At 45.0% G+C, this 60,948-nt stretch overlaps 2 protein-coding genes across 2 annotated transcripts in view; one reads left to right on the forward strand and one right to left on the reverse strand.

The window, feature by feature from the left end:
- LOC117508200 (proteasome subunit alpha type-6-like) overlaps positions 1 to 809 on the reverse strand; it is a 15,139-nt gene extending 14,330 nt beyond the window's left edge. Inside the window, exon 1 of the mRNA XM_034167868.1 lies at positions 643 to 809. Coding sequence (XP_034023759.1) covers positions 643 to 790 — 148 coding nt within the window. The 5' untranslated portion in view covers positions 791 to 809. The remainder of the gene's footprint in view (positions 1 to 642) is intronic.
- A 22,279-nt stretch (positions 810 to 23,088) lies between these two features.
- LOC117508202 (inositol-tetrakisphosphate 1-kinase-like) lies at positions 23,089 to 60,470 on the forward strand. The gene is made up of 10 exons (XM_034167869.1): positions 23,089 to 23,216; positions 36,026 to 36,050; positions 45,835 to 45,957; positions 46,089 to 46,206; positions 50,541 to 50,642; positions 51,615 to 51,655; positions 51,765 to 51,930; positions 52,036 to 52,103; positions 58,998 to 59,160; positions 59,317 to 60,470. The coding sequence occupies exons 1-10, from the start codon at positions 23,134 to 23,136 to the stop codon at positions 59,463 to 59,465; spliced, it is 1,038 nt and encodes a 345-aa protein (XP_034023760.1). The 5' UTR covers positions 23,089 to 23,133; the 3' UTR covers positions 59,466 to 60,470.
- The last annotated feature ends 478 nt before the right edge of the window (positions 60,471 to 60,948 follow it).

Raw genomic sequence — 60,948 nt, forward strand, 5'->3', positions numbered from 1 at the left:
AAAATAATAATAAAATAAAATAAAGTTAAAAATGTGGAAAAAAGTGCGCAAATACGGAGCTGCGAAGTGACCCAGCTGCAACCACCCGGAAGCGCCGGAAAAAAAAAAAAAGTTTAATGTATCACAGTGCTCTGTTATCTTTGAGCTACAGCACACACCTGATCACCACAGCTGAGCAAGTTTATGCATTTTCTTTATTGACGATTTCACGTTTAAGAAAGCTGAAGTTGTGCTTTTTTTTTTCAGAATGCATTATCAAATTCAAGAGTTGCATGTCCTGTAAACTACATTCATTTCTGTTCTTGTGCAAGTGTTTCCCAATGTACAAACATTTTAAAAAAGTCAATAAATAAAACTGCATGACAAGGTGGTTTGATATATATTTGTGGGTGTTTCTGCATTTACTGGACTTAATTTGGGTGTCAAGCCCTCTCTTGGCCACCTTTGTGCCCCCCACTCACAGAAAACTATAGAACCGCCCGTGCTACAAACATATATTGAATGATGTTCCGCCTGTAGTGAGTAAAGACTCTTTAGTTTTAATTATTGAAGCTGGAGTATGACAAAAGTTGACATATTTTGACAAGCTATAATAGTTTTTTTTTTTTTTTTATCTTTCCAGCACTTTAAAAGCCGTCTCACCAACTTGGTACAAGCGTCCGTCCGGTGAAAAAATGGTGATGTGTCGGTCGAAACCGGCGTTGGAACCGCGAGACATTTTCCTCCTGAAGTTGGCTTGTCGGTTATTCTGAAAGATAACTCTGTTCTCTTGGCTGTTAGGAAATAGCATTCTTTTTTTCAAGCACTGCGCTGTAATGGCGTTTTACTTCCGTGTGTTATCTATTTTGTTTTTGTTTTTTTTTACTTTCTCTTTTGTTTGTCCTTCGTCGGGCTGCGTCCCATTTCTCTTATTTACTTACTACTCTCCCTTTATTGGCTTCCTCTGCACCTGTGGACGAATCACGAGTGTCGGAAACGTCAGTAAAGGAGAGGGTTGAGCATCTTCTGTGAGTATGTGTATGTGTGTGTTTGTGAGTCTGTGTGTCATTGGGCAGCAGGACACACACACACACACACACACACACACACACACCACACACACACACACACACACACACACACACACACACACACACACACACACACACACACACACACATACATACACACACATACACAGTCAAATGTCAGGTCGCAGGGTTGGCTTCTGTCTCAGCGATAAGAAACGCAGGAGGATGAACCTTGACATTTTTGCAGAGTTATGTGCGTAAGTTGTACCTTTATAGCTGTTGTTTTTCTAGACTGTAGAAGAATTATCTGCTTCTTCAAACTGGGGACCCACAGGGTCATAATCCCCATAATGGAGATTATTTTAAAGGATAAATTCACTTTTTATTCTAGCTGAAGAGTTTCACCTTTAACAATTGTTCTGTATGAGAGAAAATACTTTTTTCCACAAATTACTTAAAAGGAAATACATAGTTATCAGCAGTTCTTCGAATGAACTCAAACCTTTGTTTCCAAACCTCAAAATGCATAGCGCTGGTTATTATGCATTATTACATGTTTTGACTATACATTATATGTATATATATTGTTTGTGATACACTTCAGTCTTTGTCAGTGTTGTATAGTAACGAAGTAAAATACTTCACTACTGTACTTAAGTACGTTTTGGGAGACTTTGTACTTTACTTGAGTTTTTTTAATTCAGCTTACTTTACTTTTACTTCACTACATTTCCAACCTTAATTGCATACTTCTACTCCGATACATTTCTAATGCGCCATGCCGTTACTCGTTACAAAACACACACACACACACACACAACACACACACACACACACACACACACACACACACACACAACACACACACACACACACACACACACACACGAAAAAAAAGTTGTGTTTTTCACCCAGAAACACCACTGATTAATAGTGACTGCAACGAAGTCAGGCTGATTTGTCATGAGGCATGTCCGGTAGGCTTTTTTGCAGTTGCGCACTTGGGGGGTGTTTGTCAGGAAAATGATAATTTCTCTACATTGATTACAGACCTGCAGCGGGTCTGTAATCAACTTTTCTGCAGCGCGACTTTGCTTTGAACCTTAAACCAATCGAAGCAGTGATTCGCAGATCGAAGCAGTGCTTCGACCTACGATTCGTGGGTTCGTTTATCGCTTTATCCTAATTTTTCCCCGCTAAAACCCTGAAGAGCATATCTATGTGAGTAATATTTAATATTTTTATGTTAAACCGACTTGTTATGGTCTTCTGAAACAGCTGATAGATGTATTTTATAACTTAAAAACAGGACCGATGCTAACGCGTTAGCATGTCTATGGCGTTTTCAATGTTAGTTAGCATTAAGCTGTTCGCATCAGCCCGTTTGTGTTGATTTGTTTTCTGTATAATTAATGGCTCAGCGTTCGTTGTCTTAAAAGAGTCAAATTGTAATTTTTTTAAATTTATTTTTATTTATATATTAATAATAATAGCAAAAACAATAATAGTCTACATAATAGACAATAATAGTCAATAATAATAGACTAATAATGTTACAATACAATTTAGAGAGACAAAAAGAACCTATGAACAAAACACAACAGAAAAGATAAAACCATGTAACAATGAAAATAAATAAATACATATAGAAATAAATAACTGTTTCCTGTGAACACCTAGTGAGTAGCTTACTCTCGTTTAGGTTTTGAAACCTTGTTTCTGAAGTGTTTTTGTGTGATGTGCACAATTTTCAGTATTTTGACTAATACTACCAGTCATTTACACGCCTAGATAAACTTTGTAATATAAAAAATCAGTCCGTTTTTGATTATTAACATTTACTTGTACTTTTACTTTCAATACTTGAGTACATTTAGTTGTACATTACTTGTCATACTTAAGTACAATAAATACTAGATACTTAAGACTTTTACTTGAGTAGCATTTCAATCCGTGAGTTGAACTTCTACCAAAGTCATTTTTTAATGGGTATCTGTACTTTACTTAAGTGTGATTTTCCAGTACTTTATACAACACTGATCTTTATAGGGACTTTTTTTTTTTGGCGGTGATGAAACTGACTCATATCTAGCAGTTAAGACTGACACTAGAGGTGGGCAATACCGGGAATTTTGGTATTGATCCGATACCAAATATATACAGGCCCAGTATCGCCAATATCAATACCGATACCAATACTTTTTCATATTTAAGCGTCATAGATCCAAAGGATCCAAAAGACCTAGGATAGAATTTCGCCAAACATTGTACGCGACAACAAAATACTTTATTATCACAATCACATTTTGTGTTTAAAAAATATCACTCAACACAACTTAAAACAAAATCCTCCTGAGCTAGAGGGCTGACAAACCACAATACAAGGGTGCGCTGCTCCATGTTGTGTGACACAGCGCAGCGCTACTCTTACAGACAGAGAGTAGACTTTGATGAATCTGCGTGGGCAGCAGTCAGTGCGTGCGGGAGAGAAAAAAAGCTTGAGTATCGATCTTTTTACACCAGGATCGTTCAATATCAATACCAGCGTTGGTATTGACATTATCGATATTAGGATTGATCCGCCCACCTCTAACTGACACAGGCTTGTATAATGCGACATCTTTGGAAAAAATACAGCCAGCAGGTTGTGTTTCTTCACATGTTGTAGCACTGATGCGCCATTGTTAAAATTTGCACAACAGATTCAATGTCCACTTCTGCTCTTTACCTCCACCAAGGAAGTACTGTTTTCACCCGTGCTTGTCTGTCTGTTTGCAGGATAACTGAAAACATAATTAATGAATTTCAAAGAAACTTGGTGAGCATATAGAACATAGAAAAAGAAATAAGTGATTCAATTGTGGAGGTGATTGCGGCTATATTCTAGAACTGGGATGCAGAAAAATGTTTGGCACATAGCATCATTTACAGTAACTCACAAATTTGGGAAAGGATGTTGACGTAGTTTGGTAAGCAGATGGATAATGTCTGAGAAAATGAGGGATTTTATTTGAATTGATCCAAAACATATTTAGATCCTAGATTTTAGTCTTAATTCATTTATATAGTAGCACCAATAGCACTGTCAGCACTAATTAGCTGGTATCCGTAGCTTGGTGACATTAATTTCCCTGATGGTGAAAGAGTTACTAAGGCAGTGTGTAGGTCATATTTTGCTCTACCCACACACAGGCCACCCATGATGAAAACCACCACCCAGTCTGCAAAAATATGCTTTCATCACACATGCATACTAAAGTTATTCTGTTAGCCTTAGCTAACAGAAAACCTACAAAGGTTATAGCAGACGTCACCCCCACTGACTCCAGTCTGCTAGAGGTTTCCTAATCTAATAATAAATAATTAAAAAACACTGTGAGAGTTTGTCTTCAACATTGACACTGCTGTCCTTGCTCATGGGCTGGGTAAGGTGTAGACCTTAATGCTGCATTTACACATAGGCAAGACGCGTTATGAATGTCATATTTGCGTCATTCTTGGCACATTCCTGACATTCTTAACGTGACTTAACGCATCTGAATAGGTTTTTTAATAAAGCGTGTTGGTGCGTGATATTCGTGATTTTTGTGGAGCGTGTTTTTGGCTGTCAAAAAAATCACCACCCTCATTTCGCCTCATGTCGTGGAGGTTGTAACTGAGCGTGTTGATCCGTCTTGATTGGTGTTGATCCTTAATAGAGCGTGACAGCGTTCTTCTCTGACGTGCGCACAATTAAATCCTGCTGCACTGCATTCATTTTCATTGCTGCAGTATGCTGAAGGACAGTGACACCAAGTTTGGCTAAAAGTCTCGTTAAAATGCTCCTCAGCGTGCTCCTGCAGGTGTTTCCACCTGCTGCATGTGCCTGATGTTTGGGAAAATGAGCGAGACGAGAGCCGCGTGGAGCCACAGATTTGGCTCTCTCAGTCTTCTCTGTGCGCCACTCCATGGCACAAAGACCAACTAAGAATGCAGTCACAAAGTTCATCTGCTGTGGATTTAAAGGAGCAAACTGGAGCAATCTGAATTGTTCAGCAGCTGATGGATGAATATGGGGGGTTGTGTGGAACAATTCGCCTCATTCATATGTGGACAGAACTTATTGATGCGCTGTTACGCAGAAACTTATTCTTGACCATGCATATGGTTCCTGATAATTATCCAGCAACATGTGCCATTAATCGTAACGCTTGGTAACAGGTTGCAGCAGTTCCTGAGGACACCTGACGCCGCTGCCTCAAATCACCACATTCGTGATCATTGGCCAAGAATGTATACTTTGTGGCATTTGTGACTTGTCATCGTTACTCCCTGTTATGAATTGAACCAAATTTATGTTCTGCTATACTCAACAAAAATATAAATGCAACACTTTTGGTTTTGCTCCCATTTTGTATGAGAGTGAACTCAAAGATCTAAAACTTTTTCCACATACACTGTTGGAAGGTGTCGTAACACGGACCCCACAACAGGGGGCGTAAATGAACGGACAATGGATAAGGGAAGGAGTAACAATTTAATGTTGCACAAGAACACAACGTAAAATAAACAAAGGTACTGCCAATCACACACAGAGGATTGCGGGCAGGCTCGAAGATAGGAGACCTCAGATGAACGAAGAGCCGGGACCCACACCGCTTCTACCACCAACGGCCTGAAGAACACCGAAGCCGCCAAGCCCCGAGTCCCCAGGTGGTCTCTGTCCTCCGTTGTCGGCCCTGGTACTGCTGGCAGAAAAAAAAACAGAAGGTAGTGAGTGTGAATCCTCACACCCAGCAACCTTGATTATTGATTCTTGTGGAGGGAGAGCCTCCACCTCCAATCATACACACGTGCAGCTCCAAAAATCCAGTCAAGGAAATACCACCAGGAAAAAAACAGCTGCAAAACAGATCAGATTATTATTTGACGTATAAGTCAGCAGAGAGATTACCTTGTATCGTAGGAGATTTCTCGGCGAGGGAGGTGGAGTCGCCACCCTGCCTTTATGGTGATGGTGATGATGAGATGATGAGTGACAGCTGGTGTTGAGGATGATTGACGGCTGTCACTCCCAGTGGTTCTGGCGCCCTCTTGTGCTTGAAGCCCGCACTCCAAGCAGGGCGCCATCCGGTTGTGTGGTGAGCCAGCAGTACCTCCTCTTCGGCGGCCCACACAACAGGACCCCCCCCCTCAACGGGCGCCTCCTGGCGCCCGACCAGGCTTGTCCGGGTGTCGGTGGTAGAAATCGACCAGAAGGGCCGGGTCCCAGGATGAAGCTCCTCTTCACCCAGGAGCGTTCCTCGGGTTCCGTAACCCTCCCAGTCCACCAAGTACTGAAGCCCCGACCCATCCGACGGACGTCCAGGAGCCGACGAACGGTCCATGCCGGCTCCCCGTCGAGTGATCCGGGCAGGAGGTGGGGTCGGGTCCGGGGGAGCAGTAGCGGTGGAGGTGTGTATGGCTTGAGTTTGGAAACATGAAAAACCGGATGGATCCGCAGTGAAGCCGGGAGAGTTAGCTTCACTGCGGCCGGACTGAGGATCTTGGCGATGGGGAACGGCCCGATTGAAGCGGTCCTTGAGTTTGTGGGAGGTCACCTGGAGCGGGATATCTTTGGTGGATAGCCACACCTCCTGCCCTGGTTGGTATGTAGGGCCGGGGAACGCCGGCGGTCTGCATGGGCCTTGGCCCTCGTCCGGGCCTGCAACAGGGCAGAGCGGGCGGCCCGCCACACCCGGCGGCACCTCCGCAGGTGGGCCTGGATCGAGGGTACCCCGACCTCTCCCTCCACAAGTGGGAACAACGGAGGCTGGTAGCCCAGACACGCTTCAAAGGGGGAGAGGCCGGTGGCAGAGGATACTTGGCTGTTGTGAGCGTACTCGATCCAGGCCAGATGGTTACTCCAGGCCGCCGGGTGAGCGGAGGTGGACACAACGAAGAGCCTGTTCAAGTTCCTGGTTCGCGCCGCTCTGCCTGGCCGTCGTCGTCTGTGGGTGTACCCGGACGAGAGACGCACGGTGGCCCCCCAGTTCCTTACAAAAACTCCTCCAGGACCTGCTAGGAAAACTGGGGACCACGATCCGAGACGATGTCCGACGGTATCCCATAGCAGACGCACGACGTGGTGAACCAGGAGGTCTGCCGTCTCCTGGGCCGTTGGGAGCTTCGGGAGGGCCACGAAGTGGGCCGCCTTGGAGAACCGGTCCACTATCGTCAGTATGGCGGTTGTTGCCCTGGGACGGCGGGAGGGCCCGTGACGAGTCCAGACCGATGTGGGACCAGGGGCGATGAGGCACAGGCAGGGGTTGGAGGGAGACCCCTGGTCTTGCGATGGTCCGCCTTGCCCCTGGCACAGGTGGTGCAGGCCTGGACGTAGTCCCGGACGTCGGCTTCCAGTGACGCCCACCAGAAGCGCTGCTGGACTACTGCCACGGTCCTACGCACTCCAGGATGACAGGAGAGCTTGGATCCGTGGCAGAAGTCCAAGACGGCAGCCCTAGCCTCTGGTGGAACGTAGAGTCTATTCTTCGGACCGTTTCCCGGGTCCGGGTTCTTAGTCCTGGGCCTCCCGGACGATCTCCCTCCACGTCCCAGGTGAGGGTAGCCACGACAGTGGACTCGGGAAGGATGGTGTCGATGGGGTCCGACAACCCGACCTTGGCTTCCTCTTCGTGCACCCGGGACAATGCATCGGATCGTTGATTTTTGGTCCCGGGGCGGTAGGTGATCCGGAAGTCAAAGCGTGCGAAGAACAGGGACAGCGGGCTTGCCTGGGGTTCAGCCGCTTGGCGGTCCGGATGTACTCCAGGTTCCGGTGGTCCGTAAAAACCGGTGAAAGGCCCCGTAGCCCCTCCAACAGGTGTCTCCACTCTTCTAGAGCCTCCTTCACCGCGAGGAGTTCTCGATTGCCCACGTCATAGTTCCGTTCAGCGGGGGTCAACCTGCGGGAAAAGTAGGCACAAGGATGGAGAACCTTATCGGACTCCCCGCTCTGGGACAGCACGGCTCCTATTCCTGAGTCTGAGGCGTCCACCTCTACTACAAACTGGCGAGTAGGATCAGGCTGCACCAGAACTGGAGCAGATGAAAACCGGCGTTTCAACTCCCTAAACGCGGCCTCGCACCGGTCCGACCAGGTGAAGGGGACTTTGGTGGAGGTCAGGGCGGTCAGGGGGCTAACGACCTGACTGTAACCCTTAATGAACCTCCTGTAGAAGTTTGCGAAGCCGAGGAACTGTTGCAGCTTCCTACGGCTCGTTGGTTGGGGCCAATCCCTCACCGCCGCAACCTTGGCCGGATCCGGGGCGACGGAGTTGGAGGAGATGATAAACCCCAAGAAGGACAGAGAAGTGCGGTGAAACTCACACTTCTCGCCCTTCACAACAGCCGGTTTCTAACAACCGCTGTAGGACCTGACGTACATGCCGGACATGGGTCTCAGGATCCGGGGAAAAGATGAGTATATCATCCAGATACACGAAGACAAACCGGTGCAGGAAGTCCCGCAGGACGTCATTAAACCAAGGCTTGGAACGTCGCGGGGGCGTTAGTGAGACCGAACGCATGACCAGGTACTCAAAATGACCCAACGGGGGTGTTAAACGCCGTCTTCCATTCATCTCCCTTCCGGATCCGAACTAGATGGTACGCATTCCTAAGATCGAGTTTGGTGAATATTTTGGCTCCATGCAGGGGTGTGAACACCGAATCCAAGAGGGGCAATGGGTATCGATTGCGAACCGTGATCTCGTTCAATCCCCTGTAATCGATGCATGGACGAAGTCCGCCGTCTTTCTTGCCCACAAAAAAGAAACCAGCACCCATCGGGGAGGTGGAGTTCCGGATCAACCCGGCGGCCAAGGAGTCCCGGATGTAGGTTTCCATTGATTCGCGTTCCGGACGTGAGAGATTGTACAGCCTACTGGACGGGAACTCACTGCCCGGAACCAAATCGATGCACAATCGTACGGTCGGGTGGTGGAAGGGCGAGCGCCAGATCTTTGCTGAAGACGTCAGCCAGATCATGGTACTCCCCTGGCACCGCCGTCAGATTGGGAGGGGTCTTAACCTCCTCCTTAGCCGTCATTCCGGGGGGAACCGAGGATCCTAAACACTCCCGGTGGCAGGTTTCGCTCCACTGCACCACGACCCCAGACGGCCAATCGATCCGGGGATTGTGCTTCACCATCCAAGGAAAACCCAAAATCACTCGGGAGGTAGAAGATGTCACGTAAAACACTATCTCCTCCCGGTGATTCCCAGACACAACCAAGGTCACAGGCTGGGTCCGGTGTGTGATTAGCGGGAGTAGAGTGCCATCTAGTGCCCGTACCTTCAAGGGCGAAGGCAGAGCCACTAGGGGGAGCCCCAACTTCCTTTGCCCATCTGCTATCCAACAGATTCCCTTCGGACCCCGTGTCCACCAGTGCTGGGGCGTGAAGGGTTAAATCCCCACTCAGGGGTGATTACCACTGGGATTCGTGCTGATTTGCGGGAACTTCCCGTGCACATGTTAGGCCCACCCTTAGCCCAGTGTCTAAAGGGACGGGCGTTGGTGTTTGACCGTTTGGGGCAGTCTTTTTAACAGGTGCTCACATGAGCCACAGTAAAAACATTCCCCGCGGGCCAGTCTCCTTTGTTAATATCTGATCTCACTTTAGCCTGCTCGTGTCCATAGCTTCGTCAGCAGGGGGAGCTGTTGCCACCGGAGCCCACCGGCAATGGAGCGTGAGGACGACATCACCCCGTCAGACCCGGAAGAGAGAGGGACGGCTTGTGCCCGGCCACGCCCCCCGGCCTGCTCCCGACGGTGTTCATTCAAACGGTTGTCTAAGCGTATAAACCAGAGTGACAAGCCCGTCGAATGTCTGCGGTTCGTCCTTAGCCAGTAAATGCTCCTTCAGTACTGGAGACAGTCCGCTTATGAAGGCGGCGCGGAGCGCGACGTCATTCCAACCCGACCTCGCAGCCGCGATGCGGAAGTCGACAGCGTAATCGGCCGCGCTCCGACGCCCCTGTCTCAGTGACAGCAGCACGGTCGAGGCGGTCTCGCCTCTGTTGGGATGATCAAACACCTGTTTGAATTCCCGTATAAACCCAGCGTATGACGTCAGAAGCCATGACTGCTGTTCCCAGAGCGCTGTAGCCCAAGCGCGTGCCTCACCTCGAAGCAGATTAATTACATAAGCCACCCGGGGTGGCGTCTGCCGCGTACATGACTGGACGCTGTGCAAAAACGAGCGAACACTGCATCAAGAAGTCTGCGCACGTCTCCACACAGCCTCCGTACGGTTCAGGAGGACTTATGTAAGCTTCAGGGGACGGTGGGGGGGGTAGTTGAAACGGCCAGTGGAACATCTACATTAGGCCCCGGACCAGCAGGAGGAGACACTGCAGCGACGCTTGGCTCGCGTGCTTCCACTCTGGCGGTGAGAGCCTCCATCCTCTGATTGAGGCTTGCATTTTGCTCATTACCAGCTGTAACTGAGCAGTGAAAGCGGTAAGGATTTGCTGGCAGATCACTTACCACGCCTCCTGCTGACGCCTGCGCTCCCTGTTCTCCCATTGGCTGTTCAAGCTGTGGTTGACGCCCCTCGGGATCCATGACGAATGGCCGAGAAATCCTGTTGGAAGGTGTCGTAACACGGACCCACAACAGGGGGCGCTAATGAACGGAACAATGGATAAGGGAAGGAGTAACAATTTAATGTTGCACAAGAACACAACGTAAAATAAACAAAGGTACTGCCAATCACACACAAGAGGATTGCGGGCAGGCTCGAAGATAGGAGACCTCAGATGAACGAAGAGCCGGACCCACACCGCTTCTACCACCAACGGCCTGAAGAACACCGAAGCCGCCAAGCCCCGAGTCCCCAGGTGGTCTCTGTCCTCCGTTGTCGGCCCTGGTACTGCTGGCAGAAAAAAAACAGAAGGTAGTGAGTGTGAATCCTCACACCCAGCAACCTTGATTATTGATTCTTGTGGAGGAGAGCCTCCACCTCCAATCATACACACGTGCAGCTCCAAAAATCCAGTCAAGGAAATACCACCAGGAAAAAACAGCTGCAAAACAGATCAGATTATTATTTGACGTATAAGTCAGCAGAGAGATTACCTTGTATCGTAGGAGATTTCTCGGCGAGGAGGTGGAGTCGCCACCCGGCCTTTATGGTGATGGTGATGATGAGATGATGAGTGACAGCTGGTGTTGAGGATGATTGACGGCTGTCACTCCCAGTGGTTCTGGCGCCCTCTTGTGCTTGAAGCCCGCACTCCAAGCAGGCGCCATCCGGTGGTGGTGAGCCAGCAGTACCTCCTCTTCGGCGGCCCACACAACATACACAATATCACATTTCCCACAAATATGTTCACAAACCAGTCTAATCTGTGATAGTGAGCACTTCTCCTTTGCTGAGGATAATCCATCCCACCTCACAGGTGGCCATACCAAGATGCTGATAGACACCATGATTAGTGCACAGGTGTGCCGTTAGACTGTCCACAATAAAAGGCCATTCTGAAAGGTTGCAGTTTGTTTTTATTGGGGGGGATACCAGTCAGTATCTGGTGTCACCACCATTTGCCCTCATGCAGTGCAACACATCTCCTTCGCATAGAGTTGATCAGGTTGTCAATTGTGGCCTGTGGAATGTTGGTCCACTCCTCTTCAATGGCTGTGCGAAGTTGCTGGATATTGGCAGGAACTGGTACACGCTGTCGTATACGCCGGTCCAGAGCATCCCAAACATGCTCAATGGGTGACATGTCCGGTGAGTATGCCGGCCATGCAAGAACTGGGACATTTTCAGCTTCCAAGAATTGTGTACAGATCCTTGCAACATGGGGCCGTGCATTATCCTGCTGCAACATGAGGTGATGTTCTTGGATGTATGGCACAACAATGGGCCTCAGGATCTCGTCACAGTATCTCTGTGCATTCAAAATGCCATCAGTAAAATGCACCTGTGTTCTTCGTCCATAACAGACGCCTACCCATACCATAACCCCACCGCCACCATGGGCCACTCGATCCACAACATTGACATCAGAAAACCGCTCACCCACACGACGCCACACATGCTGTCTGCCATCTGCCCTGAACAGTGTGAACTGGGATTCATCCGTGAAGAGAACACCTCTCCAACGTGCCAAACGCCAGCGAATGTGAGCATTTGCACACTCAAGTCAGTTACGACGACGAACTGGAGTCAGGTCGAGACCCCGATGAGGACGACGAGCATGCAGATGAGCTTCCCTGAGACGGTTTCTGACAGTTTGTGCAGAAATTCTTTGGTTATGCAAACCGATTGTTTCAGCAGCTGTCCAAGTGGCTGGTCTCAGACGATCTTGGAGGTGAACATGCTGTTGTGTGGCTGGGGTGCCTGGCTGGCTTTTGTTTCTGTTTTCTGTCTTTCCTTCCAGGTGGCATGCATTCAGGACTGAGTGGCTGATGTGTGGCTGAGTTATCAGGACCTCACCCTGATCACCTGAGGCTTGTCATGTGCAGCTCGTCAGGACTCACAGCTGTGGTGCATCTGTATGGATTGGGGCATGGTTGCATTTAAGTCTGGAAGTACACAGTGGTATTTGCCAGAGACTCGACCTTGTGACCAGGCGGGTGAGATCGACGTTTGGAGAACCATCTCATCATTATGGACGCAGAGACCATACCAGGTTTGATGCCATGGTCTGTGAAAGAGGAGGGGTTGAGGTCTCACGCTCGTCAGCGCACTTCCTGAGGTACTTTAGGTTTTGTGACTAACATGAGTACAGTCAGTAGATGTGGTGTCCCTCACACCTTATTATATTGAGCTGTTATGTTAGTCATTTAATCAGCTTCCACTGCAGTGGAGAATTGAACTGGGTGTTCCATGCTGCAGGGTGGGAAGCTGATTGGTGATTAAGCCAGGAAGTGTTGCTGCTTATGTCCACCTTTGAGTGGTCTCTCTGTGTGTGGAGTGGTGGACTCACATTATGGTTTCTTCTTTCACAGACTCGGTTGGTCGCGGCCCCCTGGGGGGGTGTCGGCGGGGTCCTTGGGTCCGAACTGTTCTGGCTCCGGACCGTTGTGCTGCTGGGAGCGCACCGTTTTTTCCACCTCGCCAGACCGCGACTTATTGGTTATTAATTGAGCACTCACATGTTAGTCATTAAATTCTGTTATCCTTTGAACCGTGCTCTGTTTCCTTTATGCTGGGTCCTAATGTCAAACGCTGGGTCGGTGCTCCGACACATAACACATGCTGGATGTGGAGGTCCTGGGCTGGTGTGGTTACACGTGGTCTTGCGGTGTGAGGCTGGTGGATGTACTGCCAAATTCTCTTGAAACTCTTGGAGACGGCTTATGGTAGAGAAATGAACATCAATACAGGAGCAACAGCTCTAGTTGACATTCCTGCTGTCAGCATGCCAATTGCATGCTCCCTCAAATCTTGCGACATCTGTGGCATTGTGCTGTGTGATAAAACTGCACCTTTCAGAGTGGCCCTTTTATTGTGGGCAGTCTAGGCACACCTGTGCACTAATCATGGTGTCTAACAGCATCTTGATATGGCACACCTGTGAGGTGGGATGGATATCTCAGCAAAGGAGAAGTGCTCACTATCACAGATTAGACTGGTTTTGTGAACAATATTTGAGGGAATGGTGATATTGTGTATGTGGAAAAGTTTTAGATCTTTGAGTTCATTCATACAAAATGGGAGCAAAACCAAAAGTGTTACGTTTATATTTTTGTTGAGTGTATTTACATTGCTTGATTTTCATTTAATTCTTGCTGTACTGATGTTCATTAGAGCAACTGGTTAGCAACGCAGACAACTTACATGGCTTTAGTACAGCCGAGGTGGACACTCCCAAATATGCTTGTGCTATGCATGTTTTGATGGTGTGCCATGGATTGTCAAGATAGGGCCCTTTAAATTTGCTCAGTCTTTTTGTTTTTACAGAGACCAATGCATGATGCTCCTTTAGGATTTCCAGGGCACATAGAAAAGCTTAAGTTATTGACGCCAAGTGAGGCATTAAAATTATCAATACAATATTAACTTATGACTTTTACTTCTTCAACAGTGGCCACGGAATCGAGGTGGTGGAGGTAAGTGGTTTTTTTATGTGCAGATGTGTTTTAGCTAATGTCTAACCCTGAAGATTCACATTAAAGGAATGAAGAAGTGCCAGGTGTCTGGGTTGAAGAGGTTATGCCAGTTCTTAAATTTAGACGCGCGCGCGTGTGTGTGTGTGTGTGTGTGTGTGTGTGTGTGTGTGTGTGTGTGTGTGTGTGTGGGTGTAGTCAATAGTAATTATGTTTTAAGGACAAAAATCTGACATTGTGGTGACTCAATTATGATTTCAGGTCAAAAACAGTTTTAGCTATCCGTTAATGTCACAGACAAAATCTTAGACTTGAATTTTGTTGATATTCCATTTCCCCAGTGATTAAGAAAAAAAAAAAATCCAAAACATTTCCCTAAAATATTCAAACCACTGTAATCATTTATGTACATGAAACACAGAAATACGAAGTCTGTTAGAAAAGTATCCGACCTTATTTTTTTTAAAAACCATATAGATTTGAATCTTGTGGGATTGCGTCAGACAACCTTTAACCCTCGTGTGCATGCGTGAGTTTTTTCATGCCTGTCGGTTGTGTCATTCGCCTGTGAGCAGGCTTGGAGTGAGGTGTGGTCCACCCCTCTCATCTATTTTTTATTGCGAATAAATGTCTGAACGATTTGGATCTTTGCTGCATCAATTGTTTTCCAGAAACTGTGAGAGACCTCCAGGTGGACACCGTTTGAAAAATTAATATGGCTTTCAGGGACAATTTTATGGGGATTAAACAGATTACGGGGTGTTACTGCCGCTTTAAGGACGGCCCACAACTGCTGAGAGCGCGGCACTCTCCCAGCCCCCATCGACAGGCTGACACCCCGCTGGAACAACCAGTCATCACGTGAAAGCTTTGTTGATCCGGGACCTCGTCTGACTTTCACAAAAAGGCAGAATATGTGGATATCAGCACTTTTTCCGGCACATTCCACCGTTACAGGAGTTTTTTTCATGGAAAGAAAAGCGGATGGACGTGCCACGGCTCCGTTCATTACACGGGACAAAACCACCTCAGTGTTCGTCTCTCAGGACAGCTTTCAGGTGGATTTCAGACGGATTCCGGTTGCTTTCCAGTCGTGTGAATATCCGATTGTGATTGTGCATGGGCTGGACATGCCAGAACATGTCCCGTGAGGCTTCATCACGGCGTTGCTTTGCGCCGAGCGGCTGCACCGCGACGCGCGGTGGAGCAGCTTCTCTTTCCATGACAAAAACTCCTGTAACAGTGAAATGTGCCGTTGATTTTTAAACTGGACGCTGTCTTGATCCGGTATGTCTGACTAGCACAGGAATTGTGAAAAGACATGGACATCAGCACTTTTCCGGCACATTAAGACAGACGCACGGAGGAGTTCCGCGCGTCGCGGTGGAGCGCTCGGCGCAAAGCAACGCCGTGATGAAGCCTCACGGGACATGTTCTGGCATGTCCAGCTCATGCACAATCACAATCGGATATTCACATGACTGGAAAGCAACCGGAATCCATCTGAAATCCACCTGAAAGCTGTCCTGAGAGACCAACACCGAGGTGGTTTTGTCCCGCTAATGAATGGAGCCGTGGCGCGTCCCTCCACTTTTCTTTCCATGAAAAAAATTCCTGTAACGGTGGAATGTGCCGGAAAAAGTGCTGATGTCCACATATTCTGACTTTTTGTGAAAAGTCAACAAAGCTTTCACGTTGGAAATGATGTGGTTGTTCCAGCGGGGTGTCAGCCTGTCGATGGGGGCTGGGAGCACGTCGCGCTCTCAGCAGTTGTGGGCCGTCCTTAAAGCGGCAGTAACACCCCGTAATCTGTTTAATCCCCATAAAATTGTCCCTGAAAGCCATATTAATTTTTCGAACGGTGTCCACCTGGAGGTCTCTCACAGTTTCTGGAAAAAAACTGATGCAGCAAAGCTCCAAATCGTTCAGACATTTATTCGCAATAAAAAATAGACGAGAGGGGTGGACCACACCTCACTCCAAGCCTGCTCACAGGCGAATGACGCAACCGACAGGCATGAAAAAACTCACGCATGCACACGAGGGTTCAAACTTGTATGACGCAATCACACGTGATTCAAATTCATATGGTTTTAAAAAAAATAATAAGGTCGGATACTTTTCTAACAGACCTCGTACTCATGTTTCTTTTCAGAGAGAGGCGAGAGGCAGTAGGTCACTGAACAGGTTATAGTTTGACAGGAGTGAAGTAGCTCAGAATGAGGTGCATGTACAGACACACACACACAGAATGTCAGTTACAGGTGTGGAGAACTGCAGTAACCCTGTCACAGCCACCTGCAGCCACCTCCTGTAATCTGCACGACGTGTTATTGGAAACCTGCTCACAGATTTTACTGCATGAATATTTCTGCAGCAGTCCTGGAGAAGCTGGTTTCACCTTCTTCTACATTATGGTGACGTGTACATGCCTTAAAAGTGGCCAATAAGACATCAAAAACAAAGATCAATAAATTGCAGGGATTGGCTTCTATGTTGTGTTTAACACTATCTGACAATGTTTTAGAAACCTGCTGCTATACGGAGACTTTTGTGACACCTTTCTCTTTTAATCAGGGGTCAAACATGATGCAGTGGAAATACACTGTCTGTAACAGTGGCCCCAACCCCTCTCTCCCTTTTTTGTCTCTATATGTTCACATTACAAATTGAAGTATATGAAATGAAACTATTTTTTTGTTTTGTTTAGAAAGTTTCATTCATGCGAGTCAGACCGCTCTGGGAGATGGCTTTGAAGGCATATTCTGCATTACAGCACATAGAATAGAAGATTTTAAATAGTTGTGCAGTATTATTTACAAGGATTTTGCTCATGGTTGCAACTTAGTTGATGTCACCTGCACTGTCTTCACCAGTTTGTTAATAAAGGCACTGTACATGTGTATTCCTCTTGAGACAGCTGTGACACTACAGTGTGCCAGACAGCACATTAAGAAGGAGCAATAACATTATTTGATCTCAAGTAGCTTAGTAGTAAGTGTACTTAACCATAGTAATTATGACAATTTGACAGTAATTATGAAAAGATTAATGGTGGCAGAGTTTTTTTGTTTTTTTGGACAACGAAAAATAGAGGACATTCACATTATGCATACATCCACCAACGTCTGACGCTTGTCTGCATATTCATCTTTAAAAGATAAGTTTGTGTTTTTATAACCAAAGTGACTGTTCTCTGGGACGCCCTGAGATTTTGTGGGATCCTCAAGAAGCTACTGGACATAACAGCCAGCCTACAGTGGCTTGCAAAAGTATTCAGCCCCTTGGTATGTCACGCATTTTAATTTGTTTATGGCATTTCAAATACAAAAAGTAAATCAGGCTTCTCAATATAAAAAACATTCTAAATTATCTTCCCTAGACTCAAACTGAAAGCACATCTAAACAACTTGATATAAATTAATTAAAAAATAAAAGCCAAGATGATGGGTTGCATAAGTAACCAGCACCTTTGGTATAATACCTGTAAATAATCAGTTTAATTGCCAGTTTTCTTCAGACAAGTCAGGAGATGGATACATGAACATTTCCAAGTCACTGAATATGACAGCTAAGAAAGTTTTTAATCAGCATTTTTTACGTCATGTCGTCCTCAGAAAGAGACTTAGTTGCATTTGAGTGGAAAAAAAGTGTTAGTATTTGTACGTCGCGGATCAGCTGTTTTTAACGAGGACACACAGAGCGGCACAGAGTTTTAAAGAAAAAAAAAAAAGCATAAAAATGTTTTGTAAAACCATAGCTCTGAGCATCACTGCGCTTTGAGAGACAGCTGTTCTACAACTCGACTCTGTGCAGCAGCTCACTGAAAGAGGACAAAAGCATTACAGTAACGCATTACTAAGTAACACATTACTAAGTAACGCATTAATAAGTAACGCGTTATCGGCATCACTGGTCCAGGGTGTACCTGCACCTCGCCCAGTGACTATTAAGATACACTCCAGGCAATGCACCCCACTCCGTGACTCTTAATTGGAATAAGCGGGATTACAGAATTGTAGAATGAATCCCAGAGTCATGTAAATCTGAATTTACATCTGCAGTCCTCAGCAGGGTGTTGCTATCAAGGTTTTACTGTGTGCAAAATAGGAAAAAAGATCAGGGTGTTCTCAACATTTTGTTGACCTTGATAAGTTTCTGGCCCTTTTGTATGGTGGCCGAAAGAGGTCACAACATCATCAAAATAAAGCACAGCACTAGGAAATGCTGAAAATACATACAAATAAAAAACACCTGCACCAATTCAACAAATACTCAAAAAACATTTTACAAATTGAGAAAACGCTTGCAAACACCGAGAACACAAATATAACATTAAATTTGATAAGATGTCTGCTGCAAATTCATACAGTTCCTGCAAAAACACAAACGTACAACACAATGGAATTATTAACAACACACAAAAAAAGAGGTTTCTGCATGGAACACTTTTGCTGATAGACTGTATAAGATAAGATAAGATTGATAAGCCTTTATTCATGCCTCAATGGGGAAATTTCAGTGTCACATCGCATCATAGAACAGTAGGAATAGACAGAAGGGCATGCAATAAAACAGACAAGTATCTCTTAAAAAACAAGAACTAAAAAAAAGCATTGAGTGCTGGGTAACACTAAGGCTACCATTGTTCAGTTCAATGCTGCACTGCTGGGATGATATACACTGTCGGGATGTAAAAGTGATCAGATAAAGTGACTTCAGCGTGAAATGTACGATAAGTTACTCTGATATTTACAATATGGTCAGGTTAAAATATAGTAGGTAAAGTGACTTGAGTTTGCACCATTAGTTAAATTATTGCACCTAATAAATACAGCAGGTAATGACATGATTATTGTCCTGGTTGCTATGGTTACCACAGTATTAGCATTGTTCATTGTACAGTCTGACAGCAGCCGGGAGAAACGATCTGCGGAATCTCTCCCTCACACAGCGAGGGTGGATGAGTCTGTCACTGAAACTGCTCTCCAGAGCAGACAGAATGTCCTGCAGGGGGTGACACTCGTGGTCCAGCATAGATTTAAGTTTAGCCAGGACCCTCCTGTCCCCCACCTCCTGCACAGAGTCCAGAGGACAGCCCAGGACAGAGCAGGATTTCCTGATGATCTTATCCAGTCTTTTCCTGTCCCTCTCTGTGATGCTGCTCCAGCAGACCCACCGTACAGGATGGCTGAAGCCACCACAGAGTCATAGAAGGTCCTCAGGAGTGGGCCCCTCACTCCAAAAGACCTCAGCCTCCTCAGGAGGTAGAGGCGGCTCTGACCCTTCCTGTAAAGTGCGTCCGTGTTGTGAGTCCAGTCCAGTTTGTTGTTCAGATGAACACCCAGGTACTTATAAGAGTCCACTCTCTCAATGTCCCCTCCCTGGATGTTCACGGGGGGGGTGTAGTGGGGCAGTGTCTGAAGTCCACCACCATCTCCTTGGTCTTCCCCGCGTTGATGAGGAGGTGGTTCCTCTGACACCAGTCCACAAAGTCCTGCTTTAGTCCTCTGTACTCCGTGTCATCGTCGTCCATAATGAGTCCAATGAGGGCGAGTCATCGGAGAACTTCTGCAGGACACAGCTGTCCGTATTGTGTCTGACATCTGCAGTGTAAAGAGTGAAGAGGAAGGGCGCGAGGACCGTCCCCTGGGGGGCCCCCACACTGCAGGTCAGGAGGTCAGACACACAGTTCTTGGTCCTCACAAACTGAGGCAGGTTTGTGAGGTAGTCCAGAACACACTCAGCCAGATCCTCGTCCACTCCTGCAATCACCAGCTTGTCCCTCAGGAGCCGCGGCTGGATGGTGTTGAAAGCGCTGGAGAAGTCAAAGAAAAGAATCCTCACAGCGCTACCGGGCCTCTCCAGGTGGGACAGTGAGTGGTGCAGCAGGGAGATGATGACGTCCTCCACTCCGATGCCGGGCCGGTAAGCAAACTGCTGTGGGTCCATAGCAGAGCTCACCGTGGAGCGGAGGTGACACAGGACGAGGCGCTCTAGGGTCTTCATCAGGTGGGATGTAAGTGCCACTGGCCTGAAGCTGTTGAGGTCCTTGGCGTGCGGTGTTTTGGGCAATGGCTCAGGTTGAAGACCCGCTCCATGACCTCACACAGCTCATCTGCGCAGGATTTGAGGAGCCTCAAGCTAATCTTGTCTGGGCCTGCTGCCTTTTTGCTCTTTAGTCTCTTCAGCTGACTCCTGACCTGATCTGCCGTGAAGAGTAGAGAGCAGGGGGGGGGAAGGTAGGGGTGGAGGAGGAGGAGGAGGTCTGGCTGGTGCCAGGATGTGTATTGGGAATGAAGCAGTCTGTGGCGGCGGTGTGAGCGGAAGTGTAAGGAGGGGAGGGGGGGATACTGGGCAGAGGCACAAAAGACAGAGCAGGGGGAGGAGGAGGAGGGGTTGTGTCGAACCTCAGGAAGTGCTTGTTGAGGTCGTTTGCCCATTGATGGTCACGTTCCGCCTGTTTGGGAGGGGGTTTGAACCCAGAGATGGTCTTCAAGCTGCTCCACACCCCCCCAGATGTTCTGGTGTTGGAGCTGCTCCTCCAACTTCCTCTTGTAGGCGGTCTGAGCCTTGCAAATTTCCCTCCTCAGTTCTCTCTGTATATTCTTCAGGGCCTCTCGGTTCTCTGACTTAAAGGCTCTCTTCTCCTTCAGCAGAGTCTTTATATCAGGGTTAATCCATGGTTTGTTGTTCGAACAACACCGCACTGTCCGGGTAGGTATGGTGTTTTCAAAGCAAAAGTTGATGCAGTCGTGATGCATTCTGTCGTGGCGTTTATGTCCTCCTTGTGAGGGTCACAGAGTTCGGACCGCACAGTTGTGCTGAAACAGTCTTTAAGTGCCGCCTTACTCTCTGCAGACCACTTCTGTACAATCTGAGACTCAGCAGGCTGCCTTCGCACAAGGGGGACATATACTGGTGCCAAACGGATGAGATTGTGGTCTGATCTGCCCAGTGGGGGAAGGGGGGAAGAGGTGTATGCCTCCTTCACACTGGCAAAAAATAAGTCCAGTGTTTTATTGTCTCTGGTGGGACACGTCACATACTGAGTGTGTGTGGGGAGGACAGAGGCAGGGTTGGAGTGGTTGAAGTCGCCAGTGGTGAGGAACAGGGCCTGTGGGTGTCTTGACTGCAGATCACTGATGCAATTTAGCAGATGCTCACAAGCGATTTCAGGGTTAGCAGATGGGGCTACATACACAGCTATCACGATAACTTGTGAAAACTCCCGAGGCAGATGATATGGCCTAATGCTAACAGCAAGAAGTTCAATGTGTTTGTTGCACATCTGCATCTTAACAGTACAGTGTTCTGCTTTGGACCATTTTTCACTCACATAAACTGAAAGTCCTCCTCCTCGCCGCTTCCCACTCTCCTCCGTCCTGTCCAAGCGTAGCAGATGAAAGTTGTCGATGGCTACAGCAGAGTCTGGGATGGTCGGGGTGAGCCAGGTCTCCGTGAAAATCATCAGTGCACCGTCTCTGTATTCCCGCTGGTACCGTGTGAGCGCGGTCAGCTCGTCACATTTTCCAGTAATAGATCTTATGTTACCGGTGATCACAGAGGGAAGTGCAGGACGAGGGCGATGTTTCTTCTCTTGGATCCTGCGTCCGGCCCAACATCCACGACGAAAACTACGTAATATGTCCGTGGGGATGTTGTTTTCTTCTTTGTCCCACGGGAAAAGCCGAGCGGCTCCACTCAGGGCGATCAGCTGTTCCTTTGTGTAGACAACAGGCGTGCGGCATGCGGGGGCTGTCCCAACACACATCGTGGCAAAAACAGGTAAAAATATCCACGAATTTCCAGAAAAATACTGTGTCAGCGTAGCCCTAGCCTTACAGTAAGTGTAACAAAAAAATAATATAAATAAAAAAGTTAAAAATGTGGAAAAAAGTGCGCAAATACGGAGCTGCGAAGTGACCCAGCTGCAACCACCCGGAAGCGCCGGAAAAAAAAAAAAGTTTAATGTATCACAGTGCTCTGTTATCTTTGAGCTACAGCACACACCTGATCACCACAGCTGAGCAAGTTTATGCATTTTCTTTATTGACGATTTCACGTTTAAGAAAGCTGAAGTTGTGCTTTTTTTTTTTCAGAATGCATTATCAAATTCAAGAGTTGCATGTCCTGTAAACTACATTCATTTCTGTTCTTGTGCAAGTGTTTCCCCAATGTACAAACATTTTAAAAAAGTCAATAAATAAAACTGCATGACACAGGTGGTTTGATATATATTTGTGGGTGTTTCTGCATTTACTGGACTTAATTTGGGTGTCAAGCCCTCTCTTGGCCACCTTTGTGCCCCCCACTCACAGAAAACTATAGAACCGCCCGTGCTACAAACATATATTTGAATGATGTTCCGCCTGTAGTGAGTAAAGACTCTTTAGTTTTAATTATTGAAGCTGGAGTATGACAAAAGTTGACATATTTTGACAAGCTATAATAGTTTTTTTTTTTTTTTTTTATCTTTTCCAGCACTTTAAAAGCCGTCTCACCAACTTGGTACAAGCGTCCGTCCGGTGAAAAAATGGTGATGTGTCGGTCGAAACCGGCGTTGGAACCGCGAGACATTTTCCTCCTGAAGTTGGCTTGTCGGTTATATCTGAAAGATAACTCTGTTCTCTTGGCTGTTAAGGAAATAGCATTCTTTTTTTCAAGCACTGCGCTGTAATGGCGTTTACTTCCGTGTGTTATCTATTTTGTTTTTGTTTTTTTTTACTTTCTCTTTCGTTTGTCCTTCGTCGGGCTGCGTCCCATTTCTCTTATTTACTTACTACTCTCCCTTTATTGGCTTCCTCTGCACCTGTGGACGAATCACGAGTGTCGGAAACGTCAGTAAAGGAGAGGGTTGAGCATCTTCTGTGAGTATGTGTATGTGTGTGTTTGTGAGTCTGTGTGTCATTGGGCAGCAGGACACACACACACACCACACACACACACACACACACACACCACACACACACACACACACACACACACACACCACACACACACACACACACACACACACATACATACACACACATACACAGTCAAATGTCAGGTCGCAGGGTTGGCTTCTGTCTCAGCGATAAGAAACGCAGGAGGATGAACCTTGACATTTTTGCAGAGTTATGTGCGTAAGTTGTACCTTTATAGCTGTTTGTTTTTCTAGACTGTAGAAGAATTATCTGCTTCTTCAAGCTGGGGACCCACAGGGTCATAATCCCCATAATGGAGATTATTTTAAAGGATAAATTCACTTTTTATTCTAGCTGAAGAGTTTTCACCTTTAACAATTGTTCTGTATGAGAGAAAATACTTTTTTCCACAAATTACTTAAAAGGAAATACATAGTTATCAGCAGTTCTTCGAATGAACTCAAACCTTGTGTTTCCAAACCTCAAAATGCATAGCGCTGTTATTAATGCATTATTACATGTTTTGACTATACATATATATGTATATATATTGTTTGTGATACACTTCAGTCTTTGTCAGTGTTGTATAGTAACGAAGTAAAAATACTTCACTACTGTACTTAAGTACGTTTTGGGAGACTTTGTACTTTACTTGAGTTTTTTTAATTCAGCTTACTTTTACTTTACTTCACTACATTTCCAACCTTAATTGCATACTTCTACTCCGATACATTTTCTAATGCGCCATGCCGTTACTCGTTACAAAAACACACACACACACACACACACACACACACACACACACACACACACACACACACACACACACACACACACACACACACACACACACACACGAAAAAAAGTTGTGTTTTCACCCAGAAACACCACTGATTACTAGTGACTGCAACGAAGTCAGGCTGATTTGTCATGAGGCATGTCCGGTAGGCTTTTTTGCAGTTGCGCACTTGGGGGGTGTTTGTCAGGAAAATGATAATTTCTCTACATTGATTACAGACCTGCAGCGGGTCTGTAATCAACTTTTCTGCAGCGCGACTTTGCTTTGAACCTTAAACCAATCGAAGCAGTGATTCGCAGATCGAAGCAGTGCTTCGACCTACGATTCGTGGGTTCGTTTATCGCTTTATCCTAATTTTTCCCCGCTAAAACCCTGAAGAGCATATCTATGTGAGTAATATTTAATATTTTTATGTTAAACCGACTTGTTATGGTCTTCTGAAACAGCTGATAGATGTATTTTATAACTTAAAAACAGGACCGATGCTAACGCGTTAGCATGTCTATGGCGTTTTCAATGTTAGTTAGCATTAAGCTGTTCGCATCAGCCCGTTTGTGTTGATTTGTTTTCTGTATAATTAATGGCTCAGCGTTCGTTGTCTTAAAAGAGTCAAATTGTAATTTTTTTAAATTTATTTTTATTTATATATTAATAATAATAGCAAAAACAATAATAGTCTACATAATAGACAATAATAGTCAATAATAATAGACTAATAATGTTACAATACAATTTTAGAGAGACAAAAAGAACCTAATGAAACAAAACACAACAGAAAAGATAAACCATGTAACAATGAAAATAAATAAATACATATAGAAATAAATAACTGTTTCCTGTGAACACCTAGTGAGTAGCTTACTCTCGTTTAGGTTTTGAAACCTTGTTTCTGAAGTGTTTTGTGTGATGTGCACAATTTTCAGTATTTTGACTAATACTACCAGTCATTTACACGCCTAGATAAACTTTGTAATATAAAAAATCAGTCCGTTTTTGATTATTAACATTTACTTGTACTTTTACTTTCAATACTTGAGTACATTTAGTTGTACATTACTTGTCATACTTAAGTACAATAAATACTAGATACTTTAAGACTTTTACTTGAGTAGCATTTCAATCCGTGAGTTGAACTTCTACCAAAGTCATTTTTTTAATGGGTATCTGTACTTTTACTTAAGTGTGATTTTCCAGTACTTTATACAACACTGATCTTTATAGGGACTTTTTTTTTTTGGCGGTGATGAAACTGACTCATATCTAGCAGTTAAGACTGACACTAGAGGTGGGCAATACCGGGAATTTTGGTATTGATCCGATACCAAATATATACAGGCCCAGTATCGCCAATATCAATACCGATACCAATACTTTTTCATATTTAAGCGTCATAGATCCAAAGGATCCAAAAGACCTAGGATAGAATTTCGCCAAACATTGTACGCGACAACAAAATACTTTATTATCACAATCAACATTTTTGTTTTAAAAAAATATCACTCAACACAACTTAAAACAAAATCTCCTGAGCTAGAGGGCTGACAAACCACAATACAAGGGTGCGCTGCTCCATGTTGTGTGACACAGCGCAGCGCTACTCTTACAGACAGAGAGTAGACTTTGATGAATCTGCGTGGGCAGCAGTCAGTGCGTGCGGGAGAGAAAAAAAGCTTGAGTATCGATCTTTTTACACCAGGATCGTTCAATATCAATACCAGCATTGGTATTGACATTATCGATATTAGGATTGATCCGCCCACCTCTAACTGACACAGGCTTGTATAATGCGACATCTTTGGAAAAAATACAGCCAGCAGGTTGTGTTTCTTCACATGTTGTAGCACTGATGCGCCATTGTTAAAATTTGCACAACAGATTCAATGTCCACTTCTGCTCTTTACCTCCACCAAGGAAGTACTGTTTTCACCCGTGCTTGTCTGTCTGTTTGCAGGATAACTGAAAACATAATTAATGAATTTCAAAGAAACTTGGTGAGCATATAGAACATAGAAAAAGAAATAAGTGATTCAATTGTGGAGGTGATTGCGGCTATATTCTAGAACTGGGATGCAGAAAAATGTTTGGCACATAGCATCATTTACAGTAACTCACAAATTTGGGAAAGGATGTTGACGTAGTTTGGTAAGCAGATGGATAATGTCTGAGAAAATGAGGGATTTTATTTTGAATTGATCCAAAACATATTTTAGATCCTAGATTTTAGTCTTAATTCATTTATATAGTAGCACCAATAGCACTGTCAGCACTAATTAGCTGGTATCCGTAGCTTGGTGACATTAATTTCCCTGATGGTGAAAGAGTTACTAAGGCAGTGTGTAGGTCATATTTTGCTCTACCCACACACAGGCCACCCATGATGAAAACCACCACCACCCAGTCCTGCAAAAATATGCTTTCATCACACATGCATACTAAAGTTATTCTGTTAGCCTTAGCTAACAGAAAACCTACAAAGGTTATAGCAGACGTCACCCCCACTGACTCCAGTCTGCTAGAGGTTTCCTAATCTAATAATAAATAATTAAAAAACACTGTGAGAGTTTGTCTTCAACATTGACACTGCTGTCCTTGCTCATGGGCTGGGTAAGGTGTAGACCTTAATGCTGCATTTACACATAGGCAAGACGCGTTATGAATGTCATATTTGCGTCATTCTTGGCACATTCCTGACATTCTTAACGTGACTTAAACGCATCTGAATAGGTTTTTAATAAAGCGTGTTGGTGCGTGATATTCGTGATTTTTGTGGAGCGTGTTTTTGGCTGTCAAAAAAATCACCACCCTCATTTCGCCTCATGTCGTGGAGGTTGTAACTGAGCGTGTTGATCCGTCTTGATTGGTGTTGATCCTTAATAGAGCGTGACAGCGTTCTTCTCTGACGTGCGCACAATTAAATCCTGCTGCACTGCATTCATTTTCATTGCTGCAGTATGCTGAAGGACAGTGACACCAAGTTGGCTAAAAGTCTCGTTAAAATGCTCCTCAGCGTGCTCCTGCAGGTGTTCCACCTGCTGCATGTGCCTGATGTTTGGGAAAATGAGCGAGACGAGAGCCGCGTGGAGCCACAGATTTGGCTCTCTCAGTCTTCTCTGTGCGCCACTCCATGGCACAAAGACCAACTAAGAATGCAGTCACAAAGTTCATCTGCTGTGGATTTAAAGGAGCAAACTGGAGCAATCTGAATTGTTCAGCAGCTGATGGATGAATATGGGGGTGTGTGTGGAGACAATTCGCCTCATTCATAGTGTGACAGAACTTATTGATGCGCTGTTACGCAGAAACTTATTCTTGACCATGCATAATGGTTCCTGATAATTATCCAGCAACATGTGCCATTAATCGTAACGCTTGGTAACAGGTTGCAGCAGTTCCTGAGGACACCTGACGCCGCTGCCTCAAATCACCACATTCGTGATCATTGGCCAAGAATGTATACTTTGTGGCATTTGTGACTTGTCATCGTTACTCCCTGTTATGAATTGAACCAAATTTATGTTCTGCTATACTCAACAAAAATATAAATGCAACACTTTTGGTTTTGCTCCCATTTTGTATGAGATGAACTCAAAGATCTAAAACTTTTTCCACATACACTGTTGGGAAGGTGTCGTAACACGGACCCACAACAGGGGGCGCTAATGAACGGACAATGGATAAGGGAAGGAGTAACAATTTAATGTTGCACAAGAACACAACGTAAATAAACAAAGGTACTGCCAATCACACACAAGAGGATTGCGGGCAGGCTCGAAGATAGGAGACCTCAGATGAACGAAGAGCCGGGACCCACACCGCTTCTACCACCAACGGCCTGAAGAACACCGAAGCCGCCAAGCCCCGAGTCCCCAGGTGGTCTCTGTCCTCCGTTGTCGGCCCTGGTACTGCTGGCAGAAAAAAAACAGAAGGTAGTGAGTGTGAATCCTCACACCCAGCAACCTTGATTATTGATTCTTGTGGAGGGAGAGCCTCCACCTCCAATCATACACACGTGCAGCTCCGAAATCCAGTCAAGGAAATACCACCAGGAAAAAACAGCTGCAAAACAGATCAGATTATTATTTGACGTATAAGTCAGCAGAGAGATTACCTTGTATCGTAGGAGATTTCTCGGCGAGGAGGTGGAGTCGCCACCCGGCCTTTATGGTGATGGTGATGATGAGATGATGAGTGACAGCTGGTGTTGAGGATGATTGACGGCTGTCACTCCCAGTGGTTCTGGCGCCCTCTTGTGCTTGAAGCCCGCACTCCAAGCAGGGCGCCATCCGGTGGTGGTGAGCCAGCAGTACCTCCTCTTCGGCGGCCCACACAACAGGACCCCCCCCTCAACGGGCGCCTCCTGGCGCCCGACCAGGCTTGTCCGGGTGTCGGTGGTAGAAATCGACCAGAAGGGCCGGGTCCAGGATGAAGCTCCTCTTCACCCAGGAGCGTTCCTCGGGTCCGTAACCCTCCCAGTCCACCAAGTACTGAAAGCCCCGACCCATCCGACGGACGTCCAGGAGCCGACGAACGGTCCATGCCGGCTCCCCGTCGATGATCCGGGCAGGAGGTGGGTCGGGTCCGGGGGAGCAGAGCGGTGAGGTGTGGTATGGCTTGAGTTTGGAAACATGAAAAACCGGATGGATCCGCAGTGAAGCCGGGAGAGTTAGCTTCACTGCGGCCGGACTGAGGATCTTGGCGATGGGGAACGGCCCGATGAAGCGGTCCTTGAGTTTGTGGGAGGTCACCTGGAGCGGGATATCTTTGGTGGATAGCCACACCTCCTGCCCTGGTTGGTATGTAGGGGCCGGGGAACGCCGGCGGTCTGCATGGGCCTTGGCCCTCGTCCGGGCCTGCAACAGGGCAGAGCGGGCGGCCCGCCACACCCGGCGGCACCTCCGCAGGTGGGCCTGGATCGAGGGTACCCCGACCTCTCCCTCCACAAGTGGGAACAACGGAGGCTGGTAGCCCAGACACGCTTCAAAGGGGGAGAGGCCGGTGGCAGAGGATACTTGGCTGTTGTGAGCGTACTCGATCCAGGCCAGATGGTTACTCCAGGCCGCCGGGTGAGCGGAGGTGACACAACGAAGAGCCTGTTCAAGTTCCTGGTTCGCCCGCTCTGCCTGGCCGTTCGTCTGTGGGTGGTACCCGGACGAGAGACGCACGGTGGCCCCCAGTTCCTTACAAAAACTCCTCCAGACCTGCGAGGAAAACTGGGGACCACGATCCGAGACGATGTCCGACGGTATCCCATGCAGACGCACGACGTGGTGAACCAGGAGGTCTGCCGTCTCCTGGGCCGTTGGGAGCTTCGGGAGGGCCACGAAGTGGGCCGCCTTGGAGAACCGGTCCACTATCGTCAGTATGGCGGTGTTGCCCTGGGACGGCGGGAGGCCCGTGACGAAGTCCAGACCGATGTGGGACCAGGGGCGATGAGGCACAGGCAGGGGTTGGAGGAGACCCCTGGTCTTGCGATGGTCCGCCTTGCCCCTGGCACAGGTGGTGCAGGCCTGGACGTAGTCCCGGACGTCGGCTTCCAGTGACGCCCACCAGAAGCGCTGCTGGACTACTGCCACGGTCCTACGCACTCCAGGATGACAGGAGAGCTTGGATCCGTGGCAGAAGTCCAAGACGGCAGCCCTAGCCTCTGGTGGAACGTAGAGTCTATTCTTCGGACCGTTTCCCGGGTCCGGGTTCTTAGTCTGGGCCTCCCGGACGATCTCCTCCACGTCCCAGGTGAGGGTAGCCACGACAGTGGACTCGGGAAGGATGGTGTCGATGGGGTCCGACAACCCGACCTTGGCTTCCTCTTCGTGCACCCGGGACAATGCATCGGATCGTTGATTTTTGGTCCCGGGGCGGTAGGTGATCCGGAAGTCAAAGCGTGCGAAGAACAGGGACCAGCGGGCTTGCCTGGGGTTCAGCCGCTTGGCGGTCCGGATGTACTCCAGGTTCCGGTGGTCCGTAAAAACCGTGAAAGGCCCCGTAGCCCCCTCCAACAGGTGTCTCCACTCTTCTAGAGCCTCCTTCACCGCGAGGAGTTCTCGATTGCCCACGTCATAGTTCCGTTCAGCGGGGGTCAACCTGCGGGAAAAGTAGGCACAAGGATGGAGAACCTTATCGGACTCCCCGCTCTGGGACAGCACGGCTCCTATTCCTGAGTCTGAGGCGTCCACCTCTACTACAAACTGGCGAGTAGGATCAGGCTGCACCAGAACTGGAGCAGATGAAAACCGGCGTTTCAACTCCCTAAACGCGGCCTCGCACCGGTCCGACCAGGTGAAGGGGACTTTGGTGGAGGTCAGGGCGGTCAGGGGGCTAACGACCTGACTGTAACCCTTAATGAACCTCCTGTAGAAGTTTGCGAAGCCGAGGAACTGTTGCAGCTTCCTACGGCTCGTTGGTTGGGGCCAATCCCTCACCGCCGCAACCTTGGCCGGATCCGGGGCGACGGAGTTGGAGGAGATGATAAACCCCAAGAAGGACAGAGAAGTGCGGTGAAACTCACACTTCTCGCCCTTCACAAACAGCCGGTTTTCTAACAACCGCTGTAGGACCTGACGTACATGCCGGACATGGGTCTCAGGATCCGGGGAAAAGATGAGTATATCATCCAGATACACGAAGACAAACCGGTGCAGGAAGTCCCGCAGGACGTCATTAACCAAGGCTTGGAACGTCGCGGGGGCGTTAGTGAGACCGAACGGCATGACCAGGTACTCAAAATGACCCAACGGGGTGTTAAACGCCGTCTTCCATTCATCTCCCTTCCGGATCCGAACTAGATGGTACGCATTCCTAAGATCGAGTTTGGTGAATATTTTGGCTCCATGCAGGGGTGTGAACACCGAATCCAAGAGGGGCAATGGGTATCGATTGCGAACCGTGATCTCGTTCAATCCCCTGTAATCGATGCATGGACGAAGTCCGCCGTCTTTCTTGCCCACAAAAAAGAAACCAGCACCCATCGGGGAGGTGGAGTTCCGGATCAACCCGGCGGCCAAGGAGTCCCGGATGTAGGTTTCCATTGATTCGCGTTCCGGACGTGAGAGATTGTACAGCCTACTGGACGGGAACTCACTGCCCGGAACCAAATCGATGGCACAATCGTACGGTCGGTGTGGTGGAAGGGCGAGCGCCAGATCTTTGCTGAAGACGTCAGCCAGATCATGGTACTCCCCTGGCACCGCCGTCAGATTGGGAGGGGTCTTAACCTCCTCCTTAGCCGTCATTCCGGGGGGAACCGAGGATCCTAAACACTCCCGGTGGCAGGTTTCGCTCCACTGCACCACGACCCCAGACGGCCAATCGATCCGGGGATTGTGCTTCACCATCCAAGGAAAACCCAAAATCACTCGGGAGGTAGAAGATGTCACGTAAAACACTATCTCCTCCCGGTGATTCCCAGACACAACCAAGGTCACAGGCTGGGTCCGGTGTGTGATTAGCGGGAGTAGAGTGCCATCTAGTGCCCGTACCTTCAAGGGCGAAGGCAGAGCCACTAGGGGGAGCCCCACTTCCTTTGCCCATCTGCTATCCAACAGATTCCCTTCGGACCCGGTGTCCACCAGTGCTGGGGCGTGAAGGGTTAAATCCCCACTCAGGATTACCACTGGGATTCGTGCTGATTTGCGGGAACTTCCCGTGCACATGTTATGGCCCACCCTTAGCCCAGTGTCTAAAGGACGGGCGTTGGTGTTTGACCGTTTGGGGCAGTCTTTTAACAGGTGCTCACATGAGCCACAGTAAAAACATTCCCCGCGGGCCAGTCTCCTTTGTTTAATATCTGATCTCACTTTAGCCCTGCTCGTGTCCATAGCTTCGTCAGCAGGGGGAGCTGTTGCCACACGGAGCCCACCGGCAATGGAGCGTGAGGACGACGTCACCCCGTCAGACCCGGAAGAGAGAGGGACGGCTTGTGCCCGGCCACGCCCCCCGGCCTGCTCCCGACGGTGTTCATTCAAACGGTTGTCTAAGCGTATAACCAGAGTGACAAGCCTGTCGAATGTCTGCGGTTCGTCCTTAGCCAGTAAATGCTCCTTCAGTACTGGAGACAGTCCGCTTATGAAGGCGGCGCGGAGCGCGACGTCATTCCAACCCGACCTCGCAGCCGCGATGCGGAAGTCGACAGCGTAATCGGCCGCGCTCCGACGCCCCTGTCTCAGTGACAGCAGCACGGTCGAGGCGGTCTCGCCTCTGTTGGGATGATCAAACACCTGTTTGAATTCCCGTATAAACCCAGCGTATGACGTCAGAAGCCATGACTGCTGTTCCCAGAGCGCTGTAGCCCAAGCGCGTGCCTCACCTCGAAGCAGATTAATTACATAAGCCACCCGGGTGGCGTCTGCCGCGTACATGACTGGACGCTGTGCAAAAACGAGCGAACACTGCATCAAGAAGTCTGCGCACGTCTCCACACAGCCTCCGTACGGTTCAGGAGGACTTATGTAAGCTTCAGGGGACGGTGGGGGGGGTAGTTGAACGGCCAGTGGAACATCTACATTAGGCCCCGGACCAGCAGGAGGAGACACTGCAGCGACGCTTGGCTCGCGTGCTTCCACTCTGGCGGTGAGAGCCTCCATCCTCTGATTGAGGCTTGCATTTTGCTCAGTTACCAGCTGTAACTGAGCAGTGAAAGCGGTAAGGATTTGCTGCAGATCACTTACCACGCCTCCTGCTGACGCCTGCGCTCCCTGTTCTCCCATTGGCTGTTCAAGCTGTGGTTGACGCCCCTCGGGATCCATGACGAATGGCCGAGAAATCCTGTTGGGAAGGTGTCGTAACACGGACCCACAACAGGGGGCGCTAATGAACGGACAATGGATAAGGGAAGGAGTAACAATTTAATGTTGCACAAGAACACAACGTAAAATAAACAAAGGTACTGCCAATCACACACAAGAGGATTGCGGGCAGGCTCGAAGATAGGAGACCTCAGATGAACGAAGAGCCGGGACCCACACCGCTTCTACCACCAACGGCCTGAAGAACACCGAAGCCGCCAAGCCCCGAGTCCCCAGGTGGTCTCTGTCCTCCGTTGTCGGCCCTGGTACTGCTGGCAGAAAAAAAAACAGAAGGTAGTGAGTGTGAATCCTCACACCCAGCAACCTTGATTATTGATTCTTGTGGAGGGAGAGCCTCCACCTCCAATCATACACACGTGCAGCTCCAAAAATCCAGTCAAGGAAATACCACCAGGAAAAAACAGCTGCAAAACAGATCAGATTATTATTTGACGTATAAGTCAGCAGAGAGATTACCTTGTATCGTAGGAGATTTCTCGGCGAGGAGGTGGAGTCGCCACCCGGCCTTTATGGTGATGGTGATGATGAGATGATGAGTGACAGCTGGTGTTGAGGATGATTGACGGCTGTCACTCCCAGTGGTTCTGGCGCCCTCTTGTGCTTGAAGCCCGCACTCCAAGCAGGGCGCCATCCGGTGGTGGTGAGCCAGCAGTACCTCCTCTTCGGCGGCCCACACAACATACACAATATCACCATTTCCCACAAATATTGTTCACAAACCAGTCTAAATCTGTGATAGTGAGCACTTCTCCTTTGCTGAGATAATCCATCCCACCTCACAGGTGTGCCATACCAAGATGCTGATTAGACACCATGATTAGTGCACAGGTGTGCCTTAGACTGTCCACAATAAAAGGCCATTCTGAAAGGTGCAGTTTTGTTTTATTGGGGGGGATACCAGTCAGTATCTGGTGTCACCACCATTTGCCTCATGCAGTGCAACACATCTCCTTCGCATAGAGTTGATCAGGTTGTCAATTGTGGCCTGTGGAATGTTGGTCCACTCCTCTTCAATGGCTGTGCGAAGTTGCTGGATATTGGCAGGAACTGGTACACGCTGTCGTATACGCCGGTCCAGAGCATCCCAAACATGCTCAATGGGTGACATGTCCGGTGAGTATGCCGGCCATGCAAGAACTGGGACATTTTCAGCTTCCAAGAATTGTGTACAGATCCTTGCAACATGGGGCCGTGCATTATCCTGCTGCAACATGAGGTGATGTTCTTGGATGTATGGCACAACAATGGGCCTCAGGATCTCGTCACAGTATCTCTGTGCATTCAAAATGCCATCAGTAAAATGCACCTGTGTTCTTCGTCCATAACAGACGCCTACCCATACCATAACCCCACCGCCACCATGGGCCACTCGATCCACAACATTGACATCAGAAAACCGCTCACCCACACGACGCCACACATGCTGTCTGCCATCTGCCCTGAACAGTGTGAACTGGGATTCATCCGTGAAGAGAACACCTCTCCAACGTGCCAAACGCCAGCGAATGTGAGCATTTGCACACTCAAGTCAGTTACGACGACGAACTGGAGTCAGGTCGAGACCCCGATGAGGACGACGAGCATGCAGATGAGCTTCCCTGAGACGGTTTCTGACAGTTTGTGCAGAAATTCTTTGGTTATGCAAACCGATTGTTTCAGCAGCTGTCCAAGTGGCTGGTCTCAGACGATCTTGGAGGTGAACATGCTGTTGTGTGGCTGGGGTGCCTGGCTGGCTTTTGTTTCTGTTTTCTGTCTTTCCTTCCAGGTGGCATGCATTCAGGACTGAGTGGCTGATGTGTGGCTGAGTTATCAGGACCTCACCCTGATCACCTGAGGCTTGTCATGTGCAGCTCGTCAGGACTCACAGCTGTGGTGCATCTGTATGGATTGGGGCATGGTTGCATTTAAGTCTGGAGTACACAGTGTGTATTTGCCAGAGACTCGACCTTGTGACCAGGCGGGTGAGATCGACGTTTGGAGAACCATCTCATCATTATGGACGCAGAGACCATACCAGGTTTGATGCCATGGTCTGTGAAAGAGGAGGGGTTGAGGTCTCACGCTCGTCAGCGCACTTCCTGAGGTACTTTAGGTTTTGTGACTAACATGAGTACAGTCAGTAGATGTGGTGTCCCTCACACCTTATTATATTGAGCTGTTATGTTAGTCATTTAATCAGCTTCCACTGCAGTGGAGAATTGAACTGGGTGTTCCATGCCTGCAGGGTGGGAAGCTGATTGGTGATTAAGCCAGGAAGTGTTTGCTGATTATGTACACCTTTGAGTGGTCTCTCTGTGTGTGGAGTGGTGGACTCACATTATGGTTTCTTCTTTCACAGACTCGGTTGGTCGCGGCCCCCTGGGGGGTGTCGGCGGGGTCCTTGGGTCCGAACTGTTCTGGCTCCGGACCGTTTGTGCTGCTGGGAGCGCACCGTTTTTCCACCTCGCCAGACCGCGCACTTATTGGTTATTAATTGAGCACTCACTGTTATGTCATTAAATTCTGTTATCCTTTGAACCGTGCTCTGTTTCCTTTATGCTGGGTCCTAATGTCAAACGCTGGGTCGGTGCTCCGACACATAACACATGCTGGATGTGGAGGTCCTGGGCTGGTGTGGTTACACGTGGTCTGCGGTTGTGAGGCTGGTTGGATGTACTGCCAAATTCTCTGAAACTCCTTTGGAGACGGCTTATGGTAGAGAAATGAACATTCAATACAGGAGCAACAGCTCTAGTTGACATTCCTGCTGTCAGCATGCCAATTGCATGCTCCCTCAAATCTTGCGACATCTGTGGCATTGTGCTGTGTGATAAAACTGCACCTTTCAGAGTGGCCTTTTATTGTGGGCAGTCTAAGGCACACCTGTGCACTAATCATGGTGTCTAATCAGCATCTTGATATGGCACACCTGTGAGGTGGGATGGATTATCTCAGCAAAGGAGAAGTGCTCACTATCACAGATTTAGACTGGTTTGTGAACAATATTTGAGGGAAATGGTGATATTGTGTATGTGGAAAAAGTTTTAGATCTTTGAGTTCATCTCATACAAAATGGGAGCAAAACCAAAAGTGTTACGTTTATATTTTTGTTGAGTGTATTTACATTGCTTGATTTTCATTTAATTCTTGCTGTACTGTATGTTCATTAGAGCAACTGGTTAGCAACGCAGACAACTTTACATGGCTTTAGTACAGCCGAGGTGGACACTCCCAAATATGCTTGTGCTATGCATGTTTTGATGGTGTGCCATGGATTGTCAAGATAGGGCCCTTTAAATTTGCTCAGTCTTTTTGTTTTTTACAGAGACCAATGCATGATGCTCCTTTAGGATTTCCAGGGCACATAGAAAAGCTTAAGTTATTGACGCCAAGTGAGGCATTAAAATTATCAATACAATATTAACTTATGACTTTTACTTCTTCAACAGTGGCCACGGAATCGAGGTGGTGGAGGTAAGTGGTTTTTTTTATGTGCAGATGTGTTTTAGCTAATGTCTAACCCTGAAGATTCACATTAAAGGAATGAAGAAGTGCCAGGTGTCTGGGTTGAAGAGGTTATGCCAGTTCTTAAATTTAGACGCGCGCGCGTGTGTGTGTGTGTGTGTGTGTGTGTGTGTGTGTGTGTGTGTGTGTGTGTGTGTGTGTGTGTGTGTGTGTGTAGTCAATAGTAATTATGTTTTAAGGACAAAAATCTGACATTGTGGTGACTCAATTATGATTTCAGGTCAAAAACAGTTTTAGCTATCCGTTAATGTCACAGACAAAATCTTAGACTTGAATTTTGTTGATATTCCATTTCCCCAGTGATTAAGAAAAAAAAAAAATCCAAAACATTTCCCTAAAATATTCAAACCACTGTAATCATTTATGTACATGAAACACAGAAATACGAAGTCTGTTAGAAAAGTATCCGACCTTATTTTTTTTAAAAACCATATAGATTTGAATCTTGTGGGATTGCGTCAGACAACCTTTAACCCTCGTGTGCATGCGTGAGTTTTTTCATGCCTGTCGGTTGTGTCATTCGCCTGTGAGCAGGCTTGGAGTGAGGTGTGGTCCACCCCTCTCATCTATTTTTTATTGCGAATAAATGTCTGAACGATTTGGATCTTTGCTGCATCAATTGTTTTCCAGAAACTGTGAGAGACCTCCAGGTGGACACCGTTTGAAAAATTAATATGGCTTTCAGGGACAATTTTATGGGGATTAAACAGATTACGGGGTGTTACTGCCGCTTTAAGGACGGCCCACAACTGCTGAGAGCGCGGCACTCTCCCAGCCCCCATCGACAGGCTGACACCCCGCTGGAACAACCAGATCATCACGTGAAAGCTTTGTTGATCCGGGACCTCGTCTGACTTTCACAAAAAGGCAGAATATGTGGATATCAGCACTTTTTCCGGCACATTCCACCGTTACAGGAGTTTTTTTCATGGAAAGAAAAGCGGATGGACGTGCCACGGCTCCGTTCATTACACGGGACAAAACCACCTCAGTGTTCGTCTCTCAGGACAGCTTTCAGGTGGATTTCAGACGGATTCCGGTTGCTTTCCAGTCGTGTGAATATCCGATTGTGATTGTGCATGGGCTGGACATGCCAGAACATGTCCCGTGAGGCTTCATCACGGCGTTGCTTTGCGCCGAGCGGCTGCACCGCGACGCGCGGTGGAGCAGCTTCTCTTTCCATGACAAAAACTCCTGTAACAGTGAAATGTGCCGTTGATTTTTAAACTGGACGCTGTCTTGATCCGGTATGTCATCTGACTAGCACAGGAATTGTGAAAAGACATGGACATCAGCACTTTTCCGGCACATTAAGACAGACGCACGGAGGAGTTCCGCGCGTCGCGGTGTAGCCGCTCGGCGCAAAGCAACGCCGTGATGAAGCCTCACGGGACATGTTCTGGCATGTCCAGCTCATGCACAATCACAATCGGATATTCACATGACTGGAAAGCAACCGGAATCCATCTGAAATCCACCTGAAAGCTGTCCTGAGAGACCAACACCGAGGTGGTTTTGTCCCGCGTAATGAATGGAGCCGTGGCGCGTCCCTCCACTTTTCTTTCCATGAAAAAAATTCCTGTAACGGTGGAATGTGCCGGAAAAAGTGCTGATGTCCACATATTCTGACTTTTTGTGAAAAGTCAACAAAGCTTTCACGTTGGAAATGATGTGGTTGTTCCAGCGGGGTGTCAGCCTGTCGATGGGGGCTGGGAGCACGTCGCGCTCTCAGCAGTTGTGGGCCGTCCTTAAAGCGGCAGTAACACCCCGTAATCTGTTTAATCCCCATAAAATTGTCCCTGAAAGCCATATTAATTTTTCGAACGGTGTCCACCTGGAGGTCTCTCACAGTTTCTGGAAAAAAACTGATGCAGCAAAGCTCCAAATCGTTCAGACATTTATTCGCAATAAAAAATAGACGAGAGGGGTGGACCACACCTCACTCCAAGCCTGCTCACAGGCGAATGACGCAACCGACAGGCATGAAAAAACTCACGCATGCACACGAGGGTTCAAACTTGTATGACGCAATCACACGTGATTCAAATTCATATGGTTTTAAAAAAAATAATAAGGTCGGATACTTTTCTAACAGACCTCGTACTCATGTTTCTTTTCAGAGAGAGGCAGAGAGGCAGTAGGTCACTGAACAGGTTATAGTTTGACAGGAGTGAAGTAGCTCAGAATGAGGTGCATGTACAGACACACACACACAGAATGTCAGTTACAGGTGTGGAGAACTGCAGTAACCCTGTCACAGCCACCTGCAGCCACCTCCTGTAATCTGCACGACGTGTTATTGGAAACCTGCTCACAGATTTTACTGCATGAATATTTCTGCAGCAGTCCTGGAGAAGCTGGTTTCACCTTCTTCTACATTATGGTGACGTGTACATGCCTTAAAAGTGGCCAATAAGACATCAAAAACAAAGATCAATAAATTGCAGGGATTGGCTTCTATGTTGTGTTTAACACTATCTGACAATGTTTTAGCAGAAACCTGCTGCTATACGGAGACTTTTGTGACACCTTTCTCTTTTAATCAGGGGTCAAACATGATGCAGTGGAAATACACTGTCTGTAACAGTGGCCCCAACCCCTCTCCTCCCTTTTTTGTCTCTATATGTTCACATTACAAATTGAAGTATATGAAATGAAACTATTTTTTTGTTTTGTTTAGAAAGTTTTCATTCATGCTTGTTATGATTTGTATTGGTATGTGGCCATATGCAGAGCAGCTCTAGTACAGTACATTCACACACAACACAAATCTGATGGGAAAATTAATCAGCTTTGGCATGATCATACTACTCAGAAAAGATCTTGGGCCCTATCTTCACACTGGCACAAAGCAGTGCGTAGCAAAGAGTAAATGCTGTTGATACTGTAGAACCAACATAGTTGCCATTTTCATGCCCAGCGCCCAAGTTGTGTAAGTAGTGAGCATAACTGTGTTAATTTATGTGCCAATGTGCATGTTGGTCTAAAAATGAGGTATGTTCCTGTGTGGCTACACAAGTTACTGCAACGTGTGTGTTGGTTTTTTTTAAATAACTGGGTATTTGTAAAATATGTCTTTTTTTCATTTGTAAGAAAAAAGCATTTGCAAACTGAAAATTCTGTTTGTTAAGTTGTGATACAGCACAACTATGTGATATAACCGGGCGCTATTCACACTGCCATCCAGTAGATGGCAGTGTGAATAGCGCTGATTAAATAGCGCCATCTACTGGATGGCAATGTGAATGCACATTAAAGTACACTGTAGTATCACAAAAGTGAAAGCAAATATAAACAATAATACAACCCCTGGCAATAATTATGGAATCACCGGCCTCTGAGGATGTTCATTCAGTTGTTTAATTTTGTAGAAAATAAGCAGATCACAGACATGACACAAAACTAAAGTCATTTCAAATGGCAGCTTTCTGGCTTTAAGAAACAATGTAAGAAATCAGGGAAAAAAAAATTGTGGCAGTCAGTAACGGTTACTTTTTTAGACCAAGCAGAGGGGAAAAAATATGGAATCACTCAATTCTGAGGAATAAATTATGGAATCACCCTGTAAATTTTCATCCCCAAAACTAACACCTGCATCAAATCAGATCTGTTCGTTAGTCTGCATCTAAAAAGGAGTGATCATCATCGTGTTTCATCACGCAATGTTGCAAAAGATGTTGGTTGTTCACAGTCAGCTGTGTCTAAACTCTGGACCAAATACAAACAACATGGGAAGGTTGTTAAAGGCAAACATACTGGTAGACCAAGGAAGACATCAAAGCATCAAGACAGAAAACTTAAAGCAATATGAGGTCTATTAGAAAAGTATCCGACCTTATTATTTTTTTCAAAAACCATATGGATTTGAATCACGTGTGATTACATCAGACATGCTTGAACCCTCGTGGGCATGAGAGAGTTTTTTCACGCCTGTCGGTTACGTCATTCGCCTGTGGGCAGTCTTTGAGTGAGGAGTGGCCCACCCTCTCGTCCTTTTTTCATTGTTTAGGAATGGCTCAGAGACTGCTGCTTTGTTTGATAAAACTTTTTTCAAAACTATAAGGCACAACTGAGTGGACACCATTCGATAAATTCAGCTGGTTTTTGGTAGAAATTTTAACGGCTGATGAGAGATTTTGGTCTGTAACTGTCGCTTTAAGGACGGCCCATGGCGCCTGACGGCGATCTGCGCTTCGAGGCGGCAGCGTCTCGCCGTTTCAAGTTGAAAACTTCCACATTTCAGGCTCTGTTGATCCAGGAAGTCGTCAGAGAACAGAGAACTTTCAGAAGAAGTCGGCATGAGGAGTTTATTCGGACATTCCATTGTTAACAGACATTTTGTAATGAAAGAACGTGCGGGCAGAGTCGCATGTTGGGCTGGACCTGACCGCGGGGGGTCGCGATAGGAAAAACACCTCCGTTGGAAACCTTAACGGGCAAGTTGGAACATGCCCAAGCTGTTAAACAATTTCTCAGTTACTCACTTGTTGAAAGCCATCAAAAGCCGCCTGAATTTTACAAATGGTTTTCAACACTGAGGTGTTTTTCCTGTCGCAGCGCACATAGATTCGCCGAGTTGTCACGGAAACGACTCGGCGAATTTGCGCGCACGTCTTTCATTACAAAATGTCCTTAAACAGTGGAATGTCCGCATAAAGTCCTCATGCCGGCCTCTTCTGAATCTTCTCTGTTCTCTCACGATGTCCTGGGTGAATTAAGCCTTAAATTAGGATGTTTTCAGGTCGAAACAGGCCGACGACAGCGCCTGGAAGCGCTGCACGACGTCCCGCTGCGTGGGAAGTCCTTACACCGACAGAAACACCCCATAATCTCTCATCAGCCGTTAAACTTTTCACCGAAAACCATCTTAATTTCTCGAATAGTGTCCACTCGGATATTCCTCACAGGTCCAGAAAAAATGTTGATAAAGCAATGCGCGCCGTCTCGAGCAGCGTGTGAAACAAAGGAATTCAGCCGAGAGGGCGGGACCACATCTCATTCCAGGCCTGCCCACAGGGAAATGATGTCACTGACACGCGTGAAAAAACTCACGCATGCGCACGAGGGTTCAAGCATGATTGGTGTAATCGCACGTCATTCAAATCCATATAGTTAAAAAAAAAATAAAAGGGTCGGTTTATTATCTAATAGACCACATATGTCTCAAAAATCGAAAATGCACAACAAAACAAATGAGGAACGAATGGGAGGAAACTGGAGTCAACGTCTGTGACCAAACTGTAAGAAACCGCCTAAAGGAAATGGGATTTACATACAGAAAAGCTAAACGAAAGCCATCATTAACACCTAAACAGAAAAAACAAGGTTACAATGGGCTAAGGAAAAGCAGTCGTGGACTGTGGATGACTGGATGAAAGTCATATTCATTGATGAATAGGGTCAATGTCATGGCCTGCAAATAGTCCGGATCTTAATCAAATTGAACATTTTTGGTGGAAGTTGAATAAAATGGTCCATGACAAGGCTCCAACCTGCAAAGCTGATCTGGCAACAGCAATCAGAGAAAGTTAGAGCCAGATTGATGAAGAGTACTGTCCATGCCTCAGAGACTGCAAGCTGTTACAAAAGCCAGAGGTGGTACAACACAATACTAGTGATGTGTTGGAGCGTTCTTTTGTTTTTCATGATTCCATAATTTTTTCCTCAGAATTGAGTGATTCCATATTTTTTTCCCTCTGCTTGGTCTAAAAAAGTAACCGTTACTGACTGCCACAATTTTTTTTCCCCTGATTTCTTATAGTGTTTCTTAAAGCCAGAAAGTTGCCATTTGAAATTACTTTAGTTTTGTGTCATGTCTGTGATCTGCTTTTTTTCTACAAAATTAAACAACTGAATGAACATCCTCCGAGGCCGGTGATTCCATAATTTTTGCCAGGGGTTGTAGTAAACACTAATGGTAAATATGAATCTTTGACAACTGGCTTGTACCATATTTTTGCAATGAATTTCTTCCTTCCGAGATTCATAGGCAGGAAGCACCAGTGTGGAGGTGCAGCAGGGACGGCGGCTGGGGCAGAGGGACTGTCTGCGCCTGTTGGAATATGGATATTGGGTTATCGGAGAAGCTGTTTTGGAACGAGGAGCTAAAATACTTCACCTCAGGGAGCTGTGGTGGATATCTGCTGCTGCTGTCAATAAGCCGCAATTAACAGCTGAGATGTGGGTTAAAACAGCGCAGCACCCTGTTTTAGCCCACATCTCAGCTGTTTTACTGCCTTTGTACATGGACGTGAAATGTCTCTGCAACATTGTTTTTCACAAGTGACATGAAGACACAGATATATACAGTGAGGATATATACAGTGAGGATATATACAGTGCGATTTTGCAAGTTCTCCCACTTAGAAATCATGGAGGGGTCTGAAACTTTCATCTTAGGTGCATGTCCACTGTGAGAGACATAATCTAAAAAGAAATCTGGAAATCACAATGTATGATTTTTTAATAATTTATTTGTATGTTACTGCTGCAAATAAGTATTTGAACCCCGACCAACCAGCAAGATTCTGGCTCACACAGACCTGTTAATTTTTCTTTAAGAAGCCCTCTTATTCTGTTCTCTTTACCTGTATTAATTGCACCTGTTTGAACTTGTTACCTGAATAAAAGACACCTGTTGACACACTCAATCAATCACACTCCAACCTGTCCACCATAGCCAAGACCAAAGAGCTGTCTAAGGACACCAGGGACAAAATTGTAGACCTGCCCAATGCTGGGATGGACTACAGGACAACAGGCAAGCAGCTTGGTAGAAGACAACAACTGTTATGATTATTTATTAGAAAGTGGAAGAAACACAAGATGGCTGTCATTCTCCCTCGGTCTGGGATTCCATGCAAGATCTCACTTTGTGGGGTAAGGATGATTCTGAGAAAGCTCAGAACTACACAGGAGGACCTGGTCAATGACCTGAAGATTACATTAGTAACACATGATGCTGTCATGGTTTAAAATTCTGCAGGGCAGCAAGGTCCCCCTGCTCAAGCCAGCACATGTCCAGGCCCATTTGAAGTTCACCAGTGACCATCTGGATGATCCAGAGGAGGCATGGGAGAAGGTCATGTAGTCAGATGAGACCAGAATAGAGCTTTTTGGAATCAGCTCCACTTACCATGTTTAGAAGATGAGAACAACCCCAAGAAAACCATCCCAACCATGAAGCATGGGGGTGGAAACATCATACTCTGGGGGTGCTCTTCTGCAAAGGGGACAGGACGATTGCACCGTATTGAAGGGAGGATAGATGGGTCATGTATTGCAAGATTTTGGCAAACAACCTCCTTCCCTCAGTAAGAGCATTGAAGATGGGTCATGGCTGGGTCTTCCAGCATGACAATGACCCCAAACACACAGCCAGGGCAACTAAGGAGGAGCTCCATAAGAAGCATTTCAAGGTCTTGGAGTGGCCTGGCCAGTCTCTAGACCTGAACTCAATAGAAAATATTTGGAGGAAGCTGAAACTCCAAACCTGAAAGATCTAGAGAAGATCTGTATGGAGAAGTGGACCAAAATCCCTGCTACAGTGTGTGAAAACCTGGTGGAAAAACTACAGAAACATTTGATCTCTGTAATTGCAAACAAAGGCTACTGTACCAAATATTAACATTGATTTTCACAGGTGTTCAAATACATATTTCCAGCAGTAACACACAAATAAATAATTTTAAAAAATCATACATTGAGAACTTGCAAAACCGCAGGGTGTTCAAATACTTATTTTCCTCACTGTACACACACACACACACATATATATATATATATATATATATATATACACAACCCCTGGCAATAATTATGGAATCACCGGCCTCGGAGGATGTTCATTCAGTTGTTTAATTTTGTAGAAAAAAAGCAGATCACAGACATGACACAAAACTAAAGTCATTTCAAATGGCAACTTTCTGGCTTTAAGAAACACTATAAGAAATCAGGAAAAAAAATTGTGGCAGTCAGTAACGGTTACTTTTTTAGACCAAGCAGAGGGAAAAAAATATGGAATCACTCAATTCTGAGGAAAAAATTATGGAATCATGAAAAACAAAAGAACGCTCCAACACATCACTAGTATTGTGTTGCACCACCTCTGGCTTTTATAACAGCTTGCAGTCTCTGAGGCATGGACTTAATGAGTGACAAACAGTACTCTTCATCAATCTGGCTCCAACTTTCTCTGATTGTTGTTGCCAGATCAGCTTTGCAGGTTGGAGCCTTGTCATGGACCATTTTCTTCAACTTCCACCAAAGATTTTCAATTGGATTAAGATCCGGACTATTTGCAGTCCATGACATTGACCCTATGTGTCTTTTTGCAAGGAATGTTTCCACAGTTTTTGCTCTATGGCAAGATGCATTATGATCTTGAAAAATGATTTCATCATCCCCAAACATCCTTTCAATTGATGGGATAAGAAAAGTGTCCAAAATATCAGCGTAAACGTGTGCATTTATTGATGATGTAATGACAGCCATCTCCCTGCCTTTACCTGACATGCAGCCCCATATCATCAATGACTGTGGAAATTTACATGTTCTCTTCAGGCAGTCATCTTTATAAATTTCATTGGAACAGCACCAAACAAAAGTTCCAGCATCATCACCTTGCCCAATGCAGATTCGAGATTCATCACTGAATATAACTTTCATCCAGTCATCCACAGTCCACGATTGCTTTTCCTTAGCCCATTGTAACCTTGTTTTTTTCTGTTTAGGTGTTAATGATGGCTTTCATTTAGCTTTTCTGCATTTAAATCCCATTTCCTTTAGGCGATTTCTTACAACATCCTCCGAGGCCGGTGATTCCATAATTATTGCCAGGGGTTGTATATATATATATGTATATATATATATATATATATATATATATATGTATATATATATATATATATATATATATATATACACATATATATATGTATATATACATATATAATTTTTTTTTTCACACTTATATACAACACTTATAAGCGTTTTGTTTTGATTTCAACAGGCAGCGTTTATGACTAATGGCTGTGCAGGTGCACTTAATCTTTTTACCGTATCTGTGACTACATGAAACTTTACACTTGTCAAACAAGTCATCACACGACATCACACTTATGTAAACTTTGGAATTAATCTGTGGCTCCATTCTTAACGTTAACAGCTACATTCCATTGAAGCACACTCTGGGACTTCTCTAAAAGCTACGTCACCGCTGTCGGAAACACACGAGTATTCACGAGTACTCACAAGTACTTTGTTTCAGAAGTCTCCGTAGCTGTTTGTTGTGAATGCCATATACTTTGAAACTGGTCATGGAAGTGCACAAAGTAATCCCGGTGTATGATCAGATGGTCAATAACAGCCTGAATCTAAATTGTTATGATTGCGGTGCGACATGTCCTTTAAGTAGCTTAGTGACTTGATGACAAGTGGGTGTTTTCGGGCCTCATTTGTCCTTCCTTCCTATGTTGCATCTGTTTTGCTCACGCTCCATCCCTTTGCCCATTGATGGGTTGCCCAGGAGTTCTGAGGAGTTAGGCACTGCCAGAACCAACCCACATGGGCTTCACCCCTCCCAGAGGGTTTGTCCATGAGTCTATGTAGGTGACCCATTTGAAAGCTGCCACTGACTTTTATTTGTGATTGCTGGTCAGAGTTTGATAAAGATGATTTAGGTTGTGTCCCCACGCTCTGTTGCACTCCCCAACCACATATAATTCTGTTGCAGATTGACCTCACTCAGCCGCTGGCACCTCAGGGGCCCTTTGATGTCATTGTTCACAAGCTTTCTGATGTCATTGTGGAAGCCACACATGACAGCCAATCACAGCAGCTCCTGTCTAACTTTCAAGTAACATTGCACTGACTTATTATTTTAATAATTATTATTTAAGTATTACATATTTAACATAGTGGTATGCATTTATTAGTTCAACATTTGATGCAGGGATACAGATGTTATTGTCTGTGTTTAAATTATAGAATTATGTGTCAGCTCATCCCAGTACAGTTCTACTGGACCCCCTTCCTGCCATGACCCGGCTGCTAGACCGTTTTGTGTCCTATGGGATCATGAGCAAACTGCACTATTCACTCAGAGGTAAGTTGCTACTTCAGGTTAGTTGGTTGGTCATCAGATAAAAGGATAGATGGGTGATATTGATGCCAGACTGGGAAATTATGTTACAGCAGCAACTTACCAGGCATAACAAAATATAATACAGAACACAATATTAAAGTACCCTCAACCGTATGAGCATGTAATCAATGAAAGAGTGTGTAGAAAAAAATGTGACCTTTTGACCACTTAAAATAGGTCAAGGTTAGCCGTCTTTGAACTTGTCCAAGGTCTGTGTCCCAAGAATGCTTCCTGTGAATTTGAAGACCCTGGAAGTAATAGGAATGGAGTTATGCTGAGCACAGACAGATGGACAGGCAGACTCAAAGTCTTCGCAATGCCCAATGGCCATAATTTGGCCTTGGGTAAAAATACACACAATAAAAATATACAGAGAATGAAATCACCACTAAATACAAAGTACACTCAGCAAAAATATAAATGCAACACTTTTGGTTTTGCTCCCATTTTGTATGAGATGAACTCAAAGATCTAAAACCTTTTCCACATACACAATATCACCATTTCCCTCAAATATTGTTCACAAACCAGTCTAAATCTGTGATAGTGAACACTTCTCCTTTGCTGAGATAATCCATCCCACCTCACAGGTGTGCCATATCAAGATGCTGATTAGACACCATGATTAGTGCACAGGTGTGCCTTAGACTGTCCACAATAAAAGGCCACTCTGAAAGGTGCAGTTTTGTTTTATTGGGGGGGGATACCAGTCAGTATCTGGTGTGACCACCATTTGCCTCATGCAGTGCAACACATCTCCTTCGCATAGAGTTGATCAGGTTGTCAATTGTGGCCTGTGGAATGTTGGTCCACTCCTCTTCAGGAACTGGCAGGAACTGGTACACGCTGTCGTATACGCCGGTCCAGAGCATCCCAAACATGCTCAATGGGTGACATGTCCGGTGAGTATGCTGGCCATGCAAGAACCGGGACATTTTCAGCTTCCAAGGATTGTGTACAGATCCTTGCAACATGGGGCTGTGCATTATCCTGCTGCAACATGAGGTGATGTTCCTGGATTGGCACAACAGTGGGCCTCAGGATCTCGTCACGGTGTCTCTGTGCATTCAAAATGCCATAAATAAAATGCACCTGTGTTCTTCGTCCATAACAGACGCCTGCTGTCAGGAAAGATGACTTTAAGCTTGCTTTCAGCTTGTTTTCATCTTGGAATATAATACGTGCCATGGAATTAATATACATGCTGTTGGATTAAACTGCACAGTGTTTGATACCTTCCAGGAGTAAGTGAGGTCATACCGGACTTTTCCATTGCAAATGGGGAGGCCCACGGAATGAACTCGGTGGTGAAGATGAGGGAATATGTCTAAGAATGATTCTAACATGACAAGTATGATCAAATGAAGTATTAATGTGTTAAAATTAAGAGTTGATTAGAAAAAGTATTAGAAAAAGTATGTTACAAATAAGTGAAATTAATGATTATATGAGTTGTTTTTCATAAAGAGTGCAGAGTCAGAGAAAAAAGAGGAAGTGAAGAAGATGTCGCAAGCAGGGCAAGAAGAGCTGATGTTAAACAACTGATCAAATGATTAAGATGTTGGTAAAATATGAATGATAAGGAATGAAAATGTTTGTATATGATCATATGAATTGTTTTTATGTGAAAGAGAGTTGTAATGAAATGATTGAATATGACTGGAGTGATTTTGAAGAAAAGATTTAAAAGAATGAATACTCAGAAAAGAGGAACTTGAGAAATAAGTTACTGGCAAGGGCTGCGGAGATTTCCAGTAAGCAGAAGGAGAAGGGAGGAGGTTTTGAGTCAACAGCATCCCCATGGTAACTAAGATCATCTGAGGACAACAAGAGTCAAGCACATATATAAACTGTGAAACACCAGAAAACGGGGTTATTCTTCCAGGGAGAGGTGCTGTTGCCACTACTCCCCTGCTACGAGGAAATCACAAGACTTGACCATCTTGTGAGCATCAATTGGAATCGTGGAGTGAGAGGATTGGAGCCATAAAAGATCATTTGAGAGAGTTTTCAACTCCCACTCAGGCCGTCCAGTCACGGAGTAGCAGAACAACTGAGAGTAACCACTGGCCTTAAGTCTGAGTGGGGAATGTTCAACGATTTCTCTCTCAAGGAACATCACCGCATACCAGAATGGATTAGATCAACTTTCGATTGATTGAAGACGGAATAAATTCTTATGTGGATTAACTTCCTGAAGGATTACAACATCACACAAGGTTCGTGGTCAGCTAACAATTAATAGCTGATGAAGAGGAAATCAAGTTCATCGAGCTGGGGACCCTAACCTCAAAAACCTCCTTCCCTCACTCCTAGAAAAAATTGTTAAGAAGTCAATCCAGTCCCAGTCAAAGTAAGATCAGTCAGAATTATTGAATTAAAAGCAAAAATCTCTGCCAATCATTATTCTAATTATACTTGAATTACTGTTGTGAAATTATCACCATATAATCTATGTTGATTATGTTATTGGCACTTGCAAAACCTGCAATAAATTTCCAAGCATGCAGTTAAAGTGTTAAGGCTCGGACATTGGATTATTGATGCTTCTTAAGGTGTAAAAGTTAAAGTTTATTGGGTGTACAACATCAAAAAGGCTCTTAAAGGTTAGTCTGGTTTTTTAATGAAAATAACACATCCTGGGGACTCGCTGTACGAGTCACTAAATTCAAAATCTAGCAACATTCCAAGAGCCCTGATCCATAAGAGGAGAGCTGCCGTTAACGGGCGTGGCCGGTTCGTATCCTGGTTCCTGAGAAGGCTATTCAACCGGGGTGCGAGATCAGCTTCAGCGGGGTGGACGTCCGGATGGAGGCAGTGAGCAGCTAGACCAATCTCCTCGCCACCAGCTTGAACAGCCTTTGTGCAGCTCTGCCGGGTAATACCCGTGGAGACACGAAGGTCGGACCCCAGAGACGGAGAGCTGTTTTTTACACAAACACACTCATCGGAGGGTGAGCGTGTGCCGTGTATCTAAAAAGCGGGATCTGACACTGCCCATACCATAACCCCACTGCCACCATGGGCCACTTGATCCACAACATTGACGTCAGAAAACCGCTCACCCACACAACGCCACACACGCTGTCTGCCATCTGCCCTGAACAGTGTGAACCGAGATTCATCCGTGAAGAGAACACCTCTCCAACGTGCCAAACACCAGCGAATGTGAGCATTTGCACACTCAAGTCGGTTACGACGACGAACTGGAGTCAGGTCGAGACCCCGATGAGGACGACGAGCATGCAGATGAGCTTCCCTGAGAGATGTACTGCCAAATTCTCTGAAACGCCTTTGGAGACAGCTTATGGTAGAGAAATGAACATTCAATACACGAGCAACAGCTCTGGTTGACATTCCTGCTGTCAGCATGCCAATTTCACGCTCCCTCAAATCTTGCGACATCTGTGGCATTGTGCTGTGTGATAAAACTGCACCTTTCAGAGTGGCATTTTATTGTGGGCAGTCTAAGGCACACCTGTGCACTAATCATGGTGTCTAATCAGCATCTTGATATGGCACACCTGTGAGGTGGGATGGATTATCTCAGCAAAGGAGAAGTGCTCACTATCACAGATTTAGACTGCTTTGTGAACAATATTTGAGGGAAATGGTGATATTGTGTATGTGGAAAAAGTTTTAGATCTTTGAGTTCATCTCATACAAAATGGGAGCAAAACCAAAAGTGTTGCGTTTATATTTTTGTTGAGTGTATGATAGTGTAAATACTAAAGGATTATTAACCAAGCAAGCGGTCTGTACAGGGAAATATCAGACAAAGGTATAAGTACGAAAAACACAGAGGTCTGATACCCCCGTACAGACCGAGCAAGCAAGGTTAATAATTTGTTTATTATATGGCTGTTTTATACATATAAACACGCAAACTTACAGTATCGCCCAAATATGCTGCTGACGGTGTTGGGCTCATTCGCTTTCTTCACCTCCATGAAGAACTTGCTAAGAGATGATCCGGTCGTTAACTCTGAAACTTTCAATCCATGTGTTTTTTCTGATGCTGTTTAGATATTTATGGAGTACGTTAATGTCCGACTTCATTTTTCTAATCGTGTTTTTAGCTTCCTGGTTTGTAACAAAAATACGCGTTGTGGACTGATTGTCATGGTAACCGGTCCGGATATGGGAAAATATCCGACTGTTAATCAGTCAATCAGAGCACGCGTAGTGTCACAGCCATATAATAATTTAGTTGATTGATATTTTTAAATAATAACACCTGCTTGTTGTGCAGTCTTGTTGAATGAATCTCAAAGTTATTCGCGTTGTATTCACAGACTGGCGTATCTGCAGTCCGGCCTATCTCGAGGTCCACAGTGCCAGCGACATGGCGTCCATTCAGGATGCCGTGGTGACCAAAGGCTTAAGCTTCCCTCTCAGTCAGTTCACCATACCACTCACACCCTGATTGTTCTCTTGGTTTACTGTAGTTATTACTTTAAAATGATGCACATTCACTTCATTCCTGTTACACAACATCTGTAAATAGTGTTGATACGAATTCTCGTCCCGAATGGTTGCAACTTTTTCATGATTTATGATTTCAAATCATAATATTAAGATCATTTAATATTTAAAAATAGATATATGTTTCATTTAAAGTGAAAGTAAATCTTTAAAATGTGATTGACATTGCCAAATGTAAAACAAAAGCTGATCGACTGCACAAGTACACATCAGCACTTTGTGCTTTGTGTGTGCAGCTTTTATCTTTACTGTAGGTCTGCGTGTACAGATGCTCTCTATCGGCTTTGAAATCTGGACAGTTCAACTTGTCAAACTTGCTCAGGTTCTGTCAGGCAGCCTTTTTCAAGTTGAGCCACAAAATCTTAAAAGGATTCACAGCAGGTGGGCTCTTGCGGCACATTTGAGCATAGGGGGCCCCTATGCTGTGATTTGGGCACCTATTCTGTGATTTAACCAACAGGGGAGGGCTTTTCTGTGTTTTTTTTTTTTTTGTAGCAACACAAAGACACAAAGTGGCCCTCACAATGCAGGAAATAGTGTTTCAAAGGGTTATAAATTTCAAAATTTTGTGGGGTGGGGAGTGATGCCCCTGGACCCTCCTACAATACTCACGCCTTTAATCCTGCTGAGAATCCTGTGTGTGTGTGTGTGTGTGTGTGTGTGTGTGTGTGTGTGTGTGTATATATATATATATATATATATATATATATACACATACATACATGCTTTATAAAAACTGCATAATGTCGAGGTTTAGTTTGCATGAATGTGCATGTTTTATTCTAAACTTTATATAAGAAATTGATATTAAGTGAGAATCAGGTAAATTGAAGGTAAATAAATCTGCTTTATGTTTTGACTTTTGTTGTCCTTATTGACTGCAGTTTGTAAAACCAGAGTGGCTCATGGCTCACTTTCTCATGAGGTGTGTGCTGTACTCATTCATGAAGCATCACTTTGAGACAAAACGTTTTGTGTTTATTTTGTCATTTATTGTGTATTTGGTCACTGTGGTCTCTCTGTGGACATGCCAGATGTCGCTGATTTTCAGTGGAGGGAGTCTGTCTAAGATCCATCCACCCTGTGTGCTCCAAAGCTTTGTGAACCATGGAGCTGTTCTACACAAGGTGTTTGTAGTGGGAGATAAACACTTCTGCGTAGAGAGGCCCTCACTCAAGAACTTCCCCTCTGGTCCCTGTGGTTAGTCTGCACCGCTTCAGCACACACTGGCTTTACAGTTTGGTTCTCTGGAGTTATAACTTGATCTTTGTATAAATTACACATGTGGTTTCATTTCGCTTCTAGACAAGAAGACGATTTTCTTCAACAGCCACCAAGTGTCCAAACCAGAGTCCAGCTCTGATCTCACATCAGTGAGTACAGTCAGCACAAGAAGGGGAACTTTGTCTTTTCCACGTACAGGGAACGTGTACCGTTTTGGTTCGTGCAACACATTTTGAACCATTCAGAGCATTTTGACCAACTTAAAGTTGGAGCCCGCCCCAAAAAATGCTTGTTTATCAGCACAAACTGTGTCCTGTGCTTGATTACAATACTGGTGGAAACAGGGGCCAGTTTGCTAGATGACTGCACTGGTTCAAGAACCCATTCCCTGTTGGTGGAAGAATCCTAAAGTACAACATCTGGGTCTTACATGCTGCACACAGAGTTGTACCAATTAATTTCAAATATATGGTTCAATCAATCAATCAATTTTTTTTTATATAGCGCCAAATCACAACAAACAGTTGCCCCAAGGCGCTTTATATTGTAAGGCAAGGCCATACAATAATTATGTAAAACCCCAACGGTCAAAACGACCCCCTGTGAGCAAGCACTTGGCTACAGTGGGAAGGAAAAACTCCCTTTTAACAGGAAGAAACCTCCAGCAGAACCAGGCTCAGGGAGGGGCAGTCTTCTGCTGGGACTGGTTGGGGCTGAGGGAGAGAACCAGGAAAAAGACATGCTGTGGAGGGGAGCAGAGATCGATCACTAATGATTAAATGCAGAGTGGTGCATACAGAGCAAAAAGAGAAAGAAACAGTGCATCATGGGAACCCCCCAGCAGTCTACGTCTATAGCAGCATAACTAAGGGATGGTTCAGGGTCACCTGATCCAGCCCTAACTATAAGCTTTAGCAAAAAGGAAAGTTTTAAGCCTAATCTTAAAAGTAGAGAGGGTGTCTGTCTCCCTGATCTGAATTGGGAGCTGGTTCCACAGGAGGGGAGCCTGAAAGCTGAAGGCTCTGCCCCCATTCTACTCTTACAAACCCTAGGAACTACAAGTAAGCCTGCAGTCTGAGAGCGAAGCGCTCTATTGGGGTGATATGGTACTACGAGGTCCCTAAGATAAGATGGGACCTGATTATTCAAAACCTTATAAGTAAGAAGAAGAATTTTAAATTCTATTCTAGAATTAACAGGAAGCCAATGAAGAGAGGCCAATATGGGTGAGATATGCTCTCTCCTTCTAGTCCCCGTCAGTACTCTAGCTGCAGCATTTTGAATTAACTGAAGGCTTTTTAGGGAACTTTTAGGACAACCTGATAATAATGAATTACAATAGTCCAGCCTAGAGGAAATAAATGCATGAATTAGTTTTTCAGCATCACTCTGAGACAAGACCTTTCTGATTTTAGAGATATTGCGTAAATGCAAAAAAGCAGTCCTACATATTTGTTTAATATGCGCTTTGAATGACATATCCTGATCAAAAATGACTCCAAGATTTCTCACAGTATTACTAGAGGTCAGGGTAATGCCATCCAGAGTAAGGATCTGGTTAGACACCATGTTTCTAAGATTTGTGGGGCCAAGTACAATAACTTCAGTTTTATCTGAGTTTAAAAGCAGGAAATTAGAGGTCATCCATGTCTTTATGTCTGTAAGACAATCCTGCAGTTTAGCTAATTGGTGTGTGTCCTCTGGCTTCATGGATAGATAAAGCTGGGTATCATCTGCGTAACAATGAAAATTTAAGCAATACCGTCTAATAATACTGCCTAAGGGAAGCATATATAAAGTGAATAAAATTGGTCCTAGCACAGAACCTTGTGGAACTCCATAATTAACTTTAGTCTGTGAAGAAGATTCCCCATTTACATGAACAAATTGTAATCTATTAGACAAATATGATTCAAACCACCGCAGCGCAGTGCCTTTAATACCTATGGCATGCTCTAATCTCTGTAATAAAATTTTATGGTCAACAGTATCAAAAGCAGCACTGAGGTCTAACAGAACAAGCACAGAGATGAGTCCACTGTCCGAGGCCATAAGAAGATCATTTGTAACCTTCACTAATGCTGTTTCTGTACTATGATGAATTCTAAAACCTGACTGAAACTCTTCAAATAGACCATTCCTCTGCAGATGATCAGTTAACTGTTTTACAACTACCCTTTCAAAAATTTTTGAGAGAAAAGGAAGGTTGGAGATTGGCCTATAATTAGCTAAGATAGCTGGGTCAAGTGATGGCTTTTTAAGTAATGGTTTAATTACTGCCACCTTAAAAGCCTGTGGTACATAGCCAACTAACAAAGATAGATTGATCATATTTAAGATCGAAGCATTAAATAATGGTAGGGCTTCCTTGAGCAGCCTGGTAGGAATGGGGTCTAATAAACATGTTGATGGTTTGGATGAAGTAACTAATGAAAATAACTCAGAACAATCTGAGAGAAAGTCTAACCAAATACCGGCATCACTGAAAGCAGCCAAAGATAACGATACGTCTTTGGGATGGTTATGAGTAATTTTTTCTCTAATAGTTAAAATTTTGTTAGCAAAGAAAGTCATGAAGTCATTACTAGTTAAAGTTAATGGAATACTCAGCTCAATAGAGCTCTGACTCTTTGTCAGCCTGGCTACAGTGCTGAAAAGAAACCTGGGGTTGTTCTTATTTTCTTCAATTAGTGATGAGTAGAAAGATGTCCTAGCTTTACGGAGGGCTTTTTTATAGAGCAACAGACTCTTTTTCCAGGCTAAGTGAAGATCTTCTAAATTAGTGAGACGCCATTTCCTCTCCAACTTACGGGTTATCTGCTTTAAGCTACGAGTTTGTGAGTTATACCACGGAGTCAGACACTTCTGATTTAAAGCTCTCTTTTTCAGAGGAGCTACAGCATCCAAAGTTGTCTTCAATGAGGATGTAAAACTATTGACGAGATACTCTATCTCCCTTACAGAGTTTAGGTAGCTACTCTGCACTGTGTTGTTATATGGCATTAGAGAACATAAAGAAGGAATCATATCCTTAAACCTAGTTACAGCGCTTTCTGAAAGACTTCTAGTGTAATGAAACTTATTCCCTACTGCTGGGTAGTCCATCAGAGTAAATGTAAATGTTATTAAGAAATGATCAGACAGAAGGGAGTTTTCAGGGAATACTGTTAAGTGTTCTATTTCCATACCATAAGTCAGAACAAGATCTAAGATATGATTAAAGTGGTGGGTGGACTCATTTACTTTTTGAGCAAAGCCAATAGAGTCTAATAATAGATTAAATGCAGTGTTGAGGCTGTCATTCTCAGCATCTGTGTGGATGTTAAAATCGCCCACTATAATTATCTTATCTGAGCTAAGCACTAAGTCAGACAAAAGGTCTGAAAATTCACAGAGAAACTCACAGTAACGACCACGTGGACGATAGATAATAACAAATAAAACTGGTTTTTGGGACTTCCAATTTGGATGGACAAGACTAAGAGACAAGCTTTCAAATGAATTAAAGCTCTGTCTGGGTTTTTGATTAATTAATAAGCTGGAATGGAAGATTGCTGCTAATCCTCCGCCCCGGCCCGTGCTACGAGCATTCTGACAGTTAGTGTGACTCGGGGGTGTTGACTCATTTAAACTAGCATATTCATCCTGCTGTAACCAGGTTTCTGTTAGGCAGAATAAATCAATATGTTGATCAATTATTATATCATTTACCAACAGGGACTTAGAAGAGAGAGACCTAATGTTTAATAGACCACATTTAACTGTTTTAGTCTGTGGTGCAATTGAAGGTGCTATATTATTTTTTCTTTTTGAATTTTTATGCTTAAATAGATTTTTGCTGGTTATTGGTGGTCTGGGAGCAGGCACCGTCTCTACGGGGATGGGGTAATGAGGGGATGGCAGGGGGAGAGAAGCTGCAGAGAGGTGTGTAAGACTACAACTCTGCTTCCTGGTCCCAACCCTGGATAGTCACGGTTTGGAGGATTTAAGAAAATTGGCCAGATTTCTAGAAATGAGAGCTGCTCCATCCAAAGTGGGATGGATGCCGTCTCTCCTAACAAGACCAGGTGTTCCCCAGAAGCTTTGCCAATTATCTATGAAGCCCACCTCATTTTTTGGACACCACTCAGACAGCCAGCAATTCAAGGAGAACATGCGGCTAAACATGTCACTCCCGGTCCGATTGGGGAGGGGCCCAGAGAAAACTACAGAGTCCGACATTGTTTTTGCAAAGTTACACACCGATTTAATGTTAATTTTAGTGACCTCCGATTGGCGTAACCGGGTGTCATTACTGCCGACGTGAATTACAATCTTACCAAATTTACGCTTAGCCTTAGCCAGCAGTTTCAAATTTCCTTCAATGTCGCCTGCTCTGGCCCCCGGAAGACAATTGACTATGGTTGCTGGTGTCGCTAACTTCACATTTCTCAAAACAGAGTCGCCAATAACCAGAGTTTGATCCTCGGCGGGTGTGTCGTCGAGTGGGGAAAAACGGTTAGAGATGTGAACGGGTTGGCGGTGTACACGGGGCTTCTGTTTAGGGCTACGCTTCCTCCTCACAGTCACCCAGTCAGCCTGCTTTCCCGGCTGCTCGGGATCTGCCAGGGGGGAACTAACGGCGGCTAAGCAAAGTCTTGACATTTGAACAACTCGGTCGAAAACTGAATCAGTTCTTTAGTGACAAACACAAAACCTTTCCACCAAGTTTAATCACATTGGCTCTTGAGTTAAACAGTCATGACATTGAGCTTGACCTTTCAGGGTCACTCAAAGGTCATATGACCAATAGAAAAGTGCTGTATGACTTCTTTTGTGTATTTACAGTAGTAGCAAACCACAGGTATACCTTTAACCAATTCCTAAAAAAAATACATTCTGCCCAAATTTTGATCTTAGACTGTCACTTTTTCCTTGGTTAACTCTCTATGATTCAACCAGGTTTAGTCCAAAGAAGATTAAAACTGAGTTATTTTGGTCATGGACTGACTGACGGACACACAGGACTGAAAACAGTACCCTCACGTGCTACCGCACAAGGGTGCAATTAAAAATGCACACCAACTATGTCATGATATTTACAAAGCATGAGAAAATGCATGTGCCAAAGTTCAAAATCATTTTCAGTGTGAGAAATGACTTTGATCTGAAGAAGGAGGCATCATAAGGCCATTAAAATCACTTGGCTGATTTTTTTTTTCTTTAACCCTTAAATGACCGAGTGGTGCAGGCATATATTTTTGTGCACCATTTTTCTAATTCTAAAAGATTCTAAAAAGGTTTCCTACCATGAGTTTGTCAGTCTATTTGTCCTGCATTTGTTCATAGAATTTTGCAAGAAATGGCTGATCTGTGTGGCAAGTATAATCCAAACTTGTGCGGGGTCACTTATGACCTCGGGAAGATCTATGAAATTTTTGACATTATACAACTCCAATTCAAATGAAGTTGGGACATTGTGTAAAATGTAAATAAAAACAGAATACAATAATTTGCAAATCTTCTTCAACCTATATTCAATTGAATACACCACAAAGACAAGATATTTAATGTTCAAACTGATACTTTTTTGTTTTTATGCAAATATTTGCTAATTTTGAAATGGATGCATGCAACACATTTCAAAAAAGTTGGGACAGGGCAACAAAAGATTGGGAAAGTTGATGAATGCTCAAAGATCACCAAATTGGAAACAGGTGAGTGTCATGATTGGGTATAAAAGGAGCATCCCCAAAAGGCTCAGCTGTTCACAAGTAAAGATGAGGCGAGGATCACCACATTGTGAACAACTGCGTGAAAAAAAATAGACCAACAGTTTAGGAACAGTGTTTCTCACCGTTCAATTGCAAGGAATTTAGGGATTTCATCATCTACAGTCCATAATATAATCAAAAGATTCAGAGAATCTGGAGAACTTTCTACATGTAAGCGGCAAGGACGAAAACCAACATTGAATGCCCGTGACCTTCGATCCCTCAGGCGACACTGCATTAACTCCGCCATCATTGTGTAAAGGATCTTACCGCATGGGCTCAGGAACACTTCAGAAAACCATTGTCAGTTAACACAGTTCACTGCTACATCTACAAGTGCAAGTTAAAACTCTACCATGCAAAGTGAAAGCCATACATCAACAACATCCAGAAACACCACCACCTTCTCTGGGCCTGAGCTCATTTGAAATGGACAGATGAAAAGTGGAAAAATGTGCTGTGGTCTGATGATTTTAAATTGTTTTTGGAAACCATGGACGTTGTGTCCTCCAGACAAAAGAGGAAAAAGACCATCCAGATTGTTACCAGTGCAAAGTTCAAAAGCCAGCATCTGTGATGGCCTGGGGGTGTGTTAGTGCCAATGGCATGGACAACTTACACATCTGTGATGGCACCATCAATGGAGAAAGGTACATCCAGGTTTTGGAGCAACACATGCTGCCATCCAAGCAACGTCTTTTTCAGGGACGTCCCTGCTTATTTCAGCAAGACAATGCCAAGCTACATTATGCACGTGTTACAACAGCGTGGCTTCGTAGTAAAAGAGTGTGGGTAGTAGACTAGCCTGCCTGCAGTCCAGACCTTGAAAATGTGTGGCGCATTATGAAGCGTAAAATACGACAACGGATTCCCCGGACTGTTGAACAATTGAAGTCGTACATCAAGCGAGAATTCCACCTACAAAGCTTCAACAATTAGTGTCCTCAGTTCACAAATGCTTATTGAGTGTTGTTAGAAGGAAAGGTGATGTAACACAGTGGTAAACATACCACTGTCCCAGCTTTTTTGAAACGTGCTGCAGGCATCCATTTCAAAATGAGCAAATATTTGTACAAAAACAATAAAGTTTATCAGTTTGAACATTAAATATCTTGTCTTTGTGGTGTATTCAATTGAATATAGGTGAAGCACCTTGAGGCAACTTTGTTGTGATTTGGCATTATATAAATGAAATAAATGAAATTAAATTTCCTCTTTCAGAGGAGTCCAAGTGGGCCAGACACCCCTCAGAAATCTACACTGATAAATTTCTCTCTCCTGTTCTTTAAGATGGACGAGCAGATGCCATGTCTTCCTCCTCCCAGTTCCGCGGCCTTGGCTGCTCTGGTCAAAGAGCTCCGGATTCAGCTGGGAATGGCCCTGTTCGGTATCGACGTTATCATCAACATACGCACCCACACTCTGACCGTTATTGACATCAACATCTTTCCAGGTACAGCAGGCTTACACAGTGTTACACGCACAGAGAATTATTCACAGTGTTGAGGTCATTACTCAAAAAAAGTAATGTCTTATACATTTCTCGTGACTTTAAAAACATCATGTTAACAGTTACTATAGCATGCTGACAAACACTTCTCTCTGCCAGGTTATGAAGGAGTGCCCCAGTTTTTCACCTCACTGCTGAGCTACATCCAATCTGTGCTGGACCAAAAGAATTCTTTAGGCCCCAAACCCACTGGATCTCCTCAATCGACACAGACTACAGGTGGTTCGTCTGCTTCAACTGGCCAATGAGCAGCTTCAGAAGCAGGCTGACGTTTGTGCAATTTCATCAGCTTCCCAGTACAAGAAATTATTTGATTTGTGGGTAGATTTTAATATTGCACACATAGTGATGGCAGAAAGACTTCTGGATATCTCAACCAAATGAAGCAACTGGTTTAAAAAAAAAATGACTGTTTTAAAACACTAAAATAAAACAGTCACTCTTGAAAAACACTTTTAAAAATACAATAAATAAAAATAAATAAACAAATATTCAGTGTTTGGAATGCTTCAAATTCTTAATGGCCCATTACTTTCAGGAAAAAAACATTTACTGATTTGAAATGTGTAAACAGTAGCACTGAATTAAGCAATCACTTGAACAAAATGATTCATTGTTTTTAAATGCTCACAGCACTATGATGATGATATCCAGTAGTCATTGCCCTTCCGGAAACACTCAAAAACACTAAATGAAATAACTGATTCAAAGTATTGTTGTTTTGAAACACTGAATGAGCTAATTGCTTCAGAAAGGATTCAGTGTTTCATAATTCTTGAAATGCTATGATTGTGACACACTAATGACTTGTTTAGAAACCGTAAGTGAGCCAGTTGCTTTAAAAAGGATTCATTGTTTCGTATTGCTCAAAACACTGTGATGGCAACATGGTACTGAATGGTTTTGAAACACTGAGTCAAACTGATTCAGAAAAGATTCAGTATTTCATAATGCTTGAAATACTACTACGATAAATATTTCTGAGGCACTGAAGGAGCAAATTGTTTCAGAAAGGATTCAAAAATTTCATAATGATTGAAGCACTACGATGGTGACACAGTAATGAATTCTTCTGTATGCGCATGTCAACAAACCAGTGAGATGTGACACAATTTATTACACTTTCCATTTATTGATTGACAGGTAGCATAAAGGTATACCAGGCACAAAAATACAGCACTCTGATTGGCCAATACTACAAATGGGATTGTAATTTTTTTTTTCCTGATGGTCAACAAGTCCCCTATGCCTGTTTCACCCCATCCCAAACATCTCCCACATTATCCTTGCTGGTTTATAAGATACACCGTGTGGAAACATTTTGCATGTCTATAGAAAAACTACAGTACATTCATTTTTAAGAAATTACTGCTAAAGTGATCAAACAGTTCTTAATCTTTGGAATAGAAGCTCATTACATGTTATTATTCCCCATGTGTACACATGCTGAACAGCTGTTTGTGTTTTGCCTGTAATTAAATACATAAATGTGCAGAAAAAGAGATAATATTTACTACATTTATTTATGTTGCACTTTGATTACTTAATAAAATACATTAAATAATTTATTTGGCTAATTATTGCATTCACATGTGCTGTACTCTATTGTTTTATTGCAATCATAGATAAATCAATCATTATGTACAGTTCTAACCAGTGACCTCCTGGGGACGCTGCTGCCTCATATTTGCTATGACCTTGGCTTGCAGACAATGTGACATTTACATGAAT

This window comes from Thalassophryne amazonica, chromosome 4 (assembly GCF_902500255.1).
Source record: "Thalassophryne amazonica chromosome 4, fThaAma1.1, whole genome shotgun sequence".
NCBI classification, from domain to species: domain Eukaryota; kingdom Metazoa; phylum Chordata; class Actinopteri; order Batrachoidiformes; family Batrachoididae; genus Thalassophryne; species Thalassophryne amazonica.

Coding starts and splice junctions, on each gene's coding strand:
- LOC117508202 (XM_034167869.1), top strand. CDS start 23,134: ATGTCAGGTCGCAGGGTTGGCTTCTGTCTCAGCGATAAGAAACGCAGG. Junction 45,958..46,088: donor AGCTCCTGTCTAACTTTCAA/GTAACATTGCAC, acceptor TTTAAATTATAG/AATTATGTGTCAGCTCATCC. Junction 46,207..50,540: donor ACTGCACTATTCACTCAGAG/GTAAGTTGCTAC, acceptor TTGTATTCACAG/ACTGGCGTATCTGCAGTCCG.